This window comes from Crotalus tigris, unplaced genomic scaffold (genome assembly GCF_016545835.1).
Source record: "Crotalus tigris isolate CLP2741 ecotype Arizona unplaced genomic scaffold, ASM1654583v1 scf7180000017854.1278166, whole genome shotgun sequence".
NCBI lineage: Eukaryota > Metazoa > Chordata > Lepidosauria > Squamata > Viperidae > Crotalus > Crotalus tigris.
In genome coordinates, this window is record NW_024096676.1 from 668,225 (window position 1) to 740,313 (window position 72,089).

The 72,089-nt window shown below is 40.2% G+C and overlaps 1 protein-coding gene across 1 annotated transcript; it reads right to left on the reverse strand.

The window, feature by feature from the left end:
* Nucleotides 1–10,441: 10,441 nt before the first annotated feature.
* LOC120308033 (SUN domain-containing protein 5-like) lies at nucleotides 10,442–36,061 on the reverse strand. Its single transcript, XM_039343464.1, has 13 exons — nucleotides 36,010–36,061; nucleotides 34,713–34,839; nucleotides 31,885–31,982; nucleotides 30,402–30,491; nucleotides 29,162–29,246; nucleotides 25,742–25,812; nucleotides 23,462–23,517; nucleotides 21,691–21,731; nucleotides 20,163–20,319; nucleotides 18,227–18,311; nucleotides 16,801–16,910; nucleotides 14,966–15,133; nucleotides 10,442–10,492 (listed from the first exon to the last, which is right to left on the reverse strand). The coding sequence occupies exons 1-13, from the start codon at nucleotides 36,053–36,055 to the stop codon at nucleotides 10,442–10,444; spliced, it is 1,185 nt and encodes a 394-aa protein (XP_039199398.1). The 5' UTR covers nucleotides 36,056–36,061.
* Nucleotides 36,062–72,089: the final 36,028 nt, after the last annotated feature.

Sequence of the window (72,089 nt, forward strand, 5' to 3'; positions counted from 1 at the left end):
ACACAATCTTTTTTTTTCTTCTTCCAAAGCATTTTAACAAGTTTTATGCTTTTCATTTGTCAACTAACCAAATGCTCTTGTCAAGACATCTCAATGTTTTATTTTGTTTCTCTCCCAGTCATTCTGTTTTCAGAAAGAAAAAAGTAACATGTTGTTTCTTTGACAATATTTTGAAGTCTGATCCGCATTTACTTCTTTCAGATTTGCTTTCGGTTGAAAGTTTGCAGGCTCTTTAATCCAGACATTCCTACATAAAGTTGTCCAGTCGTGAGCAAAGGTAATCCAGCTTTGAATAGTGTTGTTTCTTCTTTTTATTTTATTGTCATTTCTAATGCTAGCTTTTGCAAGAAACTGCCATCTTGGGAGTTTGAAAGAAAATTCAGTTCCAGAAGAATTAAAGTCCAATCTTGATAGGCATCCCAGTTTCAATTGCCAATTGCTTCCCTCTGAGTTTGATACTGTTTGTTGCATATTCTCAATATTTACTGCCAAACTGTATTCATTTTACTATAATAAAACATTTACAAGAAATCTTCATGGGCCAGTCATGTGATGTGACCCTAAAATGCCCCCAAATTTATATTTAGCTCCCTTTTAAACTAAAAATTTAAAAATAAGTGTGCAAATTTGGATAGTCGAACTGATCTATCAGTTTTCCATTCTACTTTTTCCCCTAGACTTTTAAACCCAAATGTTTGATTTAATGCTCACCAGGATAAGCTGAAGTCATTAGTGACTTTTACTGACCTATCACATAAAAATGAGACGTTTAAGAACATGAGGTAAAATCAAATACCTGAACTTCTGGTTCTCTGTGTGGATGCAGGTCTGGGCCTCTGAGGCCAAGAATGGACTTCCAGAAATGACATCCATGCACTTCCTATGGGCTGTTCTAGCTCTGGGAGGCCGCCTCCAGGCCTCCAAGGCTTAGAACGGACTTCCGGAAGTGACATCAACACACTTCCGGTGGACCGTTATAGGCCTGGGACCCTTCACTAGGCCTAGAACGGACTTCCAGAAGTGACATCCACGCACTTCCAATGGGCCGTTCTAGGCCTGGGAGACCTCCACCAGGCCTCTGAGGCCTAGAACGGACTTCCAGAAGCAGCATGGGTTCAGCCAGTTCTCCGAACTCAACAAAATTTAGCTACCGGTTCTATTGCACCGGTGTAAACTGGCTGAATCCCACCACTGGTAAAATCACATATCTCCATATTATAGGACATCTCTGGGTAGTATTAGCTCCAACTTGTGGTTGATCCAAAGCACAAAAGGATCTTCTCCTCTAAGGAAAATATTTCCTGTTCAAATGTTTTCAATAGTACAATTTTGAACATATCTGAATAGTACACAAAGTGTTTTTGAGGACTAGGACACACGTTCAAAGTAAAAACAAAATTAGTTTAAATCTTCTTCTGACTGCAACAAAAAATCATGGCACATAGAGCAATAGCACTTACGACTTATACTGTATACCATTTCACAGTGCTTTACAGCCCTCTCTAAGCAGTTTACAGAGTCAGCTTCTTGTTCCCCAACAATCTGGATCCTCATTTTACCAACCTCAGAAGGATGGAAGGCTGAATCAGCCTTAAGCCAGTGAGGATTGAACCGCTGGGGGTCAGCAGAATTAGCCTGCAATATTGCATTTTAACCACTACACCAACACGATCATAACTCTATATTCTTTCCCGGAGATGGAATGAACTTTCCAGAGAAAGTGGTAAAGAATTCTGGTAGCCTAGAAAGTGTGAACAATTCCTAGAATCCACATTTTTAACAGCAGCCAAGACTGCTGGTTCAAAATGTTAGTACCACTTTACACTGCACTGGTGAGGTCACACTTGTAATACTGGCTCTGGTTTTGGTGACTATGATATAAAAAAGATGTTGAGACTCTAGAAAGAGCACAGAGAAGAGCATCAAAAATGATTAAGAGACTGGAGGCTAAAGTGTATGATGAATGCTTGTAGGAAGTGGGTATGTCTAGCCCAGGGGTAGGCAACCCTGGCTCTTTTATGACTCGTGGACTTCAACTCCCAGAATTCCTGAGCCAGCCATGCTGAGGGGAAAAGGAGAGGTTTCCAAGCTGAGCCATGCTGGCTCAGGAATTCTGGGAGTTGCAGTCCATGAGTCCTAAAAGAGCCAAGGTTGCCTACCCCTAGTCTAGCCTAACAAAGACAAGGGCTAAGGATGACATGATAGCAGACTTCCAATATTTGAGGGCATTGGCATATTCTCCAAAGCACTGGACAGAAGGACAAGAAGTAACAGATGGAAGTGTAATGAAGAGAGGAAAAATTCCTGTCAGTGAGAACAATTAATCAGTGGAACGGCTTGACTCACTAGAGGTTTTTAAGTAGAGATTGCACAGCCATTTGTCCTAAGTGACTTAGGGTCTCTTGAGTAAGAGGTTGGACTAGAAAGCCTCCAGGGTTCTTTCCAACTCTGTTATCCTGTATTGTGTAAGTCCAGGTCTCTGTTCTTGAAAGAAGGGAGGCAGAGTCATCCAAAAAACAATCAGACGGGCTTGCTGATCCCCATTTCATTTTGTTACCTAAAACCTAAATCTTGAGCAGCAGGAATGGCACAATTGAAACCAGGAGCGACTTTGGAAAGCCACCACAGTGTGTCCCAAAAGCAGGAGTTAATCTGAGAATCTGAACTTTAGCCACAAAAAATCTGAGTTCCATGTTTATAGACCCCAGTGGTTCTAACCTTACCTTTTTACTTTTTACAAGCTGCACAGAAGAAATAATCTTATCTCCTTTGAACTGGGTGGATTTTCTTTTCATCAGTCATCCAAGGCCTCTTTAAAGCAATGAGGCAAAGCAAGAACATAAAAGTGAAGTGTGTTTCAAATCTATCACCAATTTTGAACAAGACAGGATTATAAACTCTCCACAGAGGGAAATATTTCAATTAAAGAGCTTTGGTCTGCATTTTATGAAACCGGGAAATATTGCAGTGTAAGTTGCAACATACGATTTAAATGCTAGGAAGAAATATTAGCATGGAAATGCTGTTTTAGGAAGGGGATAAGATGACAGTTTAACTGTTGTGCAGAAGAAATGGGTGAGTGCAAATGGAATCTGATCTGCATGTTTTTAGTTCAAAATGTAGACAATATAACCATAGGCCTGATGAAAAAAAAAAAATCTTCATCAGGATCCAGTCCAAGCTGGGAATAAACAAAATGGAGACTGCTTTAGAAAGAAGGTTGTAGTTTATTGAATAGCAGAGCCAGACAGAAAGATGGCTCTGGAAAAAACTGACCACATGTAGCAGGGAGTGGTGGGTTTTTATACCTTCTTGGGCTTTTGTTTGGAGTTGTTCCTGTGGCATGAACTTTGACCTGAGTCTGAGTTTGCCTTTCTGGTATTCTGATGGTGGTAAACTTAACAAGATTATCACATTTGCATTTCTGCAGACCTGGTTTCTGTCTGGGGCCCAGAGACTGGGGGTGGTTGGTTGGTTTCTGCCTTTAGAATCCTTTGGGGAAATATATTCTGCCTTTTTAATATTTCCTAAAATATTTCTTTATCTGGATTCTTCCCACAGGCCTAAGATATCTGGGCTTCAAAACTCTGAATGACCACGAAGGGGCAGCAATGGGATACAAAACGGTAACTCCTTGCTATCACCTACTGGCCAATCAAGTTGCTGCAGCCCAAATCTGATAGCTCTGTTTATCCAACTTCTCTCTTTTTTCAGTTATTATTATGATTGATCACAGAATCAGCCAGATGTTTAGACTGGGTTTGGTGTTTTAATTCACATGTTGAGTCCTTCCCAAGGACTCGGCATTGGCAGATTATTGTTTGATGGTGTTAAAGGTATCATAGGATTTAAGCTGTTCCATCTAAAGCTGCTTTTTTTTGCTACTGACAGATGGTCATTTTGTCAATGCCGATGGTTTTCAAGTGGTGCTTCAAATGTTTTGGGAATGCACCCAAGTTATTTATTATTCTTTGCTTTCTTTTGCCAGATTTGTTCTACTTCTATTTGCAAGTTTTTGTATTTTGTGATTTCTTTCTTTCTTTCTTTCTTTCTTTCTTTCTTTCTTTCTTTCTTTCTTTCTTTCTTTCTTTCTTTCTTTCTTTTCTGGTACTGCCATGAGCCAGGTGGTACAGTGGTCAGAATGCAGTACTGCAGGCTACTTCTGCTGCCTGCTAGCTGCCTGCAGTTCAGCAGTTCGATTCTCACCAACTCAAGCTGGACTCAGCCTTCCATCCTTCCGAGGTCGGTAAAATGAGGACCCAGATTGCTGGGAGCAATATGCTGATTCTGTAAACCGCTTAGAGAGGATGGTAAAACACTGTGAAGCGGTATATAAGTATAAGTCCTATTTCTATGTCCAGACATTTTTGACTTTCTTATTAACAATTATTAAGCCTGGGGTGTTGTGTGGCAGGAGCTTAACGATTTAAATTGTAAAGTCCCAAAGCATTTCAATTTCTTCTTTTTTTTTATTATTTTTCTATTTTGTGGCTCCACCAATTCTTGCCTGCAGTCAGATGATATTTCTTGAACCATTTTTGCTACTTGGTTGTGCCAAGTGTGTGATCTTTTTATTATTATTAATAATAATAATTAATTATTATTAAAATGTGTATGCCGCCTGATATCCGTGATATCAGCCGTACCTTTCAAAAAGTAGCCTCAGCCATTAGCCATCACCATGAATTCATGTTCGTGTTGAGTGAGACAGTATTTTCATTTATTTTCCTCTTCTGCCTTTCATCTACCATCACTCATTTTCTTTAAACGACTTTAGACAGCTCAGATATTATCAGAAGGAAATTCTTGGTCCGAAGCCTTCTTCACAAAATCCATACTTTCATAAATATTTCTTGTACACTTCCTTTATTGTCTCTTTTCCACTCAGTCTCCTCTCTCTGCTTCAGATTGAGAAAACCAGCTTTTAATTAAAATTATAAACTTAAATAAAGCTTTATTGAAAGAAACATCAAACCACTAAGATATATTAAAAGGCTGCTGGTGAAAGGAAGGAGAGAAAACTGCAAGCCTGATATTACAGATAGAGAGGGGGGGAGGGGGAGGGAGGGGGAGAGGGAGAAAAGGGGTTGTTGCAATCTATAGTTTCAATCAATGGTAAGTTGCAATAATGGAAAATATAGGTAGCTGAGGGTTTCTCTGAGCTGATTATTTTCCTGCAGATGTTTCATTATCAGGCTGAGGATGATAAGGAACTTGTTAATGAAATATTTTCAGGAAAACAGCTAAGCTCAGAACACAACAATGACAAGATATACAAATGGAAAGAAGTGCCTATTCAAAGTCTGTAAATTTGGATCCAGTGTGCACACCCTTTTTCTATCATCTGAACCCTGGTCAAGACACTTTTGTCAGTTTTGTACCTCTTCCAGACCCAATTCAGTGAGTTCCCTAAAGCCTGGATTTAGGGGAACCGTTGCCCATATTTTGTACCATCACTGAATACCATACGGTGTCATGTTCTTCATATACGTATGTTATAATCACAACAATGCAAAGTAAAAATAGAAGACCAAAAAGAAAAAGCAGAAGGTACATAAAAAAAGGGGGGGGGGTAGAAAGAGAAGTGGAAAATAAAGGAAAAATAAGAATATATTTCAAAAGTTACATAAAAAAACGACTTCCTCTTTCATCATAAGTATAAACAATTTAGCAACTTATTATCTTCACTACAACAAATGACCTCTTCTTGCCATTTCCCATCTCTTATCTGTAGGCAAATCCATAAAGACGCATCATTTCTTATATGTGAAGCGAACCTGAAAACAAAACGAAACAATTCAGCCAGAGGTCAGTTCTTTATTATTTGCTTCTGGGACATAGGCAGAATCTTGCCAGACTAAACCCTTTCTTGTCCCAGCCTATGGATATATTCTGGGAGATTGAGGCAATGGGTAGCTTTACTCTCTGTCTCCTATCTAGCTCCAGGCTGCGCTGCCTCTTATTTTGCCAGCTCTTTATTCCAGCTCTTGACTGTCAGCTCCACTTTTCACAGAGCTGTCTTTGGGCCACTATGTCTTCTCACAAAATACCCATTGGTGCCATTTTCCAAATCCAAGGACTCTCTTTTATGGAAGAGTTGATACTTCTGGGCCTCCAAGAATATCAAGTTGCTCCTGGAGAATCTGGAACAAATTAGAGTAGAGTAGAGTAGAGTAGAGTAGAGTAGATAGAGTAGAGTAGAGTAGAGTAGAGTACAGTAGAGGTAGAGTGGAGTGGAGTGGAGTGGAATGGAATGGAATGCAATAGAATAGAATAGAATAGAATAGAATAGAATAGGGAATAAACTTTGGAATAGAATAGAATAAAATAGAATAGGAATAGGAATGGAATAGAATAGAATAGAATAGAATAGAATAGAATAGAATAGGGAGTAAACTATAGAATAGAATAGAATAGAATAGAATAGAATAGGAATAGAATAGAATAGAATAGAATAGAATAGAATAGAATAGGGAGTAAACTATAGAATAGAATAGAATAGAATAGAATAGAATAGAATAGAATAGAATAGAATAGAATAGAATAGAATAGAATAGGGAGTAAACTATAGAATAGAATAGAATAGAATAGAATAGAATGGAATGGAATAGAATAGAATAGAATAGAATAGAATAGAATAGAATAGAATAGAATAGGAATAGGAATAGAATAGAATAGAATAGAATAGAATAGAATAGAATAGAATAGAATAGAATAGAATAGAATAGGAATAGGAATGGAAGAGAAGAGAAGAGAAGAGAGCTGGAAGGGACCTTGGATGTCTTCTAGTCCAGCCCCCTGCTCAAGCAGGAGAACCTATACCATCTCAGACAAGTGACTGTACAGCCTCTTCTTACAAACCTCCAGTGATGGAGCACCCAGGATTTTTGAATACAAGCTGTTCCACTGGTTAATTGTCCTCACTGTTGGGAAGTTTCTTCCTGGCTCAGGAATTCTGGGAGTTGAAGTCCATGAGTCATAAAAGAGCTAAGGTTGCCTACTCCTGACCTAGAGCAAAGTTTGGGATAAGGATCTGACACCTCAATTTAATGCCAACAATTTCTAGAGCTTAGATTATACTATTTTTTGTCTTATTGTATTATTTCTTGCTTCCACTCAGTTTTAATTCTTTGCTCAGATCAAGTGAACGTTAGAACAATTAATCAGTGGAACAACCTGCCTTCAGGATGCTCCAACACTGGAAGTTTTTAAGAAGAGACTGGACAACCATTTGTCTGAAATGGTATAGGGTTTCCTACCTGACCAGGGGGTTGGACTAGATGACCTCCAAGGCCCCTTCTAATTATTATTATCATTATCACCATCATCATCATTATTATTATTTTCTGAATAGGTTATAGTGGCAAACATATAATCTGCATCATTTATTTATTTATTTATTTTTAAAAAGCTAAATCTCTCTTTTTTTTCTCTTTTAGCTGTTTACAATTCATTCTACCCAGTGGGGTAATTATAGGCTCCGTTTTACCAATGTATGAAACTGCCACTGACGCAGCTTGCTGGAAAAAAAAAATAATCAAGAGGTTTTTTTTTTGGTGCCAAGAGAGGTGAAGCAGGATTTTTTTATTCAGTTCCAGGAGAGAAGGGAAATGTTGAACATCCAGTTGATGAAGGGCATGACCTATGTCAAGAAATTGTTTCAGTACAGATATGGTCTGTTGACATCTAACTTCTATCTCCCTCTAAAACTCTACTTTTTTTGCTTCGTTTAAATAATAAAGATGGGATTTCCCTTTCTGCCCCCCCCATTGCTTCCCAACTGCTGATTGTGCTTCTCCAGCCAGTCATATCACAAGTAGAATGACTACTTAGACCAGGGGTCTTTAAACTTGGTCCTTTTATGACTTGTGGACTTCAACTCCCAGAATTCCTCAGCCAGTTTGCCCATAAAGGGGCCACGTTTGAAGATCCCTGACTTAGACTCTTTTAATGCTACTACATCTGGCGTCAAGTCCTTAGCAGCAAGATTCCCACGAGTCTTCTTTAACCAGATTTATTGAAAGGGAAAGAGATAAGGCTACAGAAATGCACCTACACTGCAATATGTACTTGTTGAATTTATTTCTATGTTTGTCAGAACAGAGATTTATTCATCATCTTACTAATCACCCACTGCTAAGGGCCTGGAAAGTTGCTCCCTGTTTCTGTTTTTTCTTTTTTCCAAAGGGAAAATGCATATTTTGGCACCTATAATGGTGCTGGAGAAGACTCCTGCAAGTCCCTTGGACTGCAAGGCAATCAAACCGGTCAGTCCTAGAAGAGATCAACCCCGACTGCTCTTTAGAAGGCAAGATGCTGAAGTTGAAACTCAAATACTTTGGCCACCTAATGAGAAGGAAGGTCTCACTGGAGAAGAGCCTAATGCTGGGAAAGATTGAGGGCAATAGAAGAAGGGGACGACAGAGAAGGAGGTGGCTGGATGGAGTCACTGAAGCATTAGGCATGAGCTTAAATGGATTCCAGAAGATGGTAGAGGACAGGAAGACCTGGAGGAACGTTGTCCATGGGGTCGCGATGGATTGGACACGACTTCGTAATTAACAACAACAACAACAATAGTTTGCAAATCATCATCACCTTTCCCAGTCCCTGAGAAGCCCATTACATCTGCAAAATATTAGGCAAACAATATTTTGAAAGCAGCAATGAATCTGAGTTTTCAGTACCTCTTTGGGCTGCTTAACAGTTGTTTGCATGTTTGCAGCCCATATCTAAATAATTCTATCAGTTATGGCAGACTGCTCAAAGTTCTTCCTCCCTCATGGGGCTATTCCTGAACATTTAAATATAATTTATTGTACATTGAGTGAGTGTTGTATCGGTATGGCATATCTATGTGGCAATTAAACAGCCCATAAGTGGAACAAATAAACAAATAAATAATTGTCCCAGTACCCATAACAATTAATTCCAGCTAGCTAGAGACATGGGGAAACTTATTTCTAGCTATCTTTTAATTGTTAAGTTCTTCCGAGCATGGCAAAGTTTCTTTCAGGCACTGATAATGTCATCTTGTCAGAGCAAAAACCATACAAGTTAAAAAACATTTTAAGTCCTACTACTTGCTGTTGGGAAGACTCAGCAAATTCTTAATTGTTTCTTCATCAACACCAGCAGAGTTTAAAGTCCAAAGTTTAGCTAGAACACATCTGTGCATGCTTATTGTTTTCAGGAGCTTCTAAACCAGAGGTCTTCAAACTTGGCCCTTTTATGACTTGTGGACTTCAACTCCCAGAATTCCTCCACCAGCGTGCCTGGTGGAGGAATTCTGGGAGTCGAAGTCCACAGGTCATAAAAGGGCCAAATTGAAAGACTCTTGTTCCAGACCGATGCTGTGTAATAATCTTATGATTGCATATGAATCATCTAATTACATTTTTTTTCCTTTTTATGACCCTGAACTCCTGCGAGTCCCCTGGACTGCAAGGCGATCAAACCGGTCAGTCCTAGAGGAGATCAACCCTGACTGCTCTTTAGAAGGCCAGGTCCTGAAGTTAAAACTCAAGTACTTTGGCCACCTAATGAGAAGGAAGGACTCACTGGAGAAGAGTCTAATGCTGGGAAAGATTGAGGGCAATAGAAGAAGGGGACAACAGAGAAGGAGGTGGCTGGATAGAGTCACTAAAGCACTAGGTGTGAGTTTAAATGGACTCCAGAAGATGGTAGAGGACAGGAAGGCCTGGAGGAACGTTGTCCATGGGGTCGCGATGGGTTGGGCATGACTTTGCAACTAATAACAACAACAACAACAACAATCTCTTTATTCAGGGTGGAGTCTGGGCAACTAAGTGGAGCTGAGTGTTTACTGGCCAGATGCCCTTCGCAATGCTACAAAGTTATTTTCTCTTTGCATCCTGATAGACAAACATCTGCCACTGCCTAGGATTGAACTCTCAACCTTCCAAGTGGGAGGTGACATCTTCACCTCTAGGCCACCACGAGGCTCAGGTAATTACATATTTAATCCCTCATAAATAACCCCAAAATAACAGTGACTATAGTGGTATAGCCTTCCAGAAGAATTTGGGATCGAGTTGGGTGGGGTTGGGGGGGGGAAACAGAAATCTTAATGTACAAAGATTTGTACAAGATAGATGGTTGCAGTCATCATGAGATTACGTTTGGTGGCCATTGAAGGAAACCAGCTACCTACTTGAGTTGGAAGGACTTGTCATCAGCAAAGTTAAATTATAACGTTATGTGGCTACTGCTGATTCTTTGGTTCTCTGAACAGGCAGAAAGAAATCTAGAGTCTGGAATAAATAGTAAATTTGTGTTGAATCAATGGACCCTGGTAATGTTGCATCAGAGGCTCATTCAGAGCAAGTCAAAATTGCTTTCTACAGCCACTGTGTGTGTGTGTGTGTGTGTGTGAAGAGATCAGCCAGGTGTGGAGTTCAGATTTGTGACCTTCGGGTGTTCATGCAGCATAAACACTGGCAGATTGCACTGCTGAAGAAAGTTCTTTGTCCTGGAAATGGAAATAGATTATCTTGTCCTCAATGACAAAATACATCATTTTCCCCCTTTCTTTTCTTTTATAATCCATTGTGTATATTTGTCTAGAACAGTGGTTCTCAACCACTGGGGGTCGAACGACCATTTCACAGGGGTCGCCAAACAATGCAGTCCACCATTTTTTCCCCCTTTTCCTTAGCTGTGCTACTCCCTTTTATTCTACTGGCTTTTGAAAGCCAATAGAATAGACTCTCTTGAATAGAGTCTAATTCTATTGGCTTTCAAAAGCCAATAGGAATTGTCCAGGCTGTCTCCGCCCTGCTGAGCCCGCCAAAAGTCCCATTCTGCAAACGGTGCTGCACCGGTTGAGTACTCCTCGACTTACGACCAGTTGAGTAGTCCTCGACTTACGACCGGTTGGGGGTTGCAGCATTAAAAAGGTTGAGAACCACTGGTCTAGAAAATGCACATGTTGTAGAGCAGAGTTGCAATACAGCTAGAAACTATATGGGGTTTGTTTGTCTTCCAGTCAGGCTCTTCCTGGGCATAATGTTGTTCTGAGTCTTCCTCCAGCTTGGGAAAAGAGCTAAGACTCCAGTGATGAAGCACCTACAATTTCTGGAGGCAAGCTGTTCCACTGGTTAAGTGACTCACTGTTAGGAATTTTCTCCTTAATTCCAGGTTGCTTCTCTCTTTGATCAGTTTCCAACCATTGTTTCTTGTCCTGCCTTCTGGTATTTTGGAGAATAATTTGACCCCCTCTTCTTTGTGTCAGCCCCTCAACTACTGAAATACTGCTATCATGTCACTCCTATTTCTTCTTTTCTTTAGACTAGCCAGAGCCAAGTTCCACGGCCATTCTTCGTAGGTTTTAGTCTCCGGGCCTTTGGTCATCTTAGTTGCTCTTCTCTGATTTTTTTCCAAACTCTCAACATCTTTTTTGTGATGTGGGAAATAAAACTGGACTCAGGTGTGGCCTTACTAGGGCTTTATAAAGCGGTACTAATACTTTGCGTGATCTTGATTCTATGCCTCTGTTTACACAACCCAGGATTGTATTAGCTTTTTTGGCTGCTGCTGCACCCTGCTGGCTCATGTTTAAGTGATTGTCCACTAGGACTCCAAGGTCCCTCTCACAGTTATTGTTTTTAAGCCAGGTCTCACCCAATCTTTATTTGTGCCTTTGGTTTTTCCTGCCTAACATTGGATGCATTTCACTGTGTGTGTCATTGGAGCGGTGGTGTCAGCAAATGTATTGATGTTGACAACTGCACAGACCTCCTTGGCAGGTTGCATGGAGCCCATGGACCATATGAAGTGCAGGCTAGCATTACAATAGGTTCCCTACCTGAAAGTGGACTTAAGTCTAAGTCTTTGGTCCTTGTCCACCTTGTCCTACTCTTTGATCCTGGTCCAACATTTTAAGAGTGTTGCAAGGCATAATGTATATATTTACCCCCTTTAGCTCTCATTGTTCTGAATTCTGGAAGGGTTTCCCGTTGCTTGCTGTAGAGTTGCCTTGGATTGGTGTGAACATCCCTACAACTTAGAAATAGAAACAGCACAAGTTGCCTATACACTCTACAATTCCTCTGAGTCTTTCATTAGTTGAAAAAAATAATAATTGTATAGCATGCCTCCCCAACAATCCCTCTTATGGTGGAAATTTACAGCGTAAATTTACAGAGTAAATTTCCTATCAATGTGAAGAGAGTCCAAACACTGTCTGTTCTTTGTCTCACTTTCCTCCCTAAGCACATGAAAAGCAATAGCAAATCCATTTGGCTTGAAATTCACATATCTTTTAGCACTTAGGTTGCCCTATGGGCCTTTAGGGAACTCTTGATAAAAAAAAGGCTGAGTTTAAACAAAATGCTGAATATTTTACTTAGCTCTTTCAAGATAGCACTAGAAGTGGCCTTAAATACCATTAAAAAAACTGAACTAGCAAGATAAAGCTTGTTTGCTACAAAAAAACCTAGTTATTTATCATGTCTACAAAAGCTTGAGTCTTCTTCTTTTTTTGCAAAAGGGTCATAAACTTTCAGGTAGCCATGCATTCTGGGAGACGATATCATGCTGAACCATACAGCAGCAAACTCTTTCAACAGCAGATTACAAAATAACACAAGCAAAATCTTTTCTGGGTGAAATTTACTTGGTCAAAGTGTGCTTTTAATGGAGAGAAGGCTCAGAGTTCAGTCCCATCCATCTTTCATGTGGAGCTGAAGATAAGAGACACTTCCTTGTAATAGTCTCAGCCTTAGAACCTTCTGCTTCCATGCCAATCTTTTGCATCTACATGTTTAGCTGAAAGTTAGTGATGACTATTTTATTTACTCATGCTGCAGAACACTGTTTATCATGCTCCAACTCCTATCCAAACCAAAACACCACTGCACCTTCTTGAAGTTCAGTTCTGAGCATCTTAAGCCTTCTTCAATGAACAGCCCTCTCTAAGTGGTTTACAGAGTCAGCAGATGGCCCTCAACAATCTGGATTCTTATTTTACAGACCTCAGAAGGATGGAAGATTGAGTCAACCCAGTGCCCGTTAGGATCGAACTCCTGACTGTGGGCAGAGTTAGCCAGCAATACTGCATTCTAATCACTGTGCATAGCACAGCAACATTGCATAGCAACATTGCTTTCTCTTGTAATAATTCCTCTCCTCCCCCCCCCTTCCCCCCTCCCTCTCCTCCCCCCCCCCCCCCCCTCTCCCGCCCCCTCCCTCTCCCACCCCCTCCTCTCCACTCTCTCCTCCCCCCCCTCCTCCCTCCCACCCCCCCCCCCATCCCCCCTCCTCCCCCCCCCCCCCCCCCCCCCCCCCCCCCCCCCCCCCCCCCCCCCCCCCCCCCCCCCCCCCCCCCCCCCCCCCCCCCCCCCCCCCCCCCCCCCCCCCCCCCCCCCCCCCCCCCCCCCCCCCCCCCCCCCCCCCCCCCCCCCCCCCCCGACCGCCCCCCCCCCCCCCCCCCCCCCCCCCCCCCCCCCCCCCCCCCCCCCCCCCCCCCCCCCCCCCCCCCCCCCCCCCCCCCCCCCCCCCCCCCCCCCCCCCCCCCCCCCCCCCCCCCCCGCCCCCCCCCCCCGCCGCCCCCCCCCCCGCCCCCCCCCCCCCCCCCCCCCCCCCCCCCCCCCCCCCCCCCCCCCGCCCCCCCCCGCCCCGCCGCCCCCCCCCCCCCCCCCCCCCCCCCCCCCCCCCCCCCCCCCCCCCCCCCCCCCCCCCCCCCCCCCCCCCCCCCCCCCCCCCCCCCCCCCCCCCCCCCCCCCCCCCCCCCCCCCCCCCCCCCCCCCCCCCCCCCGAACCCCCCCCCCCCCCCCCCCCCCCCCCCCCCCCCCCCCCCCCCCCCCCCCCCCCCCCCCCCCGCCCGCCCCCCCCCCGCCGCCCCCCCGCTCCCCCCCCCCCCCCCCCCCCGCCCCCCCCCCCCCCCCCCCCCACCCCCCCCCCCCCCCCCCCCCCCCCCGACCGCCGAACCCCCCCCCCGCCCCCGCCCCCCCCCTCCCCCCCGCCCCCCGCCCCCCCGCGCCCCGCACCCCCCCCCGCCCCCCCCCCCCCCCCCCCCCCCCGACCGACCCCCCCCCCCCCCCCCCGCCCCGCCCGAACGCCCGCCCCGCCCCCCCCCGCGCCCCCCCCCCCCCCCCCCCCCCCCCCCCCCGCCCCGACCCCCGCCGCCCCGAACCGCCCCCCCCCCCCCCCCGCTCGAACCCCCCCCCCCCCCCGAAACCCCCCCCCGAAACCCCCCCCCCCCCCCCGCCCCCCCCCCGGCAGACCCCCCGCCCCCCCCCGCCCCTCCCATACGAACCCTTCCCCCCCCCCACCCCCCCCGAACCCCCCGAAAGCACCAGCCTGAAGATGACGAATGAGACTTCGTCGAAACGTCGCCAAGACACTTCCAATTTTACGTGGGAGAAAACCTGAATAACCAAAGACCTACACATATATATATCTATATATCTATATCTATATATATCCAAATTAAAGTATCTAAGTCGATTATTATCTGGACTCTATTACTAGTTTGTCCAGCCTCTATTGATAGGTTGCCAGTCCAAACTCTAGAGAAGTTGGCAGTGTATCATATGCTAATCCCTTCACAATGAGATTGTCAAAGGGAACAACAGCTTGCATATCCAAAATTAATGTATTAATTTTTTTATTAGATTTGTATCCCACTTTCATTTGTTATAATTTAAGGCATGTAGATAATGCTCCCACCTCCTATTTTTCCCCAAGAACCTTGAGACTTGAATTGGCCTGAGAGAGAATGACTGGCCTAAAGTCACTCAGCTGGCTTTTATGCAAAAGGGACGACTAGAACTTGGAGCTCTGATTTCCAATCCTTCACCTTAACCACTATGCCAGAGTGGCTCCATATCATATATCAGATTAATATCAAGGGCTTAGTAGCCTTAGTGCTTCCTAAATCAGAGCTCTTTTAATGCACCTTAGAAGAAAGATATAGGATAAGTTAAAGCAGTATTGTACTTACATAAACCAAGAAATCTTTTAAGGCGCTTGTGATTCCTTCCGAAAAAGCTATTGCTTTCGAGATGTGTTGAACTGTAACGGCTGTGAGTTGGACTTTTTCAGGCAGTTTAATTACTGCTTGGCCCTCTGATCCTGAGAACGCCCAGCAGTTTCCAGGGTTAACATCCGGCTACAAACAGACGGCAATTCACATAAATAAAATCTTCAACAGACACAGTCTGAATTCAAGTTCTGCAGGTTGATTTTATCTGTGAGTACAATAACAACTGGGGTTTCTTCAGGAGTGTGCATGTGTGGCAAAATTGCTCCTGATCTCTTAGCTATGTTTTCTTTGATTTATTAAGAGGTCAGATATACCAGCAAAGTAAACTATTACTTGGTAAATAGTGTTCTGTATTTAAACCAGAATAATATCCCCAAAAGTATAAATTTTCCAATCCCATTCCTCCCTTTTGAATGAGGCATTCTCACTTTCTCATTCTCTGTCACTCTGTCTGTCTTTTAATCTCACTCAGGAGAAGAAGAGAGTGGGCAAGAAAGACACACTTTTATTTGCATCCCCCTAGAAAAGAAGGGAATAGATGAAGAACTGGGAAAATGGTTACATATGGCTGAGGAAAGTAGAAGGTGAAAAGAACAGATAAAGGGGATGGATGGGATTAAGCACATTACAGGAGTATTCCTGGAAGATTTGTTACTAAAGATGGCTTGCTCCCAAGCATTTATCATCAGCAGTCAATGCTTCAACAGCATCTAACTCAGTGTTTCTCAACCTTGACAATTTTAAGGCATGTGGACTTCAACTCCCAGAATTCCACAGCCAGCAATGCTGGCTGTGGAATTCTGGGAGTTGAAGTCCACATGCCTTAAAATTGTCAAGGTTGAGAAACACTGATCTAACTAAATATTCAGGGAACCATTTTCTTCCATTCTGACGCCCAATAATGAAGAATTCTATAGAAATGGAAGAGAATTCTTCTTTTGTTGCCCAATGTCTAGAAAGCATAAATAAGGAGAAGCAGTCCACCCTATAGCAATAGCAATAGTACTTAAATTTATATACCGCTCCACAGTGCTTTACAGCACTCTCTGCACTGTTTGCAACATCAGCATATTGCCCCCAGCAATCTGGATCCTCATTTTACCAACCTCGGAAGGATGGAAGGCTGAATCAACCTTAAACTGGTCAGGATCGAACTCCTGGAAGTGAGCAGAGTTAGCCTGCAGTACTGCCTTCTAACCACTGCGCCACCACAGCTCTTACCATCATTTAGAATATTTTTAAAGACAGCAACATAAAACTTCACAAACAATTCCAGATATACATTCAGAAACAACATTCAGAGGAGAAAGGGAACATTTTGCACTTCTTTGGAATATTCTATTTTTGAGCTGGAGAGTTTTGGGCATCCCTCTCAGCCTGTACTAAACCAACCAAAATCATATTATTGTAATTTGTGAACACAGCCTTAGTGTAATGCAAGGAAACGCAACAGTTATATTTTCAAGTCAGAAGAAAATTAGCCTTGAGAAATTGCAGAAAAAGTTTAGCCGTACACAAACATGTGCATAAGAACATAAGAAGCTACACTGTGTTTCCCTTTACTGATTTCATAAAAAGTTAAAATGAGGTCGGATTTTATCAACATTTCGATCTGGAATACAAGATCTCTAAGAAATCCAAGGGCTAGATTGAAAAGTTAAAAAAAAAAACATCCAGAAGAAAATAATGACATGTAGTTATGAGATAGAAGCTGGACTCAAGGGACAGTACTTTTTTCTAGTTGAGAAATTGTACTCTTCCACTGAACTAATTACTTAATAGCAATACTGCACCTGTAAAATAGTTTCAGGGGGGTTGGCTGAGGAGATAAATGGAAACCAACAGTATTCCTGGTGCAAAAAATCGTAAGTCTTGGATGTCCTGTCTTTATCAATCGTGGCTCCTAGACAGACAGACAGATGATTATGTACCCTCCAGCCGTTTTCCATTTCTAGTGAGCACATAGGTGTATTTTCTCATGAAGCTAGATGACAGATTTTTTTAAAGACTAGAATTAGTACAGAGTAAAATGCAAAGAGATTTCTTATCAGAAATTACATTCATTCACATGTAATTTCCCAATATCAGTTCCCACATAGGTAGTCTCCATATAGATAGACGATAGATTTTTATAAAGGCTAGAATAAGTACAGAATAAAATATAAAGAAACTTCTCATCAGAAATTACATTCATTCACATGTAATTATCCAATAGCATCTTTTGGAAAGTTTAGTGTAGAGAGAGGAAAATCTGTCAGATATTATTTCAAGTCACTTTTTTTTTTCCAAACTTCAATTCAGTTCTATTTCATTCTCATACCAGTCTGCTCAATGTGTCTATTTGCCCATATTTCCTTCAATATATATGTTTGTTTATTAAACAAATTTATATGGCTGCCCAACATTTACAGTCACTTCAGACAGCTTACAATAGGGGTCCCCAACCCTTGGTCCGTGGACTGGTATTGGGCTGCAGCATGCCACCAACCGGGCTGCACAAACAAGCAAAGCCCCATCCGTGGGATGCAGGCAGCACATAAAACCATGCACTCTCAGATCTGTGGAAAAACCTTTCTCCATGGAACTAGTGCCCAAAAGGTTGGAGATCTTTGGCTTACAACATTAAAATACCACAGTGTAAAAACCCATTAAACCCCCCCCCCTCCTTACCTCAAACTCACATTAGCCACTTGGTTGGCTCCATATCAACCAGGTGTCCCCAGGCCTGCTGACAAAACCAAGCCTTCCAAAAAAAGTAAAAAGGTAGAGGCCAATCTTAAAGAAAGCCCTTCTCCTTGGTCCCACAAGATGTACCTCCCTAATAGATGGAACTGATGACATAATTTGCCTTCTGGTGGGCCAGGAAAATGTAACTGAGGAGAGGTTCTCCTTGTAGGGATTTAAATATGATCTCCAGCACTTTAGTTGCACCCAGAAGATTGATAAGTTCCCTCAAAAGAGGTGATACATGCACAAATCTTGTCTTGTGCAAAACTATGTGGGCCACTGAATTTTGAATCAACTGAAACTTCTCAAGGGCATCCCCATGTAGAGCACATTACAGTAGTCCAAATGGGAGGTGACTACAGCATGGGTGATGGTAAAGCAGGCATGTTGGTCCAGGACTGGGTGTAACTGGCGCATAACTCACAGTTATGCCAAGGCCCTCCTGGCCATGAGTTGCAAACCCAAAGCCACTCCATCTTGTCAGGACATTACCTATTGATTTTTGAGCCCAGTCAGCCATCTGTATGTCGTCTTCAAAAATCTTCTTAAAAGCCAAATGGAGTATATCAAACATTTCCTGTGAAGAAGAAAAATTCATCAGGTAAATGGTTTATACAAATGTCAGTTGCATACATTAGACACCATAAATTATAAATAGCACCATAGACTTGGTTCCAACTGCTAGCAACAGTCTGGAGAATATGGACAATGAAGCATCATGTCCAAAAAGCCAAAATTTGCCAATTCAGGAAATGGTTGGTTCCTCGAGTTTGCTGAGAAAAAATAGGAAAGAAATGTGCCTAAATGAATAGCCCTGTAAAGGACAGTTAACTGGTATCTAATCATATTTTTTTTATAGCAAATTTTAGCTAAGAAGGAATGGATGCTTGTGCTTAAAACAGTGTGTACCATGATTCTATTAGATTATTCAGATGTCCTTTATATGTGATTTAAGAATGTGGAAAGATGATGGTTATGAAGCATGCATTGTAGCCAGCCTAGGGCACAACTGAGAGCTCTACTTCAAATATCCTTCCTGCTTTCTCTAAGAAATGACTCAGTTGATCTCTTCAAATCTTTCAGGCCACCGAAAGATAGCATTTCATTTTGAGAGCTCTAGTCAAAGGCACTTTGGGGCCAATGTCAAAAGACAAAACTTTACGCCAGTGCAAAAATTTCCGTGAAATGCCTACATTTTTTGGAGATGTGAAGGCTGGGACGTCTGAAGAAAAGTGGGTAGAAAGGAGAGGTGATTGATTTAATAATTCATAGGACCATCAATTAATCCAGCCAGACTATCTCACGTAGCAGGTTGGAGATCGACAAATTTCCCCTGAACTTTTTGTTAACTGGTAATCCCATAATTTTACTATTTTATTTATTATTAAATGTCTATGCCACCCAACTTTCCAAACCACTAATTGCTTTGTCTTGGCCATAAAGACTTCAAACATACTAGAACATCCTTTATTATGAGTATCACTGTCACGGGTGGTAAGAAACCTCTATCTAGGGGTTGTCCAAACCTTTCCAGCCCAGATCCAGTAGTCCTACTATTTGCCTCATGTTGTTGAACACCTGGCACTTCCTTAGCTAAGCAGACAACAGCCGCCATACAGAGCACACTATGTCCCTGCTAAAGACATTTAAGCATATAAAAGAACTAACTGTACACCACACAAGCCTATTTAGAATAAGATAGAATAACAGAGTTGGAAGGGACCTTGGAGGTCTTCTAGTCCAACCTCCTCTCAAGCAGGAGACCCTATATCATTTCAGAGAAATGGCTGTTCAGTCTCTTCTTAAAAGAGATGAAGGCAAGCCATTCCACTGGTTGATTGTTCTCACCGTTAGGAAATTTCTCCTAGGTTCTAGGTTGCTTCTTCCCTCGATTAGTTTCCATCCATTGTTTCTTGCTTTGCCTTGTGATACTTTGGAAAGTAGGTTGACCCCCTCATCTTTGTGGCAGCCCCTCAAATATTGAAATAGTGCTATCATGGCACCCCTAGTCCTTCTTTTCATTAGATTACATATAGCCAATTCTTGTAAGCATTCTCTGTATGTTTTAGTCTCCAGTCCCCCAATCAGCCTTGTTGCTTTTCTATGTACTGTTTCTCAACATCTTGCTCATATTGTGGTGACCAAAACTGGATGTAGTTTGGGATATTAGTGCCCAGTATGAAATTATAACATACCCTTTGCAGCAGGAAAGCAAGAGAGCCTCCCTGTGGTTTAATGTTTTCCCTGCTGTATTTTTAAGCATATTTGGTACTCTGGAGGCTGGGCATGAGAACAAGCCTAACAGACTTTAGTTTCATAAAAGAAAAAAAAAATGACATTCTACGGTAGCAAGAGATGTGAAAAGGAAAACGATAAACTGGAAAGATAGAAGACCAGAGAATTTCTGAGATTAGTTTCAGCTTCCTACTTTCTTGTCTCCTGGAAAGTCACTTTCCTCAAGGATTTGCTTTGTGGACTGTAAGATGCCTTTCCTGATGCTGCCGATCTCAGAATGCATGTGATCCATCTCTTTTTTAAGACCCTGAATTTCATGGAATTGTTCTTCAAGCAGATGTTGTGATTTCCTTGGAATAAAGGGGGAAAAACTGATTGTCAGGATTATATCCAGGCTGCAAAACTCTGAAAATTTTTTAAATAGCAGCAAAGGATATAAACCATACTACTGTTACTGCCATCTAGTGTTGCCCAGATCTTTGCAGCAGACTAATGTAAGTACAGGTTCATTTAGTGACGGTTTGAAGTTACAACAGCATTGAAAAAAGTGACTTATGACCATTTCTCACACTTACAACCATTGCCGCATTCCCATGGTCACGTGATCAAAATTCTGATGCTTGGCAACTGACTCATATTTATGGCAGTTGCAGTGTCCCAATGTTCTGTGATCCCCTTTTTGCGACATTTTGACAAGCATAGTCAGTAGGGAAGCCAGATTCACTTAACAACTGAGTTACTAACTTAACAAACTGCAGTGTTTTACTGAGCAAGTATAGCAAGATAATCATAAAATGGGGCAAAATTCACTTAACAAATGTCTCACTTAACAACAACAATTTTGGGTTCAATTGTGGTCGTAGGTTGAGGACTGCCTGTAATCATAACTGTTTGCCAGACCATTCCTGGGCCTGCAATGCACCAGCCTATTATTGTGGGTACATAAGCCAGGACATTAAGACATTTTTCCTGAATCTGAAGAATGCTAGGTTCAGGAAAGTGTATATTAAGCATGCCTGAACCCCACACCTTAAACATACGTACTCAGGAATTCATCTTATTGAACTCAGTGGAACTTACTCTTCCAAAGAAAGAGACATAGGATTGCAGCTTAACTATTTTATCCCAGGGACAAAAGAATTGTGTACTGCGATCTCTAACCAAAAGCAAATGCATAGTTGTTCAGAGACGTCTTTCAACCTTAAGACTTCCTCCAAAGTCTCCAGCAAGGGATAAGAATTCATTCAAACCAAGGATGGGATTGGTCAACCTACTGTTTTAACCCTCTTAGACCAGGGCATGGCTGACTGTGGAATTCTGGGAGTTGAAGTCTGAAAGTTGCCAAGGTTGGACAGGCCTGTCCTGGATGGCTCCTGCTTGTCTAAGCCTGGCTGGATGCTGCTGCATTTAAATAAGCCACATTCCCACTGAGATTGGTACAGCTCCCATCCTGACCTTATTTATACAAACCATAAACCATGACTTTCCCCCCCCATATCTTAGGTTTGAAGGGGGAAGAGACCTCGTTGTGGGGTTTTGGTTTATTGGATGAGGATCTCCAGACTTTTTTTTTTTTTTTAAAGCTTAGATACATTCTTGTTTTTACTATTGTATTTTGAAAACTGCCCAGAGTCATGATAGATTGAAGCATCTTATAAATTTAATTAATGAGTAAAGTCTTTTTCTTTAAGATATTTTGGAGGGATATGGAATAGCCTTACCAGAGTTCATTCAGCTCAGTTTCATACACTTTTGTAAGTTCCTATTGGAAGGAAAACAAACACATGATTCAACTTTAATATAAACAATCAAACAATTTATAACATGCAGACCCCACCATAATTAACCATAATCTATGACCATTTTAGAAAAAATATATACTTAACTTCAATTCCATAATTATTCAGCCAGAAGTATGTAGCAGATTACAATCTTATCATACTTACTACAGATAGTCTTTCTTCATTAAGTGATTGCCTCAGATAGTGACAATTTACAATCACAATGACAATGAAAAAGTAACTTTGGGACCAGTACCCATATTTATCTTTGCAACATCATTTGGTTACATGTTCACACTGCCTTTTGCTTATCCCATACCCCCTCATGGAGCCAAGAGATTTTTATTTGTGTTTGCTTGTTTGTATCCCATTTTTCATTATTATTTAACAAATAACCCATTGAGATAAACATATCCAACGCACCTTCTTCCTTTTATTTTTTCCACAATGACAACCTTGTGAAGTGAATTAGGCTGAAAGAAGGTGACTGGCCCAAGGTCGCCCAGCTGGCTTTCATGGTTAAGGCAGGACTAGAACTCACAGTCTCCTGGTTTCTAAACCAGCACTTTAATCTCTATACCAAACTCAAGCAAGCTGTCACTGCCTGAACTTTTTGTTTGTGTAGCAGTGCTTTCTCCAAAACTGCTGAGAACAACTTAACAAGCTTAGCTGTGTAACCCTAATTAGTTGGTTACAGCCTGCTGGCAGCTGCTACCTCAACTGACAAAATCCTAATTAGTTTCACCCTGAAGGCACATGCTTCCTAAGAAGCTAGCAGCTACACTCCTTTCAATGTGTATTCCTCATTGTGTGCCTGCTCACTGTCCAATGAATGTAAATACAAGTATTAATTCCCTTCTTTCTAATTATTCCAGTGCCAGGATGAGCATTTCAAATGGTGGGGAATAGGGGAAAAGAGGTATATGATTTGGCCTTTCCCCCAGTTTTTTCATAAATTGAGTTCCCAACTCCTTCCACACTATTTGGGCTCACACAGCTGTTTGGGGTTGTATCCTTCGGATGCTGTAAAGCAGGTGTGTCAAACTGCCGGCCCATGGGCCGGTTGCATCATATAGAGGCCGCACCCACCCCAGCTCCAGCAATGGAAAAAAAGTCAATATACGTCACAACACGTCATGTGACACGGCGAGTTTGACACCCATGCTGTAAAGCAAGGTAAAGCTGAAGTAAAATAATAAGCAGAATTCTGGTCATGTGATTTTTTTCACTTAGTGGCAGCCTTGCTGAACAACCAACTTGTAGTTTGCCAATTGCAGTCACTAAACAAGGATTACCTGTTATTGGAGAATGCTAAAGTAGAGGAGCCAGCATTGCTACCTGAGCCATTCTTTTATTTTTTTAAAAAAAAGGAAATCCAGGTTTTAACTGTCATATCCATGATGCCAGACTAATATTGTCCCCAGTCCAATATATACACAAATTCACTTGCTGTCTTCCAGATACAACATCTCTGGCAGCCGCAAAATCCAAGAAAGCAAATGTGAACAGCACCTCCATTATAATGGCCTCATTATTCAACAAGGGCTTGTTTCCATTGAGAATCACTACTAAGGAAAGGCTCTTTATGTTTGGCAGTCATTTTGTTTTGAGGCCCACTGCATGCTTCCCAAATTCTCCATGAGTTGCCCAGTCTGGCCCAAAACCATTTTGATTACTTCCATTTCTGTCTATTATGTGGAATTGTATTTACCTTTGATGATAGGCCATCTGATAATTGCAGATATTGACAAATGCAGTAAACGGTACCTGTAAGAAATAAGCAAAAATGGGAAATGTTTGTACAATTAACTCTATAATTGCCTTTTAACTTGAAGTTTCATGTCCAAGAAATTGTTAAAGTTGCACAGAGTCAGCCTGGTTATTTCACACAGAGGGAATTACCCAAGTGCAGATTCATAGACTCACTTTTTCACATTGCAAGTCCAATTTGAAATTACATGACTCTCACCTAGAGTTTTTTAATTGGGATTTATTACAGAACAACTCTCAGCTCAGCCTCGAATCTAGTTTAGTAAATATAAAATCTCCTTTGATCCAATCTAGATCAGTCACTGGGTCCAGAGGTTTACTTTTCCAAGTTTTAGGACTTGTATTGGAGACCATATTCAGGGAAATTTTCTCTACTGGAATCTCCTTTGAGTTATGTTTAGTGGATATTAACCATGGATATGTCCATGCACCTTTCTTAGTACAGGTAGTTCTCGACTTAGCAGTTCATTTAATAACCATTCAAGGTTACAACAGCACTAAAAAAAAAGTGGCTTATGACTGTTGCAGCATTCCCCTGGTCACATGATCAAAATTCAGACACTTGGCAACTGATTCATATTTATGATGGCTGCAGTGTCACAGGATCATGTAGGGAACAGCTTTTGTGACCTTCTGACAAGCAAAATCAATGGGGAAGCCACTTAACAACTGTGTTAGTAACTTAAGTGCAATGATTCACTTAACTGTAGCAAGAAAGGTCATAAAGTGGGACAAAACTCACTTAACAAATTTCACTTAACAACATATATTTTGGGCTCAACTGTGGTGGTAAGTGGAGGACTATCTATACTTTTGTGCCTCTGGCAGGGTTGCAGACATGCAACATACTAGAAGAGTATTAGGAAAGAAGTCTCTGTTCTCTTTTCTCAAAACTCTTCAAGAAGTAAATTAGTCCTACTTAGCAACTTTACTGGACACTTTCTCTCTTCCATTTTGAAAAATTGAAAAGCTTGGAAGACTAGTTTTATAAACACAGAGTAATATAGAAGTGAATATAAGAAAGATATCACCACACATAGCCATCTCCCACTGCCTGAAGGAGCATTTAAAAATTCACTTCTTCCTACCAATACTTGCCATTCAAACTCCCAACTTCTTCAACCACCTACCAAAATTACAGAATCTCTTTCAGCAATAGGAGAAAAATTTGTATCTGCTGAGAAAAGGGTGAGTAGGCATAGGTTGTACAATAAAGCGCCCTTGCATGCAGGTTGGATACTTCTGCTGTGCATTTTCATGCGTATTTGTCCTGCAAGAATCTGCAGGTGTCTCATGACTTTGTTGGATCCTGGTTTGGAGGAGGAGAAGTTGGAGCCAGGACCATCCAACAGGGAGGACACAGTCTTCTCCAAATGAGTGGAGAGTCTAGAAGCTGAGGACAAGGCAGCTCCAGGGCCGTCTGGCAGGTGAACGGGGGCAACCTGATGGGGAACCTCCTGCAGGAGAAGAGCTGCTATAGAGGGTCAACAGAGATGACAGGCTCCAGATCATCTCTGAGGAGGAACACCTGCGTCCCCCTCTGATCAGAGAACAGAGCAGAGAGGGGCACAGAGGAGGTCAGTGAGGTTGCTTGCAAGGAAGCAGCCCCAACCTTCCTCACAAGGAAAGCTGGGAAGGGTAATTTAACCAGATGCTGAGGAAGATGTGTTTGCCGGGAACAATTCTTCGTTTTGATGTGCTTCTTCCTGGCTTCCCTGGATCCTGTTCCTTGAACTTTGGAGTTGGACTTCACTCTCAGACTTCAGACTCTTAGACTGTGTTTTGATTGCTGGAACTCTGGACTTGTTGGTATTGTTACCTCCCTCTTGCCTCATGGGTCAGCTGGGACTTAGTTTGTGAATCCAGACTGAGGGAAAACTGAGGGCTGGGGCAGAGCTTCATTGGCACCATCCTGGGTTGTTTGTCACTGTGATAAGTGAGCAATAAATGGTCCCTCTTGAATTCTGCCTTGCCCATGTGACTTGGGTTAGAACATGAACTTTTTTGGATTAAGCAGGGGTCCTCAACCTTGGCAACTGGGAGTTGAAGTCCACAAGTCTTGAAATTGCCAAGGTTGAGGACCCCTGGGATAAAGGATGCCTTTATCTCTGGCACATTGGGACTTCTGACAGATGCTTGACATGAGCACCTTTTATGTTAGATTCATGAGAACCTGCCGCTATTCAAATGTTTCTCAAATCTTAAGTGGAACAATACTTACCATAAATGACTGAGACAGCTATGATGAGGAATGTCAAGCATTTCACACAGTCTGCCATAGGATTTTGGTTTCTGAGGAGGAAGACAGGATGATTAGATGAAAGTCAATGGACAGAACAATTCTTAAAAATTGCAAAGGAAAAGAATAGGAATCTTGATAATAGTGAAGGATACCCCAGGGCATTATTGGTTCCCTTCCTAACCAGAGAGGTTTATTAACAAGTCATTCTGAGGATTGCTGCTACTTCATGTCTTTTTCTCTCTCATCTCTTCCTTGCTTGATGTCTGCCATAAAACAATGCATGATGTGATGTCATCAAACAGGGTGTTTCCTCAGTCCCCTGTGCCAATGGTATCACATCATGCATTATGGCTATACTAGCTCTTGCATGAGAAAGGGAGCAAACACCTAGGAAGTTGAATATATTGAGTTCAAACAGTTCAGCACTGTTTAAGTTGTTAGCAGCATTATTAGATTTTACACAGGAGTCTTTCCCAGACTGGACATGCAGAGACGGAAGTGCAAATTGCCTGCATGTAAAAGAAGTCATTTTTTCCCCTAAGCATCAAATTCTAGGCAATGCTCAGATTATTACATTGCTTGACCTTAGCTGGTTCTTACTTTCTTAAGCAAAGGGAAGAGGCTACTGGAATAAGTTAGAATAAGATCATCATACAGAATGAATGGATTGATATGACATAATATTGTCAGTTTTTATGGTGGACAAGACTAAGAAACCAAGGCCATATAAATTTGGATATTTTATTGTGAAGCTATACTAACAGAATCTTGTAAGTCAACATGCTTCCCTCCTCCTTCATTTTGTCTTCTTGTGACCTGGGAAGGGACCTCCCTGAGATGTATTCTCACATTATTTTCTTGACCTGGGCTCAAGCCTGTTTACCTAACTATTGCTTTCATAGTGACTCTTTTCCTATCTTTCAAGGACATTCCCTCTGCCCTCCACATATCTTCGCCGAATGAGAGCAATCCAAAATTATATAGAAAGAGGCAGCCATCTTGATAGGTGGAGGGCAAATGACGAAATATGTATCATCATGCAAGCCACATGACTTTTGTACTATCCTGTGATATTGGGGAGTATGAAAGGCCAAGGTTTGCTTCATGACACATATTTTGTCCTTTGTATATCATCATGGTCTGCTCCGGATGCATACAGATTTTGAATTATTGGGTCATTATTCAATCTAAAATCAGATATCTTGATGTGTAAGGCATATCTTTTATGCAAACCTAGAACCTAGGAGAAATTTCCTAATGATGAGAACAATCAACCAGTGGAATGGCTTGCCTTCAGAGGTTTTGTGGCCTCATCGCTACAGGCTTTTAAGAAGAGACTGGACAGCCATTTCTCTGAAATGGTGTAGGAGCAAGAGATTGGACTAGAAGACCTCCTAGATCCCTTCCAACTCCTGACACATTCTTGCTGTAGATATCCATAGCACTTTACACTGCAAATGGCCTATCCATCTCTATGTTCAGAGTTAAAAAAAATTCTCAGAGAAACTAGAGTCCTTAGTCCACCTCAAAACTTCGTATTACAAACACATTGCTTTCTAGGGCCAATAGCATCTTCCCCTTTCTAGACATAAAAGCTGCAGCAAATGTGAATATCACAGTTGTTTCTTGAAAAGTGTAATGAATAAATGACTGTGAATTAAGCCTCAGCAATTAGACCTCATTATTTAGCTTTGGTACCAAGATTCTGCTCGGTAACAGACCTGAGTAGTAGCATGATGCGAGGAGTTGACCCCAATTTTATTTCTCCCTTTTTACTGTTGATTTTGCTCTGCATCTACCATAAGTCTTTTCTGCTTAGGCTTGGTAGCTTCCAGAGGTATTACCGTTCTTTGTCCAGGCAGAGTAAATGAAATCCATGGGATTGCAATAAAATTGGTGTGAACTAGGAAAAAGTTGAAATGTTAAGCTAAATCACAGGATGTAGAAGAGTTTGCTCTTCTAGACCTCCTGCCTCTGGGATTATACTTTAACCAGCTCCTAACAAGATCGGGGAGAGGAAGGGGAAATAAACCAGAATTATGGCTAGGCACAGAATGAGCTCAGAAGCATGTTAAGGTCACACATTTGAGACATGGAAAAGCAGAAGAGAGAGGGAAAGAAAAAGAAGAGTGGTTGAAAACCAGCAGGAGGATCAGCAGAAAGACTACTTGTGAATAAACCGTAAAGGAAGAGATAACACAAGCCTCATCTTTCCTCCTACAGGTAATGGAGGCGAGAGTTTGAAGCCATCCAAAGGTTTCAAGACGTCAGAGGGTATCTCAGCCAATGTGGGTAGAACAAGACTGATAACTTTCACCACCAGAGAAATTACCCAGTAAGCTGGCTGGAGGAGATTTGAGATTTGGAGAATCAGAGAGAAGTAGAATTGAATTTAGAGGGAGGGACTTAGGATCAGGGAGAGAGGAACTGTAAAGGAGACGTTGCAGAATCTGTTACTTTTAGAGTCAAGGAAGGGAGAAAGTTAATTGCAGGGTAATTAAATGCATAAAATGCTTCATTAAAATGCAATAAAATAGTGGGACATTTCATAAACTTAAAAACAATACATTATTATAATATACTGTATAACATGGATTTATAAACAAGTAATTTTATTTTAATATTTAAAGTACGGAAAGTGTATTAAGACAATTAAAATAAGAAACGTGTGAGGGTAACAGCTCTTTAGCCCAGGGATCCCCAACCCCTGGTCCATGGACCAATACCGGGCAGTGGCATGCCAGCAACCGGTCTGCACAAACAAGCAAAGGCCATCCGCAGGATGCAAGCAGCACACAAAACCATGCCCCCTCTGGTATGCAGAAAAACCACTCTCCACTGAACCGGTCCCTGGTGCCCAAAAGGTTGCAATGTGGAATAATGAACAATCACTAGAATAATGATGTGTCTGCATAATTACTGGAATAGTGCTGTGTTAGTAGTATGTGACTAACCTAATGTGCATTGCACTTGGATACAATGTATGTAGCAAACTCTCCATCGTATACCCCTGAGAAATGAACCTAATGTATTACAACGTGTATTTCAATGTGTATTCCTTTGTTCCTGAGAAAAAGAAAGTATAAAACTGAAGTCTGAACCCACCCTCGGGGTTCAGAATTGCTTGTTGCTATTGCTTCTGAACCTGCGCAATAAATCTCTCTGCTAAAACCCTCTGGAATTCATAAGAGTCCTTTCATTTTCCACAAGAGTTGGGGATCTCTGCTTTAGCCTATTTAAAATTTTCCATGTCAAAACAGATCAAATATTTGATATTTCCAACCTCTACCCCACCCAAGGCAGATCTTCTGTAATGGAGACTATCAGATGCAAAGTTAGCTGTCTTGATTTTGATTTCTTTCCAAAGGAGCTTTTGAACATTTTTACATTGTTACTTACCTTGCACAGCAGCAGGATTGTAAAAGTTTTCGAAGAAAGCAGAAAATAGAATATACAATAAGGCTGGGAATGCAGCATATGGTTTCTGTGAAACAGAACAATTCACAAAACATTTAAGCAGTTGGTTCATAAAGTAATTGGGAATATACTTTTTTGTTCATCTGATCTGCTGAGGACTGTAAGTACGAAGATAATTAATACCTTCCTAGAAAAAAACATTAAATAACACTGGTAAATTCACAGTACAAACTCTTAGCAAATATACCAGTTAATATTATTTCTTGTATGCACCATGTATGCTATTGCTGTATATGATTCATCATGTCATCCTCATTCACCATGAGATATAGGATCAAATCCTATTTTAGTAAGTGGTGGGATCTAGTCAACATTAAAACCCAAAACAAAATGTTAGGTCGCGATGAGATCTAGTTTTGCATCCCATTTTAACAAATAAGGATCTCCAAATTACTGATTTGCAGAATTATGGGTTAATCTGAATATCTGGATATCTGGATATAGCCAACCACTACTGACCTTAGGTGCAACCCAGTGGAGATTAGGTCTTCTTAAATCTTACTAAAATCAAAGGAACTTTTAGAATTAAATGTTTATTTCAGTTAGATTTTTTAAGATTATTTTTTTTCTGGACTGTATCATAAGGGAATTTAATTTTAAATGTCCACCAAAACTGTTGGTAGAATTCCTGAAATGAAATCCTACTCTTTAAAAAAATGGCATCTTAATAATATATTTTAAGACTTTCACACTAAGTCAGAAAATTACCATGTCCAATGGGCAGACTTAGAAATGGAAATTTTCTGAGACACACTGTCCCTTTCTACATGTAGGAAAACATACAGTAGATGGGAAAGATAGATGGGGGTAGCCTCAAGTCTGTCATTCCTGCATTTACAGCTTACTATAGGTTTGGATGAGTATGTAACATTCTGTACTACAAGGTAAAATATCTTGCTACCATCTTGTATCAAGTGGATAAGAAAAAAACTCCAGAAGAGTTTATATTTGTCAATCTACTTAAATATTATTCCACCTCTCTCTCAAAGATATAATAATATTTGGCCCATCATGATATTCTAAAGTTGGAAGGTGTCTTGGAAGACTAATTTCCATCTCTGATTGTAAGGCTGTCTAGCTTCTGCTTGGATAACTTTAGTTGTCAAATGCATCATATTTTTAGGAACGCTTGCAGAGGAAAGTGGAACTGCTAGATACATACTCAGCGTACTCCTTTCAGATGAAGCTGTAGAATTAGATGAGAAGTGGCTATAGCAACTCTCACCGGCAATGACTTCTCTGGTAAAACCTCCTGCTAAAGAAAAATCATCTTATTATCCAGTCATTACTATCATCTATATCAGGGGTGTCAAACTTGCAATGTCACGTGATGTGTTGCGACGTATCGTGACTTTTTTTCCCATTGCTGGCAATGGGGTGGGTGTAGTTTCGCTATGATGCATCCGGCCTGTGGGTCGGCAGTTTGACACCCCTGATCTATATCAATGATTACAGATTGGATTGGCAGCAGCTGCTCTGACTTCCAACTGAATCAATATATATTTCTACAATCTGCACAGTAGTTTCCTTTAGTTTCTATTCTTATGTCTAGGCCAGTGGTTCTCAACCTTTTTAATGCCACGACCCCCAACCGGTCGTAAGTCGAGGACTACTCAACCAGTCGTAAGTCGAGGACTACTCAACTGGTGCAGCACCGTTTGCAGAATGGGACTTTTGGAGGGCTCAGCAGGGCAGAGACAGCCTGGACAATTCCTATTGGCTTTTGAAAGCCAATAGAATTAGACTCTATTCAAGAGAGTCTATTCTATTGGCTTTCAAAAGCCAATAGAATAAAAGGGAGTAGCACAGCTAAGGAAAAGGGGGGGGGGGGGAAATGGCAGACTGTGTTGTTTGGCGACCCCCGTGAAATGGTCGTTCGACCCCAAATGGGGTCCCGACCCACAGGTTGAGAACTGCTGGTCTAGGCCCTCTTGAATAGATCGGTTGCTAGAGAGAAGATATAAGGGGAATAGCAAAATTATGCATTGTCAGGCCCATACTGAAAATCTTAACTCTTTAATGGATTTGTATATACTGTATACGTAGTGCCTACATTTCTGTGTTCAGTATGTGGCAGAACATTTTGTGCTAACATCGGTCTTATTAGCCACCTACGGACACATCGTTGATGGCCCATAACCCACAAGATGTCAAGGTCTTCATCAAAATCAATGGACGAACAACATATACTGTATAGATCTAAACTGTCAAAATGATTCTCGATGCAATCCTGACATATTTTTTTCTGTTTTTCTCTTGAATAGATCGGTTGCTAGTAGAGACAGAGATGAGGTAAGGGGAATAGCAAAAAATTATGCATGCTGGTCACCCATATCTGATTTAAATCTTAACTCTTTCTGGATTTGTATATAAGTATACAGTGCTGAGCTAGATTTCTGTGTGAGTCAGTATGTGGCAGAACTGAAGAATGCTAAGCATCGGTCTTATTAGCCACCTGACGGACACACGTTGATGGCCCATAAGCCCACAAGATGTCATGGTTGGGGCAAAATGTGACGTTAAAATGATAAAAGAATATACACATATGTCCTCCTATTAAGCACACATACAATTTATATTGCTTTCATCAGTCTCTCCCTCTTGTCAACAGTGTTATTCAAAGCCTAAATGCTTCTGGCACTTACGCCCATTTTCTTCTCCCTGATCGTAAATTGAAGACATCTGGCTAGATGAGGTAGCTGATGTCCTGGGATCACCTCCTGAAGAATTAAGCAGGTACCAGCTGAAAGAAGAAGAGTTACAAATGATCTCCGATGCTTTACAAAGGTACATGTTATGTTGGGGCACCATTTGTAATCACCGGTAAAAATATCAACCCTTTAGCATTTAGCAATAGCACTTATACTTATGTACTGCTTCACAGTGCTTTACAGCCCTCTCTGAGCAGTTTACAGAGTCAGCATATTGCCCCCAACAATCTGGGTCCTCATTTTACTGGCCTCAGAAGGATGGAAAGCTGAGCTAACCTTGAACCGGTCAGGATCAAACTTCTGGCAGTGAGCAGTGAGTTTGCCTGCAATACTGCATTCTAACCACTGTGCCACTACGGCTCCTGAATAAAACTTTATTCATACTTTATAGCTGTAATTTGGAGGCTGCCTGAAATACAATACATTATCCCAAGAATGATGTTGCTTAGTGTCCTTAGTCCCATCCATTGTGGCAACAAGGCATATTAAAATACTACAGTATTTGCTATTCCTAAATGTTGTTTCTAGCCTATGGTTTCCCAAACATGATGTACCTATCTTGAGCAGGTGCAGACAGAGTTCAAGGGAGGTGTGAAAAATCTTTTAACCCCGTTGTTACAATAAATCCATCTTTCCCAAAGTTTCATTGTATTGTTTTCATTGTTCATTTGTGTTCACGTTAGCACAGTATCTGGACTATTAGGGGAGATGTGTACATTAAGATTATACTTTTTTCCAATATTTTTTTTATTTTATTCAAAAAATTAAAATGCAAAATACAAAGGTGGGAAAAATAACAAAAACAAAACAAATGGATAAAAACATTTTAAAAAAGATGTGAGTTAAAATGACAAAAAAGAAAAACACATATCCCTCCTATTAAGCACTGACAAATATATTGCAGCCATAGTTTTCCCCCTTGCAAAACAGGTTCTAGATTTATAAACTTCTACATCTATTTGCAACCCAATTTGACCTGTCATACATTATACGTAAGAAGTAAAAATAGTTAACAATACGTAGGAGATGACCAGGCTGAGGCTGAGGGAGGAGCCAAACACATCATAAGTCATGAGTCACTGAGCATCCACAAGAGATCTAAGTGCAACTCACCTCAAATTCCTCTCTTATCTCCCACGCATTTCCCGTAATGGTCAGTTGGCCAGATTCTTGTAAAGAGTTTACGCTTGCAATAAATCTTTTTACTCGTTTATACTCATTTGAACTGCCTGAATCTCCTGATTTCCCAGGTGCTTGACAAAGTTAACAACAGCAAAGTTAAACTTCAAAGCCCTCTGTTAACAATACTTTAACAATATGTTATTACAATTAACTTGATTTAAGGTTGTGCCATTAGATGGTACACATACCCTAAGTCACTTTTCCCTCTTCATATCCAGATAACTCTTCATTCCAGTTTCTCAATATCATCTACACTGCTTTGAATTTCTTGCAGAAAGGCCGGTATGTTACATACTATGAATAAACATTTGTTTTGTTTGTATTTGCTGCCCATGTCACTGTGGAGTACTCTGGGTGGCTCACAATATTAAAATGGGGAAAATATTAAAAATCTAAAAATTACAATAGTAAGGGAATGAAACAATAAACAGTGGAAGTATAGTAACATGAATATGAAATTAAAAAGATGAGCAGAGGGAAAGCAGGAAGCACAGAGGGAAGGTAGGGCCAGCAAGTTAGTCTAGCAAACACCTCCAGTGATGTACTTCCTTATTGGGTCCCTGGGCCAAGGGCAAGCCAAGTCTCCAGGCTCTTGTAGAAGGATAGAAGGATGGGGACAAACCTCACCCTGGGGGGAGGGGGGGGAAAGGGGCAGAATGTTCCAGAAGGTTGGTGCTACAGCAGAGAAGGCTCTTCTCCTGGATCTCATCAGTCAAAGTTCCTAGATCAACTTTTAAGATTTTTAAGAAATGCCAAATTCCATGTTCATCACACAGTCTATTGTTTTATTGCTTGATTTCTGTGGCCATTTCCAATCTCCAATGTTCTTCTTTTGAATGTTTACAGTCTTATTATATTAAGGTATATTTCAATATATGGCATGGGGTACCTTTTCATAGGTCATTTTTATCTTATGCAAATAATGTTATGGCATCTGCTACTCCTACATTCTTTTGAATATATTATTCCTAGGAAATCCTCTTCACCACTGTTTGCTAACTGAGTCATTGTCCAATGGCTCATTGCAGAAGATTGAGGAGTCTGGGTTTTTTTTTTTTTTTTTTTTTAAAAAAAAACCACTTATACTTTGCTAATTACTAATTTGGCCCAGATGCCAAACTATGACAAACTAAATATGAATCCTAAAGTGCATTGAAAACTTCCTTATTGTTGTATGCCACAGTGGAAAACAGATACTGGCACCCAGGCCTTTTGGCAGCTTATCTTTGGTTATTGTCCTCCTCAGCAACTGATTTCTGGATATGACTGGAAAAATTCAGGATTTAAAGGAACACACTTGGAAACCCAGTGATGCAATTAGAGAATCATTTACAAGCAATTAATGAATTGCAGCAGCACATGTGCAATCATGTAATCATTCATAATGTCTTCTCCTACAGTATAGGAAGCTATACTGTACAATTGTAGCTGACTTGAAAATTGAGAGAGAGGTTGGTGGTGCTGGGGATTGAGGCCTGAAAACAAGAGCATTAATTTGAAGACGACTCTCCTAGATTCTTTTTCACAGATACATTTGTTATGTTGCAATAGCTAAATATAAATGCATGCATCCCTCTTACCTGTTTGTCTGGGTCTTGCCTGATCCTCTTGTTCCCCTGGTACTACTACCTTGCTCATTAGAGTTATCTTGAAAATCTGGTGGTGCTTGAGCAGGACATCTTCGCACAGAGCGTTTCCCATCCATCACTGAAAGAACAGTGTGATAATTGGACGTATTTCAGAAGAATTGTTTTGGTTTCCTTCTTCTAACTTATACCAAAAAGTTACATGCACAAAAAAGCACCCTGCTTTCCACATGCATCAAAATAGCATCCATTCTGTCTTTCCGATGCACTTCTGTGATGTGTGAAGATTAACTGCCTGACCTCCAGTGTGTGATGTCATAATAGGAGGTCTACAGTAAGATAAATATGATCATCTCATGACATCACAATACGGCATATGATATTATCAGCAGGGAATTTTGTTCCTTTTTACAGCAAATGTATGGTCACGTACTTCTCCATATTTATAGTGGCACTTTTTGGGTTAGCCAAATAGAAGCTGCGGCTCATGTTTCTATCACAGAAACATCAGTCTTTTAATCAAGTTATTTAGGGAAGGATTAGAAAGGAAGGGTACATATTTTATCTCTGTTGCAAAACCAGGAATTGATCCCAGATTCAGTTCTTGACATTGCAGTGCAGATAATGTTTTGCTAAACAGATTAGGGATCCAAAGCAGCTTCCTTTGTTTCTAACCAGCCCCTTTTTACAAAGTTGCTTGTTATAATCATCCTTTTTGGCACAATCCACAGACAGTTTGTGTTGTGGAAAGATCCAACAGTTACTACATTTTTTTCATATTAACAGATGATCACACTTTGTGCACCGTCTGTAATAGAAGTTGATCCACAAAAGCAGATCCCTGTGAATGCCATTTTCCTTCATTGCGAGGAGACCTCAGTATGAAATCTGAGGGCCCAAAGCTAAGGAGCTTTTTTTAAAAAATAACAAAAGTTATTGTCAGGTGAAGAAGGAAAACAAATGAGTTGAAGTGCTGGATATTTTCACTAGAGGTCAGTCTTACTTCATATTAAACAGCTGATGCCTCTAGGATGATCCTTTCAGAGACACACATTCCCTTACTTAAACAGAGAAAGAGAATGAGGATGGGTGGGCAAAAAAGGATTGGGAGCAGGAGTGACTTCCAACTTCCTGCTTGATTCCCCATTGATATTACTTGTGGGAATCTGGCAGGGAGTTTGGAAATCATTCTTCTTCAGGTGACCAGTGAAATTGTGAGGAAAATTGTACCCCCACTCTCCGTCCCAGCATGTCCATAAGGGCCCCCTCTCTTTAAGGAGGAAGGGCTCACCCATCAACCTCTGGCGCTCCCCAGAGCTTCTGAGTCTTTCTCTCATCCTTACTTCACCTCCTTACTTTATCTCCAACATTGTTATTTCAATTGTCAACCTCGGTTCCAAGGCAGCCAACTGCCATTTGCCTATCCACCAGCTGATTGGATGCAGAGGGGAGAGGGAGGTGGGAAAAAAGGTAAAGATACAGTCCTCCCATCCTATCTTGCAACATGCAGCCCATGGGTTTCTGGGAAGTGTGGTCAGAAGGCGTGGTGGCCCTGAGATGACAACTTTCCCAAACTTCATTCGTAAGTGAGTCATGGGTGCTGGATTTCTGTAAATTAGCTCATTTGAATTACTTTGGTTCAATAATTGTTGTCTTATACCTTCCAACTGAAAGTCACAAAGAGACATGAGAGAATATAGATATACCATAGCACAGGGGTCCCCAACTCCCAGTCCATGGACCGGTATGGACCGTGGCATGCCAGCAACCAGTCTACATCAACAAGCAAAGCCCCATCCGCGGGATGCAGGCAACACACAAAACCATGCACTCTCCGGTCTGAGGAAAAACCTCTCTCCACATAACCAGTCTCTGATGCCCAAAAGGGGGGGACCTCTGCCATAGCACATCCCCACAGATAAAGCTGCAGAGAATCATAGCTTACCAAGGCAAGAAGTATAGGGCATTTTTGCTCTCTTGCCCTTTTGCTGCTGTGTTATTAGGCAGCCTGATCTTGCAATAACAAAAAACCATAAGATTGTATGTTTGAATGTGTCTATCATTGGACAGTTAAGTTCTTTCTTCCTTGCTCAAATCGTGGAGCCTCTCTAAGGCTAAAACATTGCATTATAGCATACACTTTAGAGATTCAAGACAACTTCATCATTCATGCTAATCAAGGAGTGAGGAAGATATGTTTAAAATAATTTCCTTCTGTTTGGATGATTCCAGTATTACAAATGCAACACATAAGCATAGCTGGTTCTACCACCTCCTTACCATACATATTCACAAACAAACATGCATATATATGCAGTACTGTATTAAAAAATGTTAACTCAAATATGAGCTCCACGTGATGGATAAGAGGATATGGGGAGAAAAAGCAGATCCCAACAATGATCTAGGGATTAATGCTTATATCTTCATACTGGCCCTAGTTCATTTCCCACATCTATTTAAAATGTGGTGTTCCACCTTTAAATCCCTTCAAAAGCTACAAGAATATCATAAGGATTACATATCTTTATATATAGTGACCATGTACGGTGATCATGTCTCCATATCTTCATCAAAGGACCATCTCTGGATTCTCTGCCAACTGAACTATATTTATTTGATTTTTTAAAAATAATTTCAACCTTTATTAACTTTATAAGTAATTCAAGGCAGCAAACATACCTAATAATCCTCCTATTTCTTCCGTAACAATCCTCTGAGGTGGGTTGGGCTGGGAGAGAGTGACTGGCCCAAGGTCACACAGTCATACCAGAACTCACGGTCTCCTGGTTAGAGTTCTAGGCCAGTACCTTAGCTACTACACCAAACTGACTCTCTCATTTCTACTGAATGATTCCTGGGAAAAACATTTCCTGAGAGACTAGTGTTATGAGTGCCTGCTGGAGATGTTTTCATTTGCTCATGTAGATTAAACATAGATGGGTGATTTGTCTTCTCTCAGGCTCAGTCCTAATAATGTTAGTCAGAAGCACATGGACAGAGACAAATTCTTTGCTACTTGTAGAGTAGCAGTTATAAGACCTTATAACTTACTAGTGTACAAGTAAGGACATCATCCAGCCACTGCTGTGGCAATGTATCACTAATAAAGGCAGATTTCATATTGGCAGAGCAGTAGCTTAGTGATGCTGTATAATGTTAGAATGGCTTTTGTGGGATAATGCCTATTCTTCACTTTTAAGGTGAAACGTCATGCTAAGCAGGAATCAATGAAAACTCTTTCAGCAATTTGTAGTAAATTGGTAATAATATTATGGTCCTAGGTATTGGACAGTAGCAGCAGAAGTAGTTTTTTTTTCCTTGAAAAATAGGCTGCTGAACATAGAATTGATGAAGAAATAGGATATTGGTTTTAATGCCTCTCGGTCTTGGTGCTAAATGCAAACATTGGGTTTGAACCAAGATGTATTCATAGATAGCCCAGCCTTTGGATGATGGGCTTTGAAAAAAAATTGAAAAATAAGCAATATGGGTACTGCACTTTAAATACAATGAAATCTGTATCTTAATAAAGAGACATTAGAAAGTATAATGAGAGCAGAGATAATGAGATGCTTACTCTTAAATAAATATTTTGCTAGATTAAGATTGCACCAACTTATATGGTAAGCATAATAAGCACCTGCTATAAAATGCTGTAGTATGATTTCTATAGAATATAGTATATGTTCTTCCTTAACCTTGGGTGAATTAATGATGGACCAGATAGTTTAAATTAATAAATATTGCAGATTTCACCTCAGAAAATAGTTCATTTAACACAGAGAAGGGCAACTTGTTACAACATTCAGAGGTGACCTACTGTATGTCCATGAAATTTGGGAAAAAAAGTGATTTTACTAAATAGAATACTTTAATGCATGGGGGGGGGGAATAAATGCTTTGGGACGATTCTTGAATATAGGAGTTGTTTAATATTAATTTTCCCCCATTTTAGCATCATAGTCAGAATGGATGTACATCTCAGCAGCCCAAATTACAGCAAGCAATGGATCGTCAACGTTAAAAATTGCACTTCTGTACAGAATCAGGAATATGAACTGAAATGTGTAAAATTAAATATTAGTTATAAAATGTATACTGTAGATAGGTGCAGTATTTATATGTCCTGAACAATATATAAATTTTAAATCAGATAAAACCTCTAAAGAAATTATGGGAAATATCTGGTCTGCCTTTAGAAAGTAATTATCAAGGCTGTAAGTTCATGTTTATTAATCATTCGCACCCAATTATTCCTTTCATTTTTTGTTCTCTAGGAAGATCCTTTGATGGCTTCCATTTTATATTTTTTACAAAATAAAACTAATTAGATGGGTAAAGGATGGAAGCTTTTCAAAAACCTCTGTGTTTTTCCATTGATTATGAATTTCATCTGCATAAATAAAACATCCTCAGTGGTAAGAGCTGAGCAACCTAGCATTTCAAGCATTGGGTTTCTCTCTGTTTTTTCTTGTTCCTATCCTTGCTAGCTAAACCAGGCCAGATTTTAGAGGGAAGAATTGTTTGTGCACAGATTTGTAACTCAACATCCCTGTCTGAAAGTGGTGGTTGTTATTTAGCAAGCCCATTCATTTGATTGGCCTTTTTTGTGTGTGAAATCAACAAAAAAAAGGCCGGAAACTGGCATAAAAACCCCCATTGTGAATTGTGACCGTGCAACCACAGAATGCCACAACCAGTTGACCTGCCCAACCATGGGTGGGGGGGAAACAGGGTAACCATTTACGATGGCCAGTGGTGCTTTATGGGCAGTAAAGTACCAGTTCCGTGACTATTGTACCACTAAAGCAGGGGTCTTCAAACTTGGCCCTTTTATGACTTGTGGACTTCAACTCCTAGAATTCCTCAGCCAATGTGCCTAGCTGAGGAATTCTGGGAAATGAAGTCCACAAGTCATAAAAGGGCCAAATTTGAAGACTCCTGCTCTAAAGCATTATAAAATGATCAATCATTAAGCAAGGACTACTTGTAAGCTATTCTTAAATCCCCAATGAAAGCCTGATGCAAGGACAATTGAATCTCTACAGTTCCAGAGAAACTTCACTGCTACTCAGAAATATCCTTCAGGTATTGAAGAGGGATTTGAGTTGGACCACTTGTCTTACTCCCAGCTTGCTGCTCATCCCTTCTAGCCCCCATGGCTGCCAAATGGACATTATGAACATCTATAGAAGGCAGACGAGCAAGAATGGAAGAAGCTTCAGTGGGAGCAGGACTGTGCAATGTTCCAGAAAATGAAATAAATCTAATGAAGGCAGGGGAGATGGGCATCTTGGAAATTGCATACATAGAGAGCAGGTCCAGGCCTATAATCTTTAGAAAACAAACCAAGTTGGTCATAGTCAGCTGCTGGCCCAGAAGCCTCATAATACCTCTAAAAAGGACCTACTTGAAAGGGACAGGAGGTGGAGGAGAAGCAGTAGATGGAAATTGTGTGAGAAGTATATAAACGTTTCAAGGTTGGTTAGGCCAGGCCAAACAGATACCTCGGGGATGTTAGGAAAGCTACTTTATTATGGTAGGATATAAATAACAAGACTTTGAAAGCTGTTTCTGGTACCAAAAATAATAAAAGCAGAATTATTTTGAATTTCTCATTTTTTCCCACTTTTCCAGGACTGAACTGCCTTACTTCTCATTAATTCCTTCTCCCAGGTCATCTCTATATTCCTTTACGCTGTTTCCATTCTTCCCTTCTTTGCCTTGCCATCCTTCAGTTGTTGCCACCCCGGGATGATTCAACATTTGCTTTCTTCCTTAGATCCCAGACACTTATAATCCTGGTTTGATATTGTGAAAAAATTCTTGCGCATTCAGATGTGTTCATGAAATTGCATGGATGTGGTTACTGCTGCATAATATCCTCAGTGGAGGACAATAACTAAACAGAACGTTCACGCTGCAATTTTTGCTCAGACACAAGATTTTTGGTACTATATCAATTTCCTAAATATGAAATATTATTTAGGATCACATTTTATATATGTTCAATAATACACAATCTTTGAACTCCGGGAGGAATATAAATCAGCTGTTTATTGTTAAAAAAATTAAAACAATAAAAGCAACTATTTACAATATTAAAACAAACTTAGCTTTCGCTGATCCACTGTCAGCGTCTTCAGAGTGATGGGGGTGGAGAGATCTCTTATAAGCCTTGATAACCTAGTTTCTTACTCACTGACCGTGTGATAGGGCTATATATATATATATATATATATATATATATATATATATATATATATATATATAAGATATGTTCCTTCATAATACATACTAGCAGCAAATTCAAACATGATCAGAAACCATTTTTTAAAATATATACATTTTCAAGGTCACTGTAGAAAGTAAGGACAGTCCTGAAAGGATGGAATCCACTCTATTGTCCTGGGATGCCCTCTGATTCTTGGGGCAGGGGAAATGAAAAAGAAGGTGTTGAAGGAAAAGTCTTCATCATGGTTCAGTCCAAGCCGGGAATAAACAACATGGTGACTGCTTTAGAAAGAAGGTTGCAGTTTATTGAAGAGGAGAGCCAGACAGAAAGATGGCTCTAGAAAAAAAGAAAAGAGCACATGTAGGGAGTGGGTTTTTATACCCTCTGGAGGGAATTGTTTGGAGTTGTTTCCTGTTCCTGTTGGAGGCTTTGTATTTCCTATGTCATGTATTCTGACTTGAGTCTGAGTGTACCCTTTGGCATCTGTGGGTTAATCCTATTATGTCCTATCTTAGAGTTTGGGTGGAGTATGTAGATTTTAGGTGTCTTTATCTTCCTAAGCTTCCTAAACTTCTAGCTGGGGGCCTCCAACCTTCCTGGATTATTTACATCTGCATTTTACAGAGCTGGTTTCTGCTTGGGGGAGGGAGACTTGGGGCTATTAAGAAAACTGGGCATGCTTTTCTGCCTCTTTAATGTTTCCTTCTCTGGGGGGGGGCTGACTTCCCACAAAGGGTAGAGGTGGAACTGGGATATAGTATCCTAAAAAGATATTGTTGGTTAGAATCAAGCACAGCAACATGCCGTGCTACAATAATTTTTGGAAGTCTACATACAATAAAACAGTAACATTTGTATGGAATTCCTCTTAACAATGAAATTATAAACAATAAAGAAGTAAACCAATGTTGGAATCTGAAATCTATGTTTAGTTGTGTTTCTGCACACGTGCACATCATACACAGCTGTAAATACCATGGAGCAAGGAATTCAATGTATTGGAATAGTGGGAACAGAAGGCAGGAAGAAATAGGTAGCTAATAATTATCCAAGAGAATAAATGCTGAAGCAGTTGAACTGGAAATAAAAATGCAAAGCTTTCAATTAAAGGAAGGTAGAATGAAAGAGACAGTTGAAAAGGAATCCTTGATGAATACTGAGTATGTTTCTGATATAAAAAGGAAGCATCAGCACTGAATTCTTATTGCTTTTGAAGATAATTATTTGGACAGTACCGTAATACCGGTAATTGTATAAATATTGGGTACTCGCAAAAGGGATTTAAAGAATATTCTCCATGTTCATCACAAGATGGCAGGATATATCCAGTTTTACAACTCTGAGAGACAAAAAGAGTGAATGAATGAATGAGAGAGGGGGGAGGATTATGAATATTTAGCCTTCTTTCAAATATTTCCAGCAGCCCAGATATATATGGAAAGGATATATAGCATTCTCTTGCTAAGTCCCATAGTGTTTCTGACTATAGAAGCAGATCGAGGTCATTTTAATATCTGAATAAAAAGTGTAAAGCAGAAGCCAGGGTTATCTTTAACAACCAATTCTAGAGAGAGAAAACCTTTCAATTACTTTTATTCTTTTCCTATAGAAGAAACTATTCCTAATTTCAACAATGATGTTACTCATATACATTATTGTATATGTTTTCCTCTTCATGACCTGTTTTCTTTGTTACCTTCTGGTAGGAGGCTTCATGATACCCAAAAGCAGAACATCCAGATTCAGCCAATTTTGTTCCATATAGCATGCATCTATCTATCTATCTACCTATCTATCTATCTATCTATCTATCTATCTATCTATCTATCTATCTATCTATCTATCTAGAATGTGTATATGTGTGTTATATATGTTTATACAGTAGGTAGATATATACTTTCTTTTGAGAGCAGGCAACAGAATTCATTTTTAATGTGGGTCAGTGTGCTCATAGTAAAAATGACAATAAATGTTATCTTCTTATCTTATTATTACAAGCCTGTTCTGAGATATTGTAGAAGCCTGTTCTGAGGCTTCTGGTTACCGGATATGTCCTTCTATAAAACAGAATTTCCATTTAATCTAATGTTATCTACATCTAACTCTTTTCCTATTACTAGGAACAGCACCACTATTCTTAGCAACTATATCACTTATTTGAAACTAGTCTTCAAACTATAACTATTGTGTACGCTGATAGTTGTGAGAGAACTGAGATTTGCTCAGTGATGTACAGAGACTAATTTAAAGTAACAATAAAGGAGAATACTCGTAGCTCTGGATTAAAATGAGGGGTTCTGGGCATAGCTTCTGGAAGACTGTGCAGACATTTGTGGATTCTTGTCCTGGGCAGGAGGTGAGCTAGAAGATATTCAGGTTTTTTCCAACCTTATGATTCTATAATTGTTTGCTTTACTTTAAACGGAAGGGTTGTTGTTCTCTGAGCTTGGCTGTTTTCTTGGTGACATTTCGTTACCCAAACTAGGTAATATCATCAGTGCTGTTATGGGGTTTGCTTTCAATTTATATTCTAGTGGCTTGCCCTGTCAGTGTTAATGGGAGTGGTCTTGATGGTTTCTTTTGGGTTGGGCTGTTCACTGTTAGCTTGTTTGGCAGTTCTTTGATTGGGGCATTGTTCACTTTTTGATTGTGATCTACAACATACAGTGTAAACACTGCAACGACCACCGTGTAGCACAAACATGCACAAGACTAGCAGAACACATCCATAAACACCAAATAGCCATCAGAAGACACGATGAAAACTCTTTAATTTCGCAACATACGGACATACTTAACTATAGTTTCAGTTGGGAAAATGTGACCATCCTAGATCAAGCCAACTCCAAAAATGCTAGAGGATTCCTGGAAGCCTGGCACTCTGACAATTGACCATTAATACACACATAGACATAAACAACATCTACAAACTGTGCAGAAGAGATGATCAACAAGCCAAAAAGGGAGCAAAAACACTAAAATAAACCTCCCCATCAGCAATCCAGTTGAGCACAGATTAACACCAACCTTAACGTCAGATCAACAATCAAGAAGTGAACAATACCCCAATCAAGGAACTGTCAAACAAGCTAACCATAAAAACATAACCCAAAACCCCACCAAGACCACTCCCACAAACACTGACAGGGCTAAGCATATGAACTGAGAGCAAACCCTATTCCATAACATTACTGATATTACCTAGTTTGGTATCGAAATGTCTGCAAGAGTGCTGAGAGCATGAAGGACACCTCAATTTAAAATAAAGCAAACAATTATAGAATCATATGGTTGGAAGAAATTTGACTATCTTCTCATTCGAGGGCAAGAATCCATCCCATATAAATGTCTGTACAATCTTTGTTTGAAACCTTCCAATGATGAAGCACCTATAACTACAGGAGGTAGGCTGTTCTACTATCTAATAGTTCTGAATGCTCCAACACTGAAAGTTTTTAAGAAGAGACTGGACAGCCATTTGTCTGAAATGGTGTAGGGTTTCCTGCCTGAGCAGGGGGTTGGACTTGATGACCTCCAAGGTCCCTTCCAACTTTATTATGATTATGATTATTATTATTGTTGTTGTTATTTTTACTTCAAGTTTGCATCTCTCTCTCTATAAATCCCAAAGGTGCTTTTCAAAAGGCAACTGGACTTACTTGTTTTTTTTCCCTTGAAATCGTTTTGCTTCTCATCCAAGAAGCTTCTTCAGTTCTTCTTGGATGAGAAGCGAAACATTTTCAAGGGAAAAAAAACAAGTAAGTCCAGTTGCCTTTTGAAAAGCACCTTTGGGACAACCATGACCTGGATGATTTGAGTATCTTCATAGACACTTTCTCTGTAAAGCTTCCTCCCATTGGTAGTTGTCTATCTTCAGGCACTACAGAGAATAAATCTATACCCTCTTTCCTATTATTGCTCTTCAGATATTGGAAAACTACTATCATGTCTCTCCCCCCGCCCAGCCTTTTATCCTTTAGATCAGACATGTCAAACACAAGGCCCGAGGGCTGGATGCGGCCCGTGAAGTGGTTTCATGTGGCCCGCGAAGCCATCCTGGAAATAGTGAGGGAATGGCCCCCGCTGCCTTGGCCCTGGCCCAGGCTAGCCGGGAGCCACTGTACAATTTTATAGTAGCCATCTTGGCACTTGCCCCGGTGGACCATACCTTGGCACTTGCCCCGTTCTGCCAGAGACCCTCAGATCTGTCCCACTCCTGCCCAGGCCCCCACAGGCACCCTTGATGCGAATGATGTAGAACTGGCCACGCCCACCCAGTAGGCCACACCCATTCCATCCGCGCCCACCAAGTAGGCTGCATCCACTCTGGCCACACACACACTCCCCGAGGGTAACTGCAATGCTGATGCGGCCCTCAGTGAAATTTAGTTTGACACCCCTGCTTTAGATAAACATACCCCTGCTTTAGATAAACATACCCAGCTTTTTTAAAACTGTTCTTAGCTTAGCCACTAAGCTCCTCACCACCTTTGTTGCTCTTTTTGGCACTTTTTCATTATTCAGGATACTTCTTCCATTGTGGTGTCCAAAACCAGACACAATAGAATAGAATAGAATAGAATAGAATAGAATAGAATAGAATAGAATAGAATAGAATAGAATAGAATCTGAAAGGGACCTTGGAGGTCTTCTAGTCCAGCCCCCTGTTCAAGCAGGAGAACCTATACCATCTCAGACAAGTGACTGTCCAGTCTCTTCTTAAAAACCTCCAGTGATGGAACACCCACGATGATGGAAGGCAAGCTGTTCCACTGGTTAATTGTCCTCACTGTTAGGAGGTTTTCCAGATGACCCTAGGACACTGTAATCATCATAAATATGAGTCGGTTACCAAGTGTCCAAATTTTGATCACATGATCCTAGGGATGCTGCAACAGTTGTAAATGTGAAAAATAGTCATAACTAACTTTTTCAGTGCCATTGTAAGTTCAAACAGATACTAAACAAACTGTTGTTAAGTGGAGCACTACCTGTAATTTGCTCATTTCTTTACACATTTTACAAATACACACGCACACGCACACACACACACACGCGTATATATGTATTCTTCCTTCTTTTTAATATTTTTTAGTGCAGTAGGTCTAATCAAGAGTATATATAAATAAGTATAAATAAAATCAGTTTGATCTAGCGGTTAAGGCACCAGCCTAGAAAGCAGGAGACTGTAAGTTCAACTGCTGCCTTAGCTATGAAAGTCAGCTGGGTGACCTTGGGTCAGTCACTCTCTCTCAACCCAACTCACCTCACAGGGTTTTTGCTGTGTGGAAAATAAGAGCAGGAAGGTGTGTTGGATATGTTTTCCACCTTGAGTTATTTGTAAAAATAATAAAGGCAGGATACAAATAAATAAAACGGTTGGCCCCAGAATTAGAGGATCAAGCTGTTTTGCAAAGAAACACAGCAGCTCAACTTCCAGTAGTTCTGCGGCTGACAGCATCTCTTTATTTTTCTTGCCATCTCCTTTGGCATAAATTAAGAGTTGTACAAATTCTTAAAAGGGGTTTCTCAGAGGGTGGCAGCATGGGACTGGTGTCTTTTTCCAGGTTTGTGTGGATGCTTCATCAGCTGCTCCCAACTGTATCTGCATGCAGGGACACGGAACCACATTAGGCGTCACTTTGTACATGTTGAATTGCTCCATGAATATAGCATACAACATTGTTTTGTCCCTGGTTTTTTTGTTTTTAGTAAAAAAAAATGCATGCAAAATTCTACAATCAGTATAGTTCAATGAAGCTAAGTTATGCATTTGATAGCACCAAGCAATGGACCCAGAAAGCTGGCCGAATGGTCCATTGTTTTCCACTTTGCATCATGCAGAAGCAGAAAGCGTGTAGAACTTGACTCCCATGGAAATGCAGAAATTGGAGGAGGAACATCTTTAAAAACAACAGAATGGGAGATCATTTATATATTGTACGGTACATTATATCAAGGTGTTAAGTTCTGTCAATACCTCATCTTGTCACTACTGTATGTTTTGCAAAATCCTTTTTGTAGTCACAAAGGAAATATCAATTGTCTGGATCCTAAATGACTCTCACTTAAATAAACACCGTTTTGAAAATATTGAAGAAATGTAGAATTTTAAATGACGCCAACTGGAAATTTGTTTACAGAAGAAAAAGCTTCCATTTTCTTGTGTCTATCAGTTCCTCTTCAGATATTTAAAGTGAATTCTGTGAATGCAATAATGAATAGTGAAGCACATGTGTTTATGCATCTAGGTAATTTTGCTTCTAGCATTTTTCTGGAATGGAAATATTAATAATATTGTCTGATCTATTGAAATATTTAATTGCCTGATCTATTGTTAACATGTAAAGTGGATTCAGTGCTCAAATGGAAAGAACCATTAACCAAAATGTACATGCACAAGAAGAGATACTAATATATATGGAAAATTCCAAACATAATATATATATGCAACAATGAAAATTATAGGGGGGGGGAAATCAGCCCATTGATGATTGAGCAAAATGCTCTCCAAATGGCATAGGCCAGGGGTAGGCAACCTTGGCTCTTTTATGACTTGTGGACTTCAACTCCCAGAATTCCTGAGCCAGCATGGCTGGGTCAGGAATTCTGGGAGTTGAAGTCCATGAGTCATAAAAGAGCCAAGGTTGCCTACCCCTGGCATAGGCCATAGTAAAGAACTTGTCATCCCTAGCTATATACAATAGTATCTGGAAGACCAGTTGTGATTTAAGCAAAGAATGCTAGATCACAGAATTTCAAAACACACCGCTGAATTACGGAAGAGAAATGTTTAAACTCTAAAATCCCTGAGCCCTTAAAATAATGTATGTATGGCCTTCACGTGAATAGAATTGTAAGGCATTTTACAATTGTAAAATTGTCAATTTGTCCAAGCAGAGTGGAAATGTGGAATAATAGAAATCCATAAGAAACCAGCTAGAGACTCTGTTCTATAAACAGTTGGGAAGGAAGATAGCCAGCATAAAAATGGAAGGTGTGTGTGTGGGGGGGGGGGGATTCAGAACCATATAAATAAGTTCCTGAGTTCTTGAATACTTATGGAAAGAAATATGCTGTGATACAGGCTACATCAAGGGTAATTACTCATGTTCAGCCAAACTAGTGAAGGGCACTTGATTGCTCTAGATAAACTAGTCAGGAACAATCTGCTATCTTAGAGCCAAGGCAGGTGAATCTTCTAGTGAAGCAACTGAGCTGAGAGATTGCTGAATGGAGAAAGGTGCTAGCTGTCCTTTGGTCAGCCCTCAAGACTGTAGCATGGTAAGTGGGAACAGGTTAGCTGCTTTTTCCAAGATTTTTTGGAATCCAGATGGATCTAATTACCTCATAGGGCAGATCATCCTATTCAGCCCATTAGTACAGCCTTAACCAGACAGTGAACTCTCCATGACAGTGAGAAAATAAGGAACGGCTGCTGGAATTGGGTATGTCAAGTTTAATGAAGAGAAGGATTAGGGGTGATATGATATCAGTGTTCCAATATTCCTGACAATTAGAACAATTAATCAGTGGAACAACCTGCCTCCAGAAGCTGTGAATGCTCCAACACTGGAAGTTTTAAAGAAGAGACTGGACAATCATTTGTCTAAAATGGTATAGGGTTTCCTGCCTGAGCAGGGGGTTGGACTAGATGACCTCTAAGGTTCCTTCCAACTTTATTATTATTGTTGTTGTTGTTGTTAAAACCAGAGCCATCCACATCAAAAGAACATCTCCCCAATCAGAATAAAATACCAAGTAGAGAGGGTGAACTGAGTCATAAACCAGCTGAGATAAGGCCATGGTTTTTATGACCATTATGAGATTCTGAACACTTCTAGGCAAGCCAGACCTAAACTTGAATAGAAAATCCTTGAGCTGAGTCAGATAGGGGTCTCCAAAATCAAGTCTGAGCCCAGCTCTATAGAGATTTCATGAACCAATAGGGCAGAACACACTAAAAGAATCCTCCTTATATCTCTAATCCCATGGCCAAAGGACACTCATTCAATAAGAACTGGTCCTTTCCTGTGTACTCTGCTATATTGTTCTTATGCAGGGGTCTTCCAACTTGGCCAGCCAAGGCAGACTGGCTGAGGAATTCTGGGAGTTGAAATCCACAAGTCATAAAAAGGCCAAGTTTGAAGACCCCTGTTCTTATGGATCATCACCACACCATATCTCTTCCCGTTTCCCCTAGCTTGCAAGTACCTAGCCAGGAGAAGCTGAGTTCATGCCTACCTAGCTAACCAGGACTCAATTACACAGGAAGTTTATGGTTTATTGATATTTACAAACCAACTTCTCATTCTTCAGAAGTTAAAAGTGCACCAAGAACATATAATTGGCATTTTTTAAATTAAAATCAACAGCCAAACAGCCGATGAAGTAAGACACCTGCATCTTAAATTCTGAGCAAAACATCTGGAACATATTAAATGTTAATTCAGAGTGAATTAAATATCTATAGCCCTGTGATTACCAGGTATAATATATGAGCTAAAAGGGCACATCTTTTATTTGTTGTTCTTGAAGTAGTTGGTGTTTTTCATTGAAGTTTAAGATATTTTGTTTAATTGGGACATATGCTTTTGTAACATTTTATATAATTGCCATTTTAATTTAAAAATAACAAAAAGGGAAGTAAATGCCCAGCAGTGGAATAAAGGAGCCAAGACAAAAACAGTTAACAGTTCTTTCTGTCGCATACAAAACATTGTGTGCTTGCCAAGCAAAGAGAGTAATGGAAATAATATATGAATAATTTTCTCAACTGCTGTTTCTCTCTTCTCTCTTTTTTCAAGCAAATGAATTCCCTAGATATGTTATCCATTATAACTAAGCAGGAAAATTGGGGAGATTGCTCTTAAAGGTGGACAAATGCATTACATGGAAATTTGTTTGTTGGATAGATTGTGTTCATATGAAGATCAAAACTCAGAAAACAGGAGGAAGAGATCTGATAAATATACATTCAAAGGCATATATCCTAGGCCAGGGGTAGGCAACCTTGGCTCTTTTATGACTCGTGGACTTCAACTCCCAGAATTCCTGAGCCAGCATGGCTCAGCTTGGAAACCTCTCTCTTTCCCCTCAGCATGGCGGGCTCAGGAATTCTGGGAGTTGAAGTCCAAGAGTCATAAAAGAGCCAAGGTTGCCTACCCCTGGCCTAGGCCTATCGTATCTGGGCTGCCAAAGTCCAGAGAAGTATTAGATAGCAGCATAGAGAAACAGGAAACTCTAACCTTCACAGACAACTAGCGGCTGTTCAGAATTTTGCAGCCCAGTTTTAATATGAACACAGATACTCCTCAACTTAAGAACACAACTGAGCCCAACATTTCTGTTGCTGAGACAGTTGTTAAGTGAGTTTTGTCACATTTTACAATCTTTCTTGCCACAGTTGTTAAGTGAATCACTGCAGTTGTTAAGTTAGTTACATGGTTAAGTGTATCTGGCTTTCCCATTGACTTTGCTGGTCAGAAGGTCACAAAAGGTGATCACCCAACTCCGGGACACTGCAGTCTTTATAAATACATGCCTGTTGTCAAGCATCTGAATTCTGATCACATGACCATGGGGAGGCTGCGTGGGTGATAAGTGTGAAAAACGGTCATAAGTCACTTTTTTCAGTGGCGTTGTAACTTCAAACGGTCACTAAAGGAATTAAGTCGAGAACAACCTGTAATGTTCCCCTGTAGGAAAATGTTACTTGTTTGGGGTCCAATCCAGCTATTTTAAAACATTCAATAGGAACAGTCAATGAGCGGCATTGAGGGGCAAAACTCACTTAACAATTGTCTCACTTAGCAACAAAAATTTGGGGCTCAGTTGTGTCCATTAAGTTGAGACTGCAGTAGAAGTTGGGTTGTGCTTCCAGATTTGTTCCTTGACATGTAGGAACAGTATTATAGGCATTTAGCCATCCCAGATGGGGAGACAGGGAAAGCCTGTAGCTATGGTATTACCTTTTCCCCACCCCCCAAAATGCACAAACTCTATTGTCTATCACAGTGGTTCTCAACCTTTTTAATGCTGCGACCCCCAACCAGTCGTAAGTCGAGGACTACCCAACCGGTCATAAGTCGAGGACTTTCCCTGCCCGGGAGCGTCGCGCATGCGTGGTGCTGCTCCCTGCGCCGGCCGAGGCATAGCTGGCAAGCGGCAGAGATGGCGCAGGCCAAGCACCTGCTGGGCCGCCAGCTGGCCCAGCCCAAGGGAGGTAAGGAACCCACAGGGCCCCACGCGCGCCAGCAACCCTCCCTGTGCCCGCCGGCCTCCCACTTCCCACCCCTGGCCCTCTTTTACTTACATTTTTAGTAGTTGCTCAGCAGAGAGGGGTTGAAACTTCCAGACAGCTCACCTTCGCTGCAGACAACCTGCAGCACCGTTTGCAGAATGGGACTTTTGGCGGGCTCAGCAGGGCAGAGACAGCCTGGACAATTCCTATTAGCTTTTGAAAGCCAATAGAATTAGATTCTGTTCAAGAGAGTCTATTCTATTGGCTTTCAAAAGCCAATAGAATAAAAGGGAGTAGCACAGCTAAGGAAAAGGGGGAAAAAATGGCGGACTGCATTGTTTGGCGACCCCCGTGAAATGGTCGTTCGACCCCAAATGGGGTCCCGACCCATAGGTTGAGAACCACTGGTCTATCAGGAGGTCTATATTTAGTGGACCAAAATCTCTTTGTGAGATCCCAAAGAAAACCAGACTTAGCTGGGAGTACTAGCAGACACTGACCTATTGATTCCACAGTGGTTTAAAGTATTTATCAACATTCCATCCAGACTAAAATGTTAATATGGAGTTTTGTTCAGTCACATGTAGCTGTTTATGAAATAGTATATAAGAAAGTTCAGATTAAATAACGAACCCCGTCTCACTATTAAATCAAAATTGAATTTGGTTTTATCTGGCTTTTTACGAGGCACTGGGTTTTTCCAAGAGCAATTCCAGCACGTTTTACAGTTCTATATTATTATCTTTAATGATATACAGATTTTGGTTTGCCTTCTAAGCAATTAAGAGCCATCCAATGTTTTGAGCTGAACAGGCACAAACTGATTTTTTTTCTCTATTGTCTAACCTATTTTGAGTTCCTCTGCTTTTAATAAATCATAACAGTATTTTCCACTGCATACTCTGACAAAATATTATCCTGCCTTGTGCCATACAGTAATAAAACTGGCAGAGGTGGGCATTTAAGGGGGAAAAAATCCATTTGGCTTTGCTAGCTCAAGCTTGTTAAGGAATTTGTAGGTCACATATAGTTACTTTGGTAGGTATAAAAGTAACCATTGAGGTTTCTTAAGCAAAAGGGAAGAAGAGCATTTATGTAGTGATCCCAGATCCCATATAAACTATTCCTTGACAAGATGCTGATTTGTCAAAGTTAATTGCCTGCTGAACCTGATTACAGTAAGTCTATTCCCACAAGTCAGGGAAGCAAAAACTACTGTTCCTTTTAGTTACGTGAATAGTATTTTTAGCCTTCAATAAAATGGCAATCAATACACTTATCAAAGCTATGATATATTGGAGCAATTCATACTGTTCATAGATTATATATGTTGGTCTATTAACAGAGGCTCTAGAAACTTAATGGACTGGTGATGCAGTTTTTCTTATAGGCTGAACAAAATTGAACCTGCAAATGTTATTGTATGTTTAAAGTCATTTACAGAGGCATTGGGGCATCTCTGTGTAGGTCTCAAATAATTCCTGAATGATTAAAAAGAATAAATTGTCAAAACCAAAACCAACAATCTTTTTGTTAGTTCCAGTAACTATTTGTAGACAAGGGAAGTTTAATCAGAGCCTTTCTCAGAGACACAAATTTATCCCAAAGATCAAATGATCCATCCACTTGTCTTTATCTATTATTCCCATTATTCCCAGTTGTAATTCTACAGATTAAAATGCAACACTACATAAAGGATGCCTCATTGGCAAAGTTGGGTTTATTCCAAGAAAATGAAAAGGTTCCCTTTTAAACAGAACTGTGGTGATTTGATTTTTTTATGTTTAATTGTATTATAAAATGGAGCAGTGTAATATAGTTCTCTTCAAATACCCAATTGTTTTGGACTGCCCATGATTTTCCATATAAATATTTTATGCTGTTGAGTAACATTGAAAATGGATTATCTTTGATGTATCTAATGAGATAATTGCTCAGAAAATGAGACTGAGCAGAATGTGGCCTTCATCCTGACTTCCCTTTTTGCTCTTGAGAGATGGAAAACAGAACGCTGTTATAATTCTCGTTTTTGATAGAAATGAAGTTTTAAGAAATAGTCCTGCTGTTTCACTATTTTCTCTACATAGAAATCTTCCCAAATGTGTCTTGTTCTGCAAGATTATCAGCAAACCGCCTGAAATCAGGCCAATCCATTGCCATAACTAGGAACAGGTGGAAAATTTTTGGAAATTTGGATTTATTCTTGTGACAAAATAGTCTCCTGAATATAAGCAGAATGCTAAAAGAATACTAAACAGCAGAACATCCTGTTCAAAAATATGCTCGTACTGGGGACATCTTGGATGGAGATATCAGTTTATCTCAGCTATCAATACATCCTAAGATTCATAATTAGACTAGACTAGACTAGACTAGACTAGACTAGAATAGAATAGAATAGAATATCTTCTAGTTCAGCCCTCTGCTCAAGTAGGAGAACCTATACCATTATACTGGAAATAAAAGTAGATTAAGAAATAATTCTATTCTATTCTATTCTATTCTATTCTATTCTATTCTATTCTATTCTTCTGTTCTGAATCTTAGGATTTATTGATAGTTCCTACTTATAGTTCAATGAATTTGGGAGATGACTATCTGAGCCAATTTTTTATATCATCTATCCTTTGTAGATTTAAAATCAGTTTTGCCTCTTATCACCTACTCAACACCTTGTTGACTCCTATTGACTTGGTATAAATTCATCAAGGTCATCTTCCTTACTCCTTACAATTAGTTGTTCTACAATAACTCTGCAGATCAGAAGCTCTTAGGTCTTTGGCTGTTGTAGACTTTTCTAGTTCTGTTTGTTGAGAAAAGCTTGATAGCACTGTTACAGGAAAATAAAGACCTATTTTGGAGTTACAGATCCCTGCCATATGACGCACAGTTGTTTTCTACATCCTTGCAGTTGTACCCATGCCAACCCCACAAATCTCTGTTTCTGGCCATTGAGGAGCCTCTTGGATTCTCTGTCTTGCCCAAATTGGTTAACAGTGCATCAAAAAAAAATTAAAAAAAAATCTGTAAGTACCTGTCTGAGTAATTGGCTCCACTGCTCAAGTGCTCTATTAGGAATTTAAAAAACAGCAATAACCTTTTCAAATGGAATTGCCTTCTTGTAAGTACAGCCCACTATTTCACGCTTTGCACTTTGGAGTAAGAAAGAATAAAACTTGAACTTCTTCCTCCCTCTGTCCTTTTTTCCCAAGACTAATCATACCCAGCTCCTTTAATTTTTCTTCATTGGTCTTTAGAGCATCTTTATTGTCTGCCTTTGAACCTGTCCAGATCCTCTGAATTCTTCTTAAAGAATTGATTACAGAACTTAAGGAGTGGGGGTGGTTTCTGACCAATTTCAAACAGAGTGGAACAATTACTTCCTACTGGGAATTATTTTGATACAACCTAAAATTATATTTGCTCTTTTTGCAGCCACATCACACTGCTGGCTCAGATTCAATTTGCAGACAACTGCAACTATCTTCTATTATATTTTGAAATCCTTTCCTTTTCCTGCAGCCAATATTGGAAGAGCAGAAATGGAGAATTCAGAATATTATAGTTGAAGTAGACTTCCTGCAGCAACCTCTTACTCATCAACCGTTCAAAATTATGATGGTGCTGAACAAAGAGACTTAAGACCAATCCTTGTAGTTGCAGCCATGTCACAACATTCCCATGGTCACATGATTGCAACTTGGATATTTTGCAACTGGCTTGCAATTATGATGGTTGAAATATCCCATGATCATGTGATCACTATTTGTGACCTTCACTGCCAACTTCTAATGAGCAAAATCAGTGGGGAAGCCAGCAGGAGGTTGCAAGTGGTGATCATGTGATATTGTGCCTGACAGGATTTATCTAATGAAAACTGCTGCAACTGCCATTGTAAGTCAGCTCCGTGATATCACACTGTACAGCTATGCCATTTAATGAGGGAGATGCCAGTCTCAATTATCCTTATTAAGTAAGGACTATTTGTATTTAAAAGAGCAAGCTGAAGACTGTAAGCAAGAAACTTAGTTTTACTGTCAATCAGATTTAACCATGAAATTCAGAAGATATGCTATTTAGCTATATTAAACTTGTCTGATTTCCTATCACTATCAACAACTGCAGTTTCTTATGAGCTTTTATTTTATGTTATCATTTTCATAGTCTTTACTTGGACAAAATTCACCACTCTTTCACATACTGGTTTGCTGTTGATTTAGCATATTTTCAATTCTAGATCTTTTTTTAAATCTTATGACATCTTTATGTATAATTTTAAAAAAGCCAAAAAAATAATAATCTTTTTCCAATTGTTTTTTTAAAAACACCCTTTCCCTCCTAATATTCTTTTTCTCAACGCCATCGCATTTCTGCAAAAATAAGAAAAAAAGGGGGAAAAAAGAAATTCGGCAGGAATGTTCTTGTGAATTGCTGAGAAACATTTTGCTCAGCTCATTTATGTCACAATAGGAATAGATAATTAAATGAGCTGAGCAAAAAATTTCTCAGCAATTCATAAGAAAATTTCTGTCAAATTTCCCCCCCTTTTTTTCTCATTGATTTTGATTTCCAGTAACAGCAACATATGCTGAGGCAATTATTTGGATCTCTTTCTTTATGGTATCAATCTTTGTAGGCAAAGACATTTCTTGGAAGGTACAAAGAAATTCTACAATATATATATATAAAAAGGTCAGAAGGATGAACTGGATTGTGGTTATCTATCTCACCCTGATTTCTTCTGGATTGTTTTGTATATATAGAAATAACCAAGCAAATCTCCTGTGGATTTCAGCCCAGTGGTTCAAAGCAAACTTAACATTGGTTCTCACTTCATACTAATTCCTAGCCTCGAAATTATGATGTCATAAATTAATGATCTGATAGGCTAGCTTAGCTTTATGTTCATTCAGAGGTTCCAGTGTCAACATGAAACCAAAAGAAAATAACCTCAAATCACTACACATCTCTATTTTAACATTCTGTGAAAAGCCATTAAAAGATTTATGTTGCTTGTCTCAAATCCAATCTAAACAAAATTTATCCTTGACAATTTTTCCCCCTTTATTTAGCGTATTCTTTGGAGAAATTGCAATGGCTGCTAAACTAACAGAAACTTTGTTGGGGGAGTTTGCAATTAAACCATTTACTATTAATATATAAATAGCAAAGAGATGTAGTGTTATCAGTAATACAGCTCCTCTGTGAATAAGAATATTCACAGCAAAAAATAATGTGGTTTTTTTAAAAAAATAAACTCATTTTTGCCTATTTAGATTTTTTTGTGGCTTAACTTAATCGTAGGTCTTTTTTGTGTTTGTGTCTGTGTGTATTAACCAGCTCCTCGCTCTTGCCTGAAATTCAGGCAGCAATAACCCCTCTATCATCTTTAAAGGTACAGAGACCTTTAAAAATATTTAAAGCAAACAAACCATTAGAAATACGAGTGAAAACAACATCTACAGCATGTCTTCCTGAAAAATGTTTTGCAACACAAAGTAACAATATCTGAGCTTTAAAAATTAAAAAAAGAACTAGATCCAACTTATCCAACATTAATCTAACTTTAAAAAGTATTCTTAAGCTATTAAAACATGCCATTTTACTTTTTTAACATGCTGATTGTCTTGTAAATACAAACTCTGATGGAAAAAGCTGTAATTAATTATGAAAATCACTGTAACCATTCTTCATCCATTAGAATCTTCATACTGAGAGGTAATATGATTTCTGATGCCATATTTAGGAAACAAACAGCAAGAGTCAATAGCAAACACAGAAGATGAATTATACTTATGCATTAAATCATGACTGCAATTCTTTAATGATCTTTCTATGTTACTTTGAAGGGAGAACTCTGAAATTTATCTCTGCTGCAGAATGGAGCCATTAAAGTATCTATTGAAATGAGATAAGTCATTTATGACAGTCTATATTGTATTGCATTGATTCTGTATAAGCTATGGTGACTGACAGCAAGTTTCTAATTCAAAATTCTCGGCTGGGTTTGATCTTTAAAAAGTCAAATGGTTAGATCCAGATAATATGAAAGATCATATGAGCCCCTTGGGACACCTGCTCCTTTTAAATAAATATTCTGGACAAGGATGTATGTTGGATTGATGAGATATTCATGAAGTTTGGATTTAAATTAGGTGTCATATTGGAGAGATTTTGTCTTTTTGGGAAGGCTGCAATCTGAAAGTCAGCTTAGAAATATTTATAATAAATAAAGTTGTTCACATGTATAGTACATTTATCCATTCATGCCCTAATGAATGCATTCTTTAAAGGATCTAGCTATCTGTAGTAGGAAAGAAAATATATAAACAACTGGAGCTTAATTTCTGAGCACTTAATGTTGGGTTGAGTGTTTACACTAAACAAAAGACTACTGTAATCCTGCTAGATAAGAAAGTTTAGAATCATAGGCATTTTATTAACTTTTATAAGAATTGCTGCTGCTGAAACCAGTATGTTGGACAGGTGTGCATTTTGATTTTGCCTGTCAAGTTCATAGTTGTTTAAACGGTATGAAATGTCCAGAAATTGTACTTTCCGCCCGCTTCTTTCATGGATAGCTAAGTAGGACCTACAAACTTTAGGACTAGGTCCTCTTCATGACCTGTTTTCCTTGTTACCTTTTGGAAGGAGGCTGCATGGTATCCGAAGCAGAACCTCCAGATTCAGTCACAGTTTTGTTCCTTATAGCATCAACTTTGTGAACTCTAAAGCTTTCAAGATGGGCAGTGATTAATATTTATATATTATTTATATGTAAAGGTGTAGGTGTAAAGGTGATGCATATGTTGTATATAGTATGTTTAAATATGTGTTTTGTATGTGTACACTTTTGGGAGAAAGCAACAAAATTTCATTTTTAATGGGTGCCAATGTGCCCACAGTAAAAAATGACAATAAAGGTATCTTTATCTAATTTCTTTAGATTCTCTCTCAGCCTTTGAGCGTCTGTATGCCACTTTTCTGCTGCTTTAGAATTATGATTAATTCAACCCGAAGTATAATTTTGTGGCTATTGGGCACCTACGCATCTTTTAGTAAAAAAAAAAAAAAAAGGTGGATACGTGATGTTCAGAATGCAATACCATGTTGATGCATATAAAGTGGACATGTTTCTTTTCAACCCTTTTCTCAGCCGGCCCCCTACTGGCTGCCAGCCAACAAGATATCAAGCTGGATGCCTGACACACTCTTGTGATATACAAGCTCAGGCAGAACTCTTAAAAGAGTCGCTTTTAGCAATACCATTAAGATGGCAACAGCTAAAGGTAGTCACAGGCTTGGCACAGTTGAGACAAGGAATCCAGTAAGTAAGTGACAGAGACACGAGACATAGGAAAATAGCCTTGTTATCTTCTGGGAGGAGGCTCCGTGGTATCCGAAGCAGAACATCCAGATTCAGTCACAGTATTAACCTTATGAACTCTAAAGCTTCCTCCTTCCGTTATGTATTCAAGATGGACAGTGAATAATATTTATATGTTACTTACCGTATATGCCGCCGTATTAGGCGACCCGGCATATAAGACGACCCCCGTCTTTATAGCCGGGCCGCATTCCTAGAACATCGTCTTATACGCCGGAAACTACCAGTATTTCCGGCATATAAGACGACTCGGCGTATAAGACGACCCCCGTCTTTGGCGCCGATTTCAGCGCCCGCGGAAGTCGTCTTATACGCCGGCATTTACGGTATATGTAAGGGTGTAGGTCTATACCTATGTTGTATATAGTATGTTTTAAATGTGTTATGCACGTGTACACTTTGAGAGGAAGCAACTAAATTTCATTTTTAATGTGTTTCCAATGTGCCCACAGGGAAAAAATGACAGTAAAGATTATCAATCTATCTATCTACAATGAGGTGGAACTCAGAGTCCGAGGCAAGCATAGATAAACCCAACAGAGCTGAGGTTTAAAATGTTGTTTTTTGCATCTGTTCCCAGGGAGGAAAGGAGGGAGGGAGGCCAATAAATCCACCATGCCTCCATTCAACAGTCCATCTGCAGCAGTTTACTCCTCAGCATCTTCTATTCTGTTGGCTTGTTTCTTGGTTTGTCTCTTTGATCTATGGAGTCCTGATCTCAGCTGCTGAATCTTTATCTCCTATGCTTCGAGCAGGTTGGCTGAACTTCAGAGAGACTGTTGGGGAATGTGGGCAAGATGTCCTGGGGACTTTTGGAGCAGTTCAACTAGAGTGGCATTAGTGGCCCCATCACTACTGGAAACAGCCCCATTAGGACAATTGTCATTGCCCTGGCTTGCCCTCCTCCTCAGACATATCCATAACAAACTTTTTTGAAGAAAAACTAATTCACGGAGTAATTTTATTTTGCACAATGTGTTGGTATTTATAAATATTAAGTTAATCTAGAAACTAGTGGCTGTAATCTAAGAGAAGGACCAGGGAAATGAATGCTGTGCACTTTTATAATCATGCACACAAAGATATTCAAAGACTTGATGGACACTCTTTACCTGTCAATTAACAAGAGTCTGAAAAAAAATTCTCTTTTTCATTTGAAAAAGCATTTTATCATTTGGCAGATCAAATACAGACTGCAAACACTACATTTCCCATTTTTCTTATTTATAAATTTATATAAGTGTTAAAATAATTGTGTAAAATAATATGTACATAAAATCATTGCTGTGCGGTGTACTTGAACTTTTTACAAATTACATCTGTGTGTGTGTGTGTGTTTTATACTGTATACGTTTTCTTTGATGCAGCTTCATAGAAGAAATTTATATCTATTCTCACATTTGGAAGGTTTTTTTCTGCAATGGATAAGTATTAATTAATTTTACATACAATTTCATATTTGGCCATTTTTTACATGGAACCTATGAAATGGCTCTTATGTCAGTTTAGTCCTAAATAAATTCTGATTATTGATAGAAACTGAATGTTGCCTTTCAAACTTACGTAGATGGCTCAAAGTGATGGATATTGCAGTCCAATATCTCTGGAGAATACTACATACAAAACAATTAGAAGCTAAAAAAGCTTTCTGGCAAATGTGAGCATTTTTAAAAACATTTTAGAATTTCGCAATTCAGTTCCAAAGAAACTCCAGTAGGAATATATGAATTGGTTAAACCAGTGGTTCTCAACCTTTCTAATGCCGCGACCCCATAATACAGTTCTCCATGTTGTGGTGACCCCCCAACCACTTATACATCATCGGGTGCCAGAGGCATGGCCAAAGAAAAGGGGAAAAAATGGCGGACAGCCTTGTTTGGCGACCCCCGTGAAATAGTCGTTCGACCCCAAATGGGGTCCCGACCCACAGGTTGAGAACCACTGGGTTAAACCATATCAACCATATTATTTGAAGTTAAATCGATTCCTAAGGGAGAATATCCCAAACCGCTAGTGGAATCCAGCCAATTCGTGATGAGCCACCACATCCTTGTCTTTAAACAGGATTCATTAGCCAAGTAGATAATGAATAATGAATTTCTCATCCTTCATTCCGCCTCCTCCACTCACCCAGTCATTACAGAGTAGCCCTAATGTTCAAAGAGATTGCAAAAGCAGCACTATATTTCATTTTCTTGCTAATTAAGCATTACATTTCCCCAGAAATTTGTCACATATAGAGGTTATTTCGTACCTGTTTTGAGTTTTTATTTAACTGGAATCCATTTTCTGCAAATTGGATATCCACGGGGGTGCCCAAGTGTGGCAGGATTCAAATTTAGCATTCTTTCTGTTGAGATCAGCACAGAAACTGGCCAGTGTAGAGTCATTAGGTTCAACTTGAAAAGTACTTGGCAGTCCCTTCTTCTATCTGTTAGAGAAAACAACATCAAAATGATTTTTAACACAGCAACATCTGTATGTAATGATTTTCCTGGATTATGTCTGGAATATCAATTCACTGGCAGTCAGAACTTTTCAGAACACCTATCAATATAGTCTTTAATCAGCAAACATCAGTTGATGGAAGAGACTGAAGGCTAGCCATGACTAACTTTAGGGGGCAGTACTTTTATATATATATATGTGTGTGTGTGTGTGTGTGTGTGTGTGTGTGTGTGGTATGTGTGTGTATATCCATGACTAACTTTAGGGGGCAGTGCCTTTATATTGTGTGTGTGTGTGTGTGTGTGTCTGTGTGTGTGTGTGTGTGTATTTCTAAAAACTGCTAAAAACCACTGCTCTCAGAATGGCGAAATTGAAGCAGATGCCGGCCAACGAAGAAAGATCCTCAATAGTATATAGAATAAAATGTGAGAATTGCGACTGCAATTACGTTGGGGAGACGACCAAACAGCTCAGGACCAGAATTCACGAGCATGATCTGGCCATCAGATGGCAGGAACAACGTTCACAAGTATGGGCACATATGGCCAGCTGCAACCATACGTTTGACCTTGCGGGAGTGGAGACCATTCCCCAGGATACTACCAAGGGTGGCCGACTACTTAAGGAGGCCTGGCTATCTGACGGACACTCGATCAATCGCCACATAGACCTACCGCCTGCTTATCAGGCATTAAGGGAGTGGGAGAAACAACGTAACAACTTGCAACAAAGGCAATGAGCGCCGGCCATGCGGCACTTTTTCAAACATTATCAGGCTACAAAACCTATTCCTTTTATATATATATATATATAAAATCCTACAACCCTGAATATTGGCTCCATTCAAGTGATTTTTCCCCCCTTCATAGTTTATGAGACTTCGTTGTTATTGTGAAATACTATTTCAAAACTTTACCCTAGAGTCACTCCTAACAGGTGGCAGACAAATGAAGCCAATCCAACTCCCAAATGAAAATTGATCAAATTGTGAGAATGGAGAGGGAAATATGCCCTATCCTGGTCGTGTTTAATTTCAAGTTTTTCATGCTGTACACTTAGTGATCTTAATGCAGAGAGAAGTAAATTTATTGTAAGAAAAGAATAATGAGACAATCAAATGACCAAATTTCATTAGAATCTACAACTCTTCAAAATCATTTATCTCAGTGGCAGCTGGTTTCTGACTATCAGAGAACCCGAAGAAACTGTCTAGCATAGAATATACTTACAACTAAAACAAGGTACATTCTGGGAAACAGAGCAGAATTACATTGTATTGTTTTGTGATGACAGATGACAAGAGAGCTCCTATTTTATATTTAATGTATATTAAATATATAAATATATAAAGTCAAGGAAGGCATTGAAGAAAATATTAAATATTTAAAGGCATTAAGAATAAAGATTCTTCCATCTTGCTCCTGGCCTAGGTGAGGAGTAGGGTTGTTATGCATATGCCAATAATCCCTAGGAGTTGAAGTCAACTTGAAGGAGGCAAGAGCATGTAGCCTTGCCTCCTTCGAGTGAGGCAGTAAAATAGGTTGGTCAGGGAGGGAAAAAAATGATGTTTATTTGTCCATCGTAATCACATATAATCACATCGCACCTTTATAGAACATTTAGATATATCCTGTGATTCTTCTAAAAGCAATGGAATAGCTGCAATCCTGAAGAGGCTACAACATACAGCCCTCTAGGGCTGTGTTAAAAACTCTTAAACTTTGGGTTCTCTTCTTCAGGTAAAATCTGTCCATCTTACTTGGTCTGACTAAAAGAGAATGAAGGTGCCCTTTCCTCAGAGAGATTAGGTTGGCATTCTTAGTGACAACCTTTTCGCTTTGGAACAGCATACCCCATGGGATCAAGCTGGCCTTCACATTTTTAAACTTCAGGAAATAGATTAAAAACTTTTTCTATAAGATTTTTGGGAAGGGAGTTTAAACTAAAGATAGCCACAGATTTCTTTGAGGATGAAGGCATGTAAAATGTGTGCATATGTATGTGGGAATATGTATATGTGGCTGTGCATGGGCACGCATACAAGAGACTCCAGCATTATTCAATGATAATAGATCACATACAGTATTTGTCGGGAAGCATCCTCAAGCCTTGAGCATTTGCAAACAAAACATTTGCAAAAGCATCCTGTATGTTTTTCAGTAGGTAAATGCTTTTTCATGTTCAGTGGCACTCAACAACTAACTCTGAATGTTTTCTATTTTGCAAATCTAGTCAGAGAACTCCAACTTAATTGTCATTTCCCTACCACACCTGAATCTGTGCTATTAAAGAGTTTCATATATAATTTTATATTTTCTGTGACTCCTACAATAAATAAACAAGAACAAGATTTCTGAGGAAATAATGCATTGGAGGCGGGGGAGTCGCATACATTCTCTCACTGTGTATGATTGACAACCAAAGACATTCATTTGGAAGATTTTCATATTAACCCAGCAATAGCAAAAATATAAAATGACTCTGCTTGGGAACACTGCCAGATTGCCAAGTACTTTGAGTTGACACATGTAATTCCCCTAGGAGTGAACTTAATAGAAGAATGGATTGAAATTGGGCCCTCTGTTAGAAGGGAAATCACTCAAAGACTATAAAACTAAAACCAGCCAATTTAAAACTGCAAGCTGATTTCAGATACTTGCTGGGTACTTTTATCATTACCAACCTTCAACTGTTCCATTCAGTATGTCTGGCGCATTAAAGAGATTCATGGACAAAGCATTACAGCCTTGATACAGTATAAAAATAAAACCTCCCTAACTGAAGTCAGGGTGTTTCGTGGATACGTCGGTGATAGTTATCTTGCTATGTGGCTATTCTGTTCCACTGTTTTTATTTCTCAGTTCAGTCTACAGCTGTAGATTTCCTGGTGGTCTCCTATTTAAGCTCTAACTAGAACTGGCCAATTTCCAGCCTTGCTTAGCTCTCCTGTGATCCAGCAAGCTTGTTTTTAATACTGATACCTGCTGTGACTAACATAGGCTCACCCATTCAAGAAGATAAAAGAGGCTTCGTTAAGAGTCAGGTACAAAGAATGTAGAATTAAACTGCAAAGCAAATGAACTTCCCAGATAGGAACCTTCACAGTACTTTACAAGCATTTGCTACAATAGCTTTTTTTTGGGGGGGGGGTTTGCTGGTCTACCATGGTCATTATCTTTTCCATAGTAGAGACAATGGCTGTCTTTATTCCAAAATAGGATAAAGCAACAGCAATTGCTACCTACATCCTTCTGCACCTGTTGAAAAGCTGTGCTATCTCTCTGCTGCAGAAGCAAAAGGGAGGAGGGAGGGAGGGAGGGAGGGAGAGAGGAAGAGAGAGGGATGGAGGGAGGGAGGGAGAGAGAGGGAGGGAGAGGGAGAGAGAAAGAGGGAGGGAGGGAGAGGGAGAGGGAGAGGGAGAGAGAGAGAGAGAGAGAGAGAGAGAGAGAGAGAGAGAGAGAGAGAGAGAGAGATGTTTAAGAGAAGGATTTGCCTCCATCAGCAAAGCTTTGCGGGAGGGCTTTTGATCCAGATTTGGATGCCGGGCCTTTTTCTAAAGCTGGGATTCTCTAACAGAATAGCAGAGTTGGAAGGGACCTTGGAGGTCTTCTAGTCCAGCCCCCTGCTCAAGCAGGAAACCCTACACCAGGGGTCTTCAAACTTGGCACTTTTATGATTTGTGGACTTCAACTACCAGAATTCCTCAGCCAGGCATGTTGGCTGAGGAATTCTGGGAGTTGAAGTCCACAAGTCATAAAAGGGCCAAGTTTGAAGATCCCTGCCCTACACCATTTCAGACAAACAGAATAGAACAGAATAACAGACTTGGAAGGGACCTTGGAGGCCATCAAGTCCAACCCTATAGGAAACCCTATACCATTTCAGACAAATGGTTGCCCAATCTCTTCTTAAAAACCTCCAGTTTTGGAGCACCCACAACTTCTGGAGGCAAGTCATTCCATTGATTAATTGTTCTAAACCTTCTATTCCACAAAAAGGCTGCACCTGCTCAGCCAGCCTAGTATATGGCTCTATTAATTCAATGCATTGATTTACTCTGGGCAGGGAGTCGCATTCCATCCACTGTAATTCTACTTAGTAAAAGCTGCATCATCTAGATATGCTTCTGGAAAGAAATACAGGAGTCCTAACTCTCTTTTCCATTCATTTTGCTCTAAAATAGCATAATGATTCATTGCCATGACTGGCCAAATCACTAGGACTCGGGAGTTGATGAACTTCTCAGAGACAGAATTATTGGGGCAGATGTTGTAGTTAGCCACAGTTATAAGCACAAGGATTATAAAATCAGTGAACACGGTCTCCCAGCATTACCACTGCAAGCTGTTAGTTAGGGGAGCAAGTATATGTCAGGCAGGTGTTGCCATAGCAATAAAGTGACATTATTATAGTAATACATTGATTGCTAATTACATACTGCAAGAATGTCATGGAAGGACATTGAATGTATATAAGACCACTGTTTCTCTCCTTCATTCCTGGCCTTAAAAAGTCTATGATCTAGAAATAGGAACAGATAGATAACAGAGAAAAGTAAGAGAAATGAAAATGAGCTCAGGGATCAACAGGGAAAAATATGCAGTCTTTCAATTACACATATTCATGTATAATTAGTGGAATAGAAAGGTACTATGAGTGATATGAATGCCTGAAGAGGAACTGGAAGAATGTAACAAAGGGGATAATAAGGATGCTATACAATCTTTTCAATGCTCTGTTCAATGAGCACAGAGACTATTGTCACTATTTCACGATAGGTAGGACAAAATGATATAATTGCATGGGTTGATATTACCACCTATGACCCATACTATTTTTAGTCTACTCTTACTTTGCATAGCAATTGTCAAAACTATTTGCTAACTCAAACCAATGCTCTATGAAACAGCTACTAATATGTTGCTAGAAGTAAATGAATCAATAGTTGAGCAATCCATATTTAAACATCTGTTAACCTCAGAGGAAGCCCACCAAGTCCCTAGATCAGTGGTTCTCAACCTTTTTAATGCCGCGACCCCCAACCGGTCGTATGTCGAGGACTACTCAACCGGTCGTAAGTCGAGGACTACTCAACTGGTGCAGCACCGTTTGCAGAATGGGACTTTTGGCGGGCTCAGCAGGGCAGAGACAGCCTGGACAATTCCTATTGGCTTTTGAAAGCCAATAGAATTAGACTCTATTCAAGAGAGTCTATTCTATTGGCTTTCAAAAGCCAATAGAATAAAAGGGAGTAGCACAGCTAAGGAAAAGGGGGAAAAAATGGCGGACTGCGTTGTTTGGCGACCCCCGTGAAATGATCGTTCGACCCCAAATGGGGTCCCGACCCACAGGTTGAGAACCACTGCCCTAGATGATTCACTGGAAGAATTTAGATCAGTGATTCTCAACCTATGGGTCAGGACCCCATTTGGGGTCGAATGACCATTTCACGGGGGTCGCCAAACAAGGCTGTCCGCCACTTTTTCCCCTTTTTCTTTGGCCACGCCCCTGGCACCCGGTGATGTATAAGTGGTTGGGGGTCACCACAACATGGGGAACTGTATTATGGGGTCGCGGCATTAGAAAGGTTGAGAACCACTGATTTAGATCCAACTAATCATTTCCCATTATGTAAGGGACATGCTGCATTAAATATCATTAGACCAGTCAGTTGGCCACAGAGCAAAATGGGGTGACTGACTGTGTTACCTTGTTGTGCTTCTACACCAGGGCTCTACAAACTTAGCAACTTTAAGACCTGTGGACTTCAACTCCCAGAATTCCTCAACCAGCCATGATGGCTGAGGAATTCTGGGAGTTGAAGTCCCCAAATCTTAAAAGTGCCCAGTTTGAAGACCCCTGTTCTACACAATCAGTCAGGAATTTCCAGAAGAGGGGCTCCTGCACATACACAGAAGAGTGAGCGCTTCTGCAGATTAAATTTTACCGTATATGCCGGCGTATAAGGTGACCTGGCGTATAAGACGACCCCTGTCTTCGGCGCCGAGTCGCATGCCTAGAAAGTCGTCTTATACGCCGGAAACTACCAGTATTTCCGGCGTATAAGACGACTCGGCGTATAAGACGACCCGTGACTTCGGCGCCGATTTTAACCCTTGCGAAAGTCGTCTTATACGCCGGAATATACAGTATGTGGTTTTTCTTTTTCAAAATTTAAGTACCTGAGTACCTGTATTACTTAGCTGCATGCACAATTTTCATAGTATTGTTACTAACATTAAGAATACTCTGCCATCCAAAAACCACAGGATTAGGCATCTATGGAGATTCTCAGTCATCCAGGCCATGATTCTTCATAAAGGTGCTTTTCAAAAGGCCACTGGACTTTCTTGGGTTTTTTTCCCCTTGAAAATGTGCCGCTTCTCCTCCAAGAAGCTTCTTCAATTCTAGCCAGAACTGCAAATGCTTCTTGGATGAGAAGCAAAATATTTTCAAGGAAAAAAAAACAAAAAAACAAAGGAAGTCCAGTTGCTTTTTGAAAAGCATCTTTGGGACACAGGATTAGGTGTGACAGAACTTTTTGTTTTCACCTTTGAGTCAGTTTGATTCCTGGACAAATTTCTGCAGGGTATTTATTTATTTGGCAAGATTTTTCAGAAATGGTTTGCCCTTGCCTTCTTACTAGAGCTGACAGATAAATGACTGGCTGAAAGTCACTCAGCTGGCTTCACGGCCAAGGCAGGACTAGAATTCACAGTCTCCCAATTTCTAGAGATATTATTTCAATAATATTGTGAGTAAGAGCAGTGTTAACGTCAAGATGGGAAGCTTTTATAGGTGCTGGTAAAAAGTTAGCTTGCTACCAAATTTGCACAAATCCAGAGGGAAAGCAGTAAGGATTAGTATAAATGAAATCTGTTTTAGTGTCCATGTATATACCAGATTGTTCAGTGTCATGTATATACCAGCCCATTAAGGAGGGCGACACTCTTTTTTTAGAGATGCATTAGAAAAATAAATATACCCATCTCTGTTTTCATTTGTAGTTTTTGCTGCTATATGACACTTCTAAATATGTGGTTTTAAACATAAACGTGCTATGAGAAAAACAGGAGAGTGAAGCAGCATATACATTGCTTTGAACTCTTAAACAGAAACAGTGGTACATACATCTAATGAATACATAACATTAAAAAACTGATTCCTATTTTAGGCACCTCTGTGTCTCGTCAGCTCTCCATCCATCCATTCACCCACCCACCCATCCATCCATTTCTCCATCCATCTCTCTATCCCTTCATCCCCATTTTAGGAATTTTAATATAAATTTCATTTCTAAAACTTTTTTTCACTCATCACCTTTTCTTATTTGTTTCCTTCCTATATTTGTTTTTTGCATGTCGGTGCTCAAATGCTAACTTTCTGCTGTCATCTAGGTTGGTCAGGAGTTTTGCAACCCCAGACCACTCCTCTTACTTGCACAGATTGTATTAATGCTCCAATTAGATGACTCAAGATTCCTAGAATTGGCAAAATTCTAGAGGCTCTTGTTTTATGTGTGTATGTGTATGTGTATGTGTATGTGTGTGTGTGTGCATGTGAGGGGGGGAGAGAGGGGGGAGAGATCGAGATCATGAAGCATATACAAAAGGAACAGTCTTTCTTATCAAACTGAGCTGTTTGACTCCCTGTTTGACAAAAATCTGTTGGGAGTTTAAAATAATTTTAGAGAACAGGCTGATGTAATGGTTAAGATGAGATACCCCAAGACCTGGGACATGCAAGGTCAAGTCCATTCTCAGCCCGGAAGCTCACTGGGAGCCATTAAATCAGACATTGTTCTTCAAGCTAATCTACCTCGCAGCATTGTTTTTTGGTGAAAAATTGATGGAGAGAATGCTATCTGTATTACCTTGAGTTCCTGGAGGAAAGCCAGAATATATATTTGATACATAAATAAATAAAATCTAATAAACCAGAAGCTTTAGGTGCAATGTGATAGCTTGGATCCAGCTTTAAAACTCCTCAAAGCCTGAAGATGTCTTTAAAACTGTTCTTCGCTTGTGTGTCCCCAGCTGAATTTAGAAAGGAGGATGCTGGCCTCAGCAAGCTCTGCATCCATGTTTGTACTGGATTAGACAAACAATCATCAGAACGTTTCAGGAGAGTTAATCGCTTGTAATGTGTTGCCTCGAGCAAAGCTCCCACGCTTGCTGCATTAATTAAAAATAATGAGAACTACACCAGTGAACGGGGCAAATACGTTGAGGCCAAGAAAAGAGCCAATGTTTCTTTCAGGAAGAAAAAGAAACTCTTAGAAATTTTGTCCTGTGTAGTTTATAGACCAGCCACTGACAAACATCGATATTTCTCTTCTGAACCAATCTGTGTACCATTCCTGGATGATGTTGCTTTGCTCACTGTTTTCCTCTGTGCATATAAACAGATGCTGATTATTTCATGTTATTACTGCTGCAGTTACAGTTCAATGGCCGTGTTCATAGGATAGGCCTCAAGTAATCAGTTGAAGAACAAGGAGCTGCTGCATCTGTGCAACTTGCTCAGTTTGGAGAATATTTTAACTATGAATACTTTTTTAAAAAAAAAATAGATGTGCATATTGTAAAAACCGAGCCTATTGGGCTTCTTCACAGTTCATTTGCAAACCTAGACATTGCATTATTTCAGGTTAAGCGTAGCATAGCCAATATGTAAAGCCATCAAGATATCAGTGTTTGAGCTTGAACGTATACAGTAGTCATACGGATCTTTGTTCTTCTTTTAAATGTATGGATTTTCTTTTAAAATTCATATTATAACAGTGTTTTTGGTAAAAGACATGGTTGAACCTGCATATATAAACTGCATGCATACCCCACTTTCCTGGGTGGGGAGGGGCTAAGAGACCTTTCTATTTCATGCCCCTGAAAGGCAATAATAAAGATAGTCATCTATTACAGGAAAAAAAATTGCCTTTAAAATAGAAGAAGGACTAAAATTTCAGCTGATCTTTCAGCCTTTTGTGACCATTAAAAAAAAGAAACTTCCATCTATCTATCTATCTATCTATCTATCTATCTATCTATCTATCTATCTATCTATCTATCATCTCCCTACCCCAATCAGAAATACCCTGGGAGTCTTGCTTTAGAATTTAGCATTTAAAATTGTTTGAAAATGAACTAAGAAGGCCATCATTTGCATGTGGCATAATATACACTAAAAATTCTAATTTGGAGTGATGTGGGAGCAAACAGAATAAGGAATAGCAATACATATCTTCTTGGACTATAAAAAAGGGCTCTGAGTAGAACTGAATACTTTAAGACACTTTCTTCTTTTGTCCAGCCTGTGCTTACATAACTGCATTCCATGGCTAACAAATCTATAAAAAGAATGGGGAAGAGGTGCAGGTGAAGAATAAAATCTATGCTCTCAAGTCTGCATTAAGGATAGATGACCCAAGATACATAGAAAAGATTGGCTCTCCCTAGAATAACACCTTTGCTTGGCTGTTACATGACAAACTGGGGAAAGAGCAAGCACGGCCTTAGAAGGAACACTCACTTCTCCCATGTGAAAAGACATTTTGCTCTCATTGCTCTGTGCTACAAAGAAAGTAGGTTACAAGAGACTTGAGGGTGTGAAGCTGAGCAGTCTCAAAAGCAATTACATGCCAATATGTACAGAGTTCAATGTTGATGCAGCTACTAAGCTGTCTTGATTCTCCCTGATTTTTCTTGACCTTCTCATTTCTTAAAAAGCTAAGGGAAAATGCCCACTTTTAATGTAAACATCACACACACACACACACACACACACACACACACACGGGGGTGGGTGGTTTAATCGTAACTATAGGTAGTTTGAACATTGTCATATAGACAGGAATGCCAACTTATGTTTACTAGCTTCTGCTCCTTTGAGCAGAAATTAATAGAGACAAGTTTTTATAACATGTGATCTGCAGGTCAACCGAGGATAATTTCCATGTTCCTAACCAGAAATAATAAGAAAGGGAAAGGCAGGAGACTCCATTTTTGCCATCAATTTTCCCTACCTGCATTTCCCTGGCTTTGTCATTGTTAAGCAGACTTTGTTGGATTATGCCTCTTGAGGACAGTTAGTTTTTCCTCCAGTGTCTTCTTGTCACTTCTCCAATCTTAGATACAGAAGCACTGTGACTTTTATTTTGTTCTACATGGGCGTAGAAGGAGTAAACCAAGAGAGGGCGTGGCTGTCTTCACTTGTAAAACCGTTTTATAAAAGTTAAGCAGGGCCGCAAGGCTTTCCCCTTGCTACTCAAAATGAGTATTTGGTATAGGATACCAGTGTTTTCTTTCTGGCATTCTTGCCATCTTGTTGGCATAGCCAGTTTAAGCCATATGCAACTGCACAGAGCCCAAGCAGGGGGCTCCTCTTCACACATCTTTCTCTCCCCTCTTCTGGTCCACATCCCTGTCCTTCTTGCTGCCACTGACAATCCCTTGCACCAACTCAACTCAAGTTCTGCCTGAGCCAACAACTGCACATGTTGCTGTCACTTTTTCTGCCCAGTCGGAAGACATGAGGTGTGTGTGAGCATGCTGCCGTGACTGAAAATAGTGGGTGTGTGTAGGGGGCGGGTGTTCTGAATCGTATAACTCTATGTAACCCCAACTAGAGCATGTAGGTTTGTATGTTAGAATATCTGGCATTTATTGGGTTAAGTGCTGTCTCCTTAAGAGATGGCTTATGGGAAATGTAGTTTTAGCTAGTCAGTCATCCCATGTTAATGGGTCAGTGGGAGGAGTTTCTAAAGGGCATTGGGAGACTTCCGGGACACAAGCCAGATTGGAATGTCTTTGTCTAAAGAGAAGCATGGGCCATCGGATGTCACCCGATGACCCTGTTCCGCTATAAAGATGGTATGGAGAGAGTATTATCTTCTCACCTATGGGAATGAACAGAGATGTATTTTCCAGAAGCAACCAGCATAAATGCAAGTCATCTCTCTGAATAAATATATTTTTGTTATGAAATTATTCCTATTGAGTTTAACTATCTGACCTGGGTTTACAATGCAACTTAATTCTTGGTCAGAATAGGGGGGAA

Excerpts from the sequence above, each read along its gene's own strand:
- LOC120308033 (XM_039343464.1), bottom strand. The coding sequence starts at position 36,055 with ATGAGAGAAAGACTCAGAAGCTCTGGGGAGCGCCAGAGGTTGATGG. Across the intron at positions 34,840-36,009 it reads GGAGCGCCAGAGGTTGATGG|TGATGGATGGGAAACGCTCT; the intron begins GTGAGCCCTTCC and ends CTGTTCTTTCAG. Across the intron at positions 25,813-29,161 it reads CAATCCTGCTGCTGTGCAAG|AAACCAAAATCCTATGGCAG; the intron begins GTAAGTAACAAT and ends CTTCCTCCTCAG.